This window comes from Rhinatrema bivittatum, chromosome 13 (genome assembly GCF_901001135.1).
Source record: "Rhinatrema bivittatum chromosome 13, aRhiBiv1.1, whole genome shotgun sequence".
Lineage (NCBI taxonomy): Eukaryota > Metazoa > Chordata > Amphibia > Gymnophiona > Rhinatrematidae > Rhinatrema > Rhinatrema bivittatum.
This window is the reverse complement of record NC_042627.1, coordinates 33,167,388-33,239,476: the sequence shown is the minus strand read 5'-3', so window position 1 is coordinate 33,239,476 and position 72,089 is coordinate 33,167,388. Positions and strand designations below refer to the sequence as shown.

At 45.7% G+C, this 72,089-nt stretch overlaps 1 protein-coding gene across 4 annotated transcripts; it reads right to left on the bottom strand.

Annotated features, from left to right (window-relative positions):
* Positions 1-28,947: 28,947 nt before the first annotated feature.
* On the bottom strand, positions 28,948-62,730 carry GTF2A2 (general transcription factor IIA subunit 2). 4 transcript variants are annotated; one of them, XM_029575192.1, is made up of 5 exons: positions 62,603-62,730; positions 50,430-50,607; positions 47,891-47,995; positions 44,978-45,104; positions 28,948-33,076 (listed from the first exon to the last, which is right to left on the bottom strand). In XM_029575192.1, the coding sequence occupies exons 2-5, from the start codon at positions 50,499-50,501 to the stop codon at positions 33,051-33,053; spliced, it is 330 nt and encodes a 109-aa protein (XP_029431052.1). In that variant the 5' UTR covers positions 50,502-50,607; positions 62,603-62,730; the 3' UTR covers positions 28,948-33,050. The 4 variants fall into 4 exon arrangements, with proteins under 4 accessions (XP_029431052.1, XP_029431051.1, XP_029431055.1 ...); XM_029575191.1 differs by lacking the exon at positions 62,603-62,730 and adding an exon at positions 62,019-62,171; XM_029575195.1 differs by lacking the exon at positions 62,603-62,730 and adding an exon at positions 61,936-61,960.
* Positions 62,731-72,089: the final 9,359 nt, after the last annotated feature.

Genomic DNA, 72,089 nt, shown 5'->3' with positions numbered 1-72,089 from the left:
GTTTTAGGGGGATTTAGTGTGCCGGTTTTCCTGCCCTCCCCCTTCCCCCGATTTAGCTATGGACCGCCACTGGATCCCAGGGTAATTTAAGGCATTTGGGGGTAGGGGATTTAATTTAAAGGGTCGGGGTGGGTTTTAGGGGGTTTTAGTGTGCCGGTTCATGATTTTAACGATTTTCACGATATTCTAAACACCCAAACGGCAACGATACGATTCCCTCCCCCTCCCAGCCGAAATCGATCGTTAAGACGATCGAGGACACGATTCACATCTCTAATCACCACTATAGTGATATATATAAATAGTTGAATAATGTGAAGGCCTCCCCAGAGGCTCTTTCTCTCTACATTCTACTCTCCAAACCCAGAAATGGCCGAAATGCAATTTGCAATCTTGATCACACAGCTTAGTGCCAGAAAAAAAGGTGTAATTATTTCTGGAGTATGAAATGTGCGATAGCGTGCGTTACGCTATCGCAGTGCGATAATGCCCCTCATTTTAATTAATCCTGCCCAAACCCCTCCCCCATCCCACCCCTTTGAAAAATTTACATTCTTGCCACGTGTTATCGTGACTATTACGTGCATTATGGCGTTAACACATGCGTTATCGCGGGCGTTAATGCCATAACGCATTTTGATGAATGACCCTGTAAGTTAGCAGAGAGTTGGGCTTTTTATTATAAAAAGCCAATTAATCAGGATTATTATACAATGAGAATTTTAAACATTTGTTGCACTTTAAACCTTTTTTGTTTAAATTGTGTACTACTTATTTACTTAAAGTACTCAAATATTACATATATTTATATGAAAGAAATATGATTCTTTGTGCATGTTTTCCTATTAGGTTCTCCGTTTCTTAGGTAGTAAGTGTGATGTTATTTGTTTAATATTCAGTTTTTTCTTGTGTATTTATTTTCTTTTTCTTATCTCTTTCTTTGACTTTTCCTTTTCTCTCACTATTGTTGTTTGTGTGTGTGTGGTTTTTTTTTTTCTTTTTCTCTATTTCTTTTTGCTTTCTTCCTTGGCATGTTTGTGCAGCTTGGGTGCACTGCTTGTGAACATGGCTTCAGCATGCTGTCTGTGTTGCTGGTGGCGATGCTTGGGAGTGCTGCTTGTGTATGATGCTTAGGTTCTTGAGTACAAAGACTCCTTCTCTTTTTCTACCTTTGTTCTTCCTATGACTCTATACTTTAAATATAAACTTCCTGCCTTTTCCAGAGTATCTTCCAATAGCTAAAGTGTTCCCTGAAGCAAAATTCTCTATTTTGAATTGAAAGACAGTTCTAGTGGTAGGGAATCCAGTCACTCTTTTGCATTTTTTTTTATTAATACTTCTGAAGTAATCTTGGACAAGTGTCATTTTTATTTATTATTTTTCGGTATCTCAGAGCCTTCTAGAACAAACTGTATTAAATATATTCAACTTATGGATACTTGATTCTGTGGTTTTATTCTGTGTGACTCCTTCCTTTCTTTGATATCCTTAGATTAATAATCAGCCAAGTGTATAGTAAACTCCATGTCCACATACTGAAATTGGTTAATCCCTCTTTAAATTTCACTCTGCTTTTTCTTAGGGAACTATTTATGTTTCTACTTAACTTCTACCTCCCTTTCTGTTAAGGAGACAAATTAACTTACTTTTTTAATACCTTCTTTCTCAGTGAATTCAGTGCAACTGTTAGCTCTAACATAGTTTTAAATTTTACTGCCACATAGACCGTAAAATACTTCCCTGCAATATCATGTAATCGTTGTATTTTATTTATTTATTTATTTATTTATGGTTTTTATATACCGATCTTCTTACATAATATGTAAATCAAATCGGTTTACAGGGAACAGTTGAAAAGCTTGCTTGTGGGCAATTACATATATCAAAGAACTTATTAGAGTAACATATTGTATAACTTTTTGAGTAACAATTAAACATAAGATAAAAATACATGGCTAAACATGAACATAAGAACAAAATATACATGGCATAAGAAATTCTTATATGTCTACAGCACAACACAAACATTTTCAAATGGCTCATCACTCCATGATATACTGTTAAGGGTGAGAGGTGTCAAACTACATTCCGCCAGGGCTGCACCCAGGTCTGGTTTTCAGAATGTCAATTATGAACATATGTAAGAAATTACTAGCATGGCTGGGTTTAAAAAAAATGGTTTGGACAGGTCCACTACCATTTCTTAGCTAGGCAGAGATGGGGAGTACCACCATCTCCTCCCTCTGAAGGATGAGCAACAGCCAGATGATCGTGTAGGTACTTCCAAGTGATGCGGACTGGCCTATGTCAAAGACAGGATGCTGGGCTCAATGACCCATTGGTCTGACCCAGCACGGCCTAGCTTATGTTCTTATAAGATGTAGTGCGCTGGCTGTTTTAGTTTTTTTTAGTTCAGGGAAACGTATTATCTTTCCCGGGTTTCAGGGACTCTGCAGCAAAAATATTGTTAACACTCTGGCACACACTGGCTGCTTATAGACAATTATCAAGACTTTTCTGCACTTTACTTTTCAGCCACAATATCACAGGAGTCTGTCACTTTCAGACTGTGCCTGAAGAATCTAGTAATTTTGTTCCATTCACAATTCTAAATATGGCAAAATTCCTAAGCCAGAATATTTAAACAAACAAGTTTCCACTCAAAGCTCTGCAATTTTCCTCCCTTCAGACTTTTTCTAGTCATTCTAACTTACCAATCAAAACTGAAAATAACTGGGCTTCAACTAGTATTACTTTTACTCCTGCCTTCTCTATACCTTTACCTTGTCTGCGTGAAATCAACTATTGCTTTCACACAATTCTAAACTGAAACAAGATTTTCTCAAAGATGGTATTCATGCTCAAATGATGTCACATAAAAGTATAAGTCACTCTGTATCTCAAAGTTCAACTTCTGACTTTTTATAACTCATGACACTCCCTTGCTACAGGTGACTAAGGCCTTAGAAAATTTTAGAAGACATTAAAATATTTAAAGCTCATAGAAACCCAGGTGAACTAAATGCAGCACACCAAGGAATTATTATACTAGCCTAATCACTGACAGGCTGATGCAATACACACTGCATTAAAAGCCTGTGCGCTGAATTTCAGCACACAGTTTTCATGCATTGGTTAATATTTTTTTAATTCCCAATGCAGTAAGCTAATGCATCATGAGTTAAAATGTGCAGTCAGCACAGGCTGAACACACATTTTAAATCAGGAGGGGAGGGTCTGAATGGGAGAGAGCATAGAGGAGCATAACTTTTGTTGTACTCCTAATTTAGGGGCATTGTTGTGCTCCTAGCCAGCTATCTGGCCATGGTATTAAAGTTAAAAAAAAAATGCACTGTCAAGCCTCTTCACTTGTCCTCATGGGTAAGGGGCGAGCCACCACAGCAGATCCATCATTAGAAACTTTACTGTACCTCTGACCAGGAGTAAAGCGTTAAGAAAACGTGTGCTCAGACAGCGAAACACTCTGCATTGGGAGCGAATGTTTAAATCCCTCATTTGCATAGAATTTCCATGTGACAGCGCTGAGATGACCACACATTTTTGAATGCTCATTTTGTAAGCATAAAAATCCTTGCTGCAGTGGCATGAAGGTTCACTTTCCCCAAATTTGAGTTCAAGAGCAGGGAAAGCTAGGCATTATCCATAGTCTGACTGGATTCAAGGAAAGAAAATTATCAGGGTAAGAACAAATTCCACCTTCCTCTTCATCCAGTCAGAACAGTTCAAATAGGATGCACTCAAGCTAATCCTGAATTGGTCCAACCCTGAAATCAAGATTTATGCAGTGAAGGAAGCTTCCTCCTGAGCTCTCACTGCCAAATGATAAAGCTTTGAGAAAGAACATATAAGAGTCTAAGTCACAGCCTCACTTACCTCCTGCAGAGAAACTAAAAATGCAACACTGCCCATGAAGCTGCTTGTGCCCTAGTACATTGCGCCCTGATCTGCTTACGGAAAGGCTTGCACTTAGCAACATAAGCCACTGCAATGATTTCCTTTATCCAACGTGCAATTGAAGAATTTGTAGCTGCTTCATCCTTCTTGACACCACTAAATTACAAAAAGATGATCCAATTTTCTAAACTCATTCATGATTTCATATAGCTAATAAAAAACCTCCATACAACCAAGGAGAGAAGCATACTTACTTTAAAACAAAGGTAAGCAGTCACTGATTTAGATGAAAAAGCTGAGACTACTTTCAGAAGACAGGACTGCACCATATGAATTTTAACCATATCTTTCATGATCACCAAAAAAGGTTCCCTACATAACAGTAACTGCAATTCCGAGATCCTTCTGGCTAAACAAATAGCTGCCAGAAAAACAGCTTTAACAAAAGAGTCCTTAAAGGTTAAAACTGTGAACTTACCAAAAGGATAATACTAAGTTCAAATCGCAAGATGGAATGGGGTCCCTAACTGGAGGCCTAATGTATTTGATATCTCTCAAAAAATGAGCCACAGCTAGATGAAACTAGCGCAAAATGGCGCCGGCCATACTGCAACACGATTCGACTGCAGGAGGTCGTTCCGGACCCCCGCTGGACTTTTGGCAATTCTTGTGGGGGTCAGGAGGCCCCCCTAAGCTGGCCAAAAGTCCCTGGGGGTCCGGGAGCGATCTCCTACGCTCCTGACGTCGGGGGACAAAAAAACAAAATGGCGCCGGCGCTACCTTTGACCTGTCATATGACAGGTCAAAGGTAGTGCCGGCGCCATTTCTACAACGCACGGAGGACCGAGAGTAAAAGATCACACAGGGACCCTTCCTCTGGACCCCAGGTAATTTAAGGCATTTTGGGGGGGTTCGGGAGGGTGGGGGATTTATTTTAAAGGGTCGGGGTGGGTTTTAGGGTTGTTTTAGTGTGCCGGTTTTCCCGCCCTCCCCCTTCCCCTCCCCCTTCCCCCGATTTACGATTTTCTAACGATAAATCGGGGGAATTGTTATTGTATCGCGGCTCTAACGATTTTTGACGATTTAAAATATATCGGACGATATTTTAAATCGTCAAAAAATGATTCACATCCCTACAGAGAAGGGCTACCAAAATGATAAGGGGAATGGAACAGCTCCCCTATGAGGAAAGACTAAAGAGGTTAGGACTTTTCAGCTTGGAGAAGAGACGACTGAGGGGGGATATGATAGAGGTGTTTAAAATCATGAGAGGTCTAGAACCTCTCATGATGAGAGGTCTGTGAATCGGTTATTTACTCTTTCGGATAGTAGAAAGACTAGGGGGCACTCCATGAAGTTAGCATGGGGCACATTTAAAACTAATCAGAGAAAGTTCTTTTTTACTCAATGCACAATTAAACTCTGGAATTTGTTGCCAGAGGATGTGGTAAGTGCAGTTAGTATAGCTGTGTTTAAAAAAGGATTGGATAAGTTCTTGGAGGAGAAGTCCATTACCTGCTATTAAGTTCACCTAGAGAATAGCCACTGCCATTAGCAATGGTAACATGGAATAGACTTAGTTTTTGGGTACTTGCCAGGTTCTTGTGGCCTGGATTGGCCACTGTTGGAAGCAGGATGCTGGGCTTGATGGACCCTTGGTCTGACCCAGTATGGCATTTTCTTATGTTCTTATGTTCTTAAGGGTGCTATTAGGTTCGGCGGGTTGGACACGCGTTTTCGGCCCCTTACTGAACTGTACTGTATCGGCCCATTTGTTTGCAATGCTTGAGTAATTAAGGAAAGTTCCTCCTTATGAAAAAGACAGACAATAGAAGATCCATGCTCGCCCTCCAGAGGGAATTCTCCTTCTCCAACTCCCCTTCACAATCAGTATCCTTCATACCCTTAAATTCCTCTAGGAAGTCCTTTGATCCAGATTCACCTCCAAATCCTCTATCCTTCTGAGCCTTTTCTTTCCCTTAGGAATTTCCAAAGAAGCAAAGTCCTGAGCGGACTTTGGGACCAAACTCTGGCCCATATAAAAAGCTTTGTGCATGCATCTTATACATTCCTTAGACACTGAGACCTATGCCAAATGAGGAAGCCTCTATAGAAGAAGGGACAGAATAAGATTCTTTCAAACTAGCGGCCATCATTGCTGGACTGCTAGATTCCTGCTCTGCGGGATTGAGGAGACTGTGACTCCTTATCAGCCCTCTACACTGTCAAGATGGCTGAAGTTCGCACCATAGTGCTCTTTTCCCCGGCAGGAACTTTTTTCCTGGATGGCCCTGCTGCCACAGACCCCACTTCCTCAGGAGCTCCAAAAATTCACCACTCCGCTGCACTCCTTCCCCCGCTACATAGGTTTGGCACAGCTTTTCTGATCAACACACTTGTTGCCTCCAGGCCCCCACAAAATTTGCAACGCATGACCTTCTTCCCGCACTCTGCATAAGTGGCCATAACTCCCCCACCAGGCTGAAACACCACCACAGCCAGGACCATTGGAAAGAATTTCCAGACTCACCTGCACGTCACTGCAGCCCTCTAGACACCAAATTTCCAGCAGTCACATATGTCGCTCTCCTGTGTCATCCTCTCAACTCTTGTACCAACCAGTAAAATTTAAGCTTTCCTGTTCCACTTTTTTTTTTTATTTTTTTGGAAAGTAACAACTATGAGCAGAAGGCAGCTGGAGGGAGGGGGGGAGCTAAGTACTAACCCAAAGGTAGCCCACTGGCCCAAGTTCTGCTCAACTGAAGGAGAGAGCTCGGCTTTCATCTCCGGAGCTCCTATAAATCACTTAATCAGCCTGATCAAGGGCTATACTAAACTGAGGGAGAATTTTCCTGTTCACCCAGCCTTTGTCCACATAATGGAATACTGGCAGGCTGAGGTCAGCACGGATGCCTAAAAAGGGTGACGTCAGCAAACCTGCTGATCTGTGTCTCTATCTGTTGATTGATGGACATAATCCATTCATCTGGACTGGTCCGACTGAATGAAGAGGAATTTCCAATATTGTTCCTCACGTGCTTGTAGCCCTCTAAAGTTTAAGTAGAGAACAACCCATATAACATATGCTGATAGGACCAGCACAGCTGGCGAAGTAACAAATGGAAAGTTCAAAAACATTCCTGGTATGCATGCACTAGCTCAAAGATTACATAGGAAACAAGTAAACAACATTTTCCCTCTATAAACTGCACCATAATATATAATTATTGCAGGACATTTTAGCAAGGCTGATAGTTTTTGTTAACAGAGTTCAAATATTTGAAGTACACTGTAACCCTGTGTGCCAGGGCTATCATGTGGGAAACTACTGACCTTGGAAAGGTCAGAGCAAGAGCATTGCCTTTCTTCCCCCCAGCATTTCATTAATATGAACCAGGAGGCAAGTTTTAGGGCTTGTCCTCTCAGCTATCTTTCCTTTGCTTAGCTTCCGGTGTAGTTGCTTTATCATTAGCCTTTATTCAACCTATAAAATTGATGGTCAAATGACCAAATGGTAACCGCAATAAGATTATTCTTAGGCTCCTTTCTGACACTGAAGTCACATTTTTATTTTAAAAAGTGATGAGATCAAAAGCCATGAACACATCACCATGAGTGAGACGTACTCCAGACAGTAGTTTGTTTAAAGATCTGGCCACAAGAATATATTTTGAGAACACAGGATTAATGGTTTGTGAATAAACTTGTTTAATTTTTTTGCAGGTTTGGTTTTCAAGACCTCGACAATAAATATTTATCAGAAATATTTGCATATACGCAGTGCCAAATGTGAGGCTAATTTCCATAATTTGGTTATCCTGAAAACCAGACCTGTTTGAGGACTGGGATTCAGAACAATGCTACCTCTAATTTTTGAAGACTACGTGTGCAAAATGTTTTTGTGCAATTTTTTTATAAAGCTGAGCTTAAATTTGTGCTCGTATATAGCAAATATCACCGAGATTTCTTGTGCATGGGGTTCATGAGCTGTGTGTGTGCAGACATGCATACAGCATAGAGGGAACAGTAATTGAGAACTTCTGTGCTGAATGGACCTAATCAATGAATACATCACTCATAGAAAGAAATACTTTGGATAATACAAGTTCTGTAAAATTACCTTTCCTGTTTGCAGTGTCTCCCTTAAAATGCCATTGTAAAATCTTCCAAGACGTCACATAAAAGAACTCTCAGTGCTTACTTACACTCTGCTCTGCAAAAATGGCTGCTACCAAGGACAAGTTGAAGAATCAGCCAGATTTCAGGTTTTGTCGAAAGGATTGAAGCTCTCTGCGGGGAAATCCTTGTATTAAAAGAAATAGCACATCATGTGGGCTGGGGTCTGGAAACACCCCCTCAGGAGCAGGGCAAGAGCTGGGTTTAGCTTCTGCCTAGTCAGCCCCCTCCCCTGCAGTTTGAGCCCTGGGGTTCTGGGGGCCAGTAGGGCTTAACTGGAAGAAGCTGGACAAGGTGGGACAGGCTGGACAAGGCAGGGCTGACACAAGCTGGATGTAGTAGGCTGAGATATACTAGAAGCAGAGGTTTGGATATTAAGAACATAAGAACATAAGAAATTGCCATACTGGGTCAGACCAAGGGTCCATCAAGCCTAGCAACCTGTTTCCAACAGAGGCCAAACCAGGCCACAAGAACCTAGCAATTACCCAAACACTAAGAAGATCCTATGCTACTGATTAAATTAATAGCAGTAGCTATTCCCTATGTAAATTTGATTAATGGACTTCTCCTCCAAGAACTTATCCAAACCTTTTTTGAACCCAGCTACACTAACTCCACTAACCACATCCTCTGGCAACAAATTCCAGAGCTTTATTGTGCGTTGAGTGAAAAATAATTTTCTCCGATTAGTCTTAAATGTGCTATTTGCTAACTTCATGGAATGCCCCCTAGTCCTATTATTCAAAAGTGTAAATAACCGATTCACATCTACCCGTTCAAGACCTCTCATGATCTTAAAAACCTCTATCATATCTCCCCTCAGACGTCTCTTCTCCAAGCTGAACAGCCCTAACCTCTTCAGCCTTTCCTTATAGGGGAGCTGTTCCATCCCCTTTATCATTTTGGTTGCCCTTCTCTGTTCATTCTCCATCGCAACTATATCTTTTTTGAGATGCAGCGACCAGAATTGTACACAGTATTCCTGGTGCGGTCTCACCATGGAGCGATATAGAGGCATTATGAAATTTTCCGTTTTATTAACCATTCCCTTCCTAATAATTCCTAACATTCTGTTTGCTTTTTTGACTGCTGCAGCACACTGAGCCGACAATTTTAAAGTATTATCCACTATGATGCCTAGATCTTTTTCCTGGGTGGTAGCTCCTAATATGGAACCTAACATCGTGTAACTACAGCAAGGGTTATTTTTCCCTATATGCAACACCTTGCACTTGTCCACATTAAATTTCATCTGCCATTTGGATGCCCAATCTTCCAGTCTTGCAAGATATTGGAACAAGGAAGAAGATGAGGGCTAGATACTGGGACAGGAGGATAGCAGGATACTGAACAAGAGCAGGAACTGGGTACAAACGTAGGCTGGGCAGGATTCTGAGCAACGACAGAAACTGGATAGGCACAGGCTTGGGCAAGGCAAAGCAGAGAACAGATGCTAAGAAACAGACTGGGCTGGGCATGATGAGACCAGACAAGGATAGGACTAAACAAGGTAATTAGAGCAGGACTAGACAAGGTAGACAAGGGTAGGAGCAGACAAGGACAATACAGAACAGAAAACACCAAGATCCGAAGGTAGCAACACAGAAGGCTCGAGGGCTGCTAAAAAATAAGGCCCGGAGGCCACTAAGCATGGAGATGCCTGAGTAAGCCACAAAGCAAGGTACATGAAGACAGAAGGCCCAAAAGCCATAAGGAAAGGTAAGGCCTGAGTAGACCACAGAGCAAGTTACAAGGAGACAGGCCCAGAGGCCATAGGACAAAGTAAGGCTTGAGTAGGACACAGAGCAAGGTAAAAGGAAACAGAAGGCAGGAAGGTCACAAGGCATGGAGCAAGGTAAGAGCTGCCAGGTCAAAGAGCCAAGGGTGACTCCATGAAACAGCATCTAGGTTCTGGCAAGGCAGGATTAAATAGGGCTGGAACTTAGGTGTTTTGTGAGCAGGGAGGTAGAGCTTGGCAAGGCTGAAAGTGAAGCTCACTGAGGACCCCTGGTGGAGAGGAGGTTGTACCATAGGCTGAGTCAGGTGGCCAGTGAACTGAGTCAGGTGGCCAGTGAGATGGCTCAGGTAACTCAGAACAGAGCTCACTGAAGGCCTCTGCTGTTGGGGAGGTTTCATAGAAGACAGGATCAGGGTACAGTGAAGCTGAACGGCAGGCAGCACAATAGTCTGATGACTATACTGTATCTTAATATCCCTTAGGGGAAGATGATTGTGTCAGTCCATCTGTGACCTCATATCACAAGCAGAACGATAGGAGAGAGGATGTTGTGCTTTGATGTGATATGAGCGTATGGTGTGGTAGTTGCAGTTGCCAAGTTTCATGCTGCTCAAATAGATACTATCAGATCTTTGAGAACACAACGCCCACACCTGTAATTCTTTTAGTGGGAGTGTACTTTTTGTACTTGTTAAACTTACTTCAATGAAACTTGCTTCTCTATCTCAGGAAAACAGATCTAACACCTTTGCTTTCAGAGCCACAATACAATGAAGTATACAATTACAGATGCTTCTACATGGCAATAACAAGCTCTCACACTTCTAGTGTTGCTTCTGAGAGTATAACCACAGTTACCCCAGCACACTGTCTAAAGAACAAACTGCTTAAATTACATATTTAAATTAAAGCAGGACTATGAAGATTAGTGACATTTCAAAGGTATGGCTGTGAACTCTGTTTGCCACTAAGACCACTGGGCACAGCAGAATGAACAATCACAGGCATGTGAAAATTAATTTTGGAAATTGCTTCCTCACAGTTTTTAAAGAAATCTGCCACTCTAAAATAAATCTATGAATAAGCAGGGAAGAGGAAGCCAGATTTTCATCTATTAGTTCTTAGGGCCAGATATACTAAGCATTTTAATGCCAGCAGCCGTCACTCTACCCACGTGTCAGTTGTCCCTACCTCCTGGCCCCCTTACGGTACCTTAGACATATTATGCCTTTGTTTTGAATACATGGAAAACACAGAAACTGTTGTTGGTATAATAAGGTCATAGCTTTTATTTAACACATCAAGAAAAAAACTTCCCTGGATACCCGAGCCGGTGTGATGTCTCCACTGCTGCCCGCCGTAGGGACCAAGCAAGGCAGCCTTACTCCATGGGCCCCCGCCTTGCCCACCAGCAAGGGAGCCACGACCATCGGTGCATTCAGCGCCCCCACCTTCTAGCGCCGCCCCAGGCGCTGATTGGCTACCACGCCGTCCTGTGATGTCACCAGCACCACTTGCAATATGCCCAACCGGTCCAGGTAACCGCCAAGACATGAGGTAGGGAGGACCCTTGCCTCATGTCCCCCCCCCCCCCCAATTAATAATAAGCTGCAGCCAGTGTCTTATTCTTTGTCATATTATGCCCCCATGGCATTCTGTAGAGCGTTATTAAATATGGCTTAACCATCCATGAAAACAGGTCCTTGGCCCCCCAGATGTATTATCATTACATCTGGAGCAGCCCTCGAGTCCTCAGGCGCCGAAGTAGGGGCTATAACTGTTCACGATGCATTCCTAGCATCCCAGATACAAAAAGCCTACGCGATTGCTAGCCGTTGAGTTAGCAAGGTAAAGATTTCCTTACGGATGGGATTCGCTCTCCGGGCCCATGTTCCTGGATTCGCTACATGCACTACCCTTCTGCCTGGAAGACACCGCTGCCTATACCATCCGTGAGTTACCATCTACCCTCTCAGAGCTGTTCCCTAGAACCAGGTACTCGCTCCTCGACGGCCTGCCTTACTCCAGCTCCTGTGCTCCATACTGTGACACCGCAGCACGAGTACTGTATCAACGAGGCTCTATTCCTGACCCTGCATACAGTTGTATTCACGTTCTCAGTTTCTTCCACTGCAGCACAGCCATAGCGGGACCGCTGTTCCAGCCTGAGGGACTACTAGCCCAGCCGGGCTACATTCCAGCTCACTACCGCCACCTCTGGTGGCTCACCAATTCAGTCTAATAAAAGAACTATCTTGTGTGTGTGCGTCCTGAGCTAGCCTGACCATAACAATACCTGACTCCCTTAGATGTAATTACCGTCCGCCATTTGGCACAGGTATTCGGCACAGGTGTTGCTAGCCGAGCTGTTATCTCAATTACCACATACTTCCTGCAGCCTGTCGTACCGATCAAGCAAGGCTATATTAATGTGTGCCTCCCCCTTATCTCTAGGTCAGCGAGACTGTGAAGCTCGAGCCTTTTGCTGTGCGTTTCACTGAGTGTGCCGGCAACCATTTGGCTGAGAGAAGTTGATCGTCAAGCACAGGTCTACTGCCCCTACTATAACCATGCAGTCTGAACTGTGGAGTAAATAATTACTTAGTGTAGACTGATAGCCCATGTTACGGGGGACCCCTCCCATGGAAGCCAGTCCATAGGCTTCGCCCATGTAGTCTTGGTACCACTCCCCAGATGTCCGTAGCACAAATAGCTATGACTGATGCTCCTCTTTTTTTCCATAACCCCGGAACTGAATAGTCTTTCACTGATGTTTGTCCTTCTTGACATAACCGCCCATATTGAATCATGATAGATTATGAAGGATTCTAGTGTGTATAGGCAAACTATTCCTTCTCACCCTCCAATGATAGTTATCATCCTTAGTAGCCTCCTCCGTCTCAGCTGGGCAGCTATCTGAGGCTTGACCCGGTAGGGGCTTTGACTACCCGGCCTTGATGTTATTACTCCTGGTTGGGGCAGCCAGGCTTTTGCACCAACCGCTACTGCTATATTAATTAACTACTAGCCCATTGTATTTGTTTTCCTCTGATATGGACTTGCTGCTTAACTAAGCTTGTACCAGACCCTCTCTTCTGTTACTCATGTGCACCTAGTGTGAAGACGGTAGAGCCTGATAATGCCATTCCCATTTACTTGTTGCGGCCCTGAATATGGGTCCACCGTTCTGTAGCTTTTTAACTAATTAAGTGTTGCAGGTGCTTGCCCTTGCCACCTTGGTCTTCTGATGAAGATCCTTCTGTGTGTGTGTGTGTGAAATTTGAACTGCCTACCCTGTGTTGCCCCTCCGGAAGGGGCTGCTTCTTTACTATTGCTGCTTCCTTCGTCTTATCTACCCCCTGACCTCTTTCTGTACCGACAGTCTGTATGTCCATCTGGCAGCGGGGTGAATACTGGTGGAGGGGCCTTCATTCTTGTTCAATTCTCCGTGGACTCTGTCATGGTTATCATATCCTGGATTATTCTATTTATTTATTTTTTGAGTCAGTAACTACCATTTGACTCCTTCTGCTACTCTACCTGTTCTCCCATCTTCCCATGTTTCCCTGTCAGGGATAGTTCTGTTCGAGCCCTTGCACCCCATTATTCCCTGTTGCCTCAGCCACATCGTGCTGCTTGGCCCACTAGCATGTCAACTGAGCCAGACTGGTGTTCTTAAAGTGATGTGGCTCGGCGAGATGAGTCATCCCTGGATGCCCCCTAGCGTGCCTTGACCTTCCGTCACCTTTTGCTCACTCTGCCCTCCTGGTGTTTTCTTGTCCACAGTTCGCCCCGACCGCTTGATCCTGTCAAATCTATATGCACTGTAACTAGAGTGCCTATCTCTTCACAGTGGATCTCCTCTACTACATAACAACCTCTGTGGCTGCCTTTTGCCTCTGACCCCTCGAATTCCCAAACTGGATCCGGCGCTGTGCCATGGATGATGTTTCAATCTGACTTGCACTGCGTGCAAGGGGGATGGGTTTGTTTTTTTTTATATTTGTCTCTTCCTTCCTAACGTCCTTTCCCATATATAATTGTACAGCCTGCCACTAAACCCTATTAATCACCTTGCTAATAGTAACAGTAACCGCCCTCTTTTTAGCCCTAAAATTTTTTTTCTTTTTAAACATGGAAGGTGATCCCACACAGAAGGAGACCAGATGGCAAAGCCGGACCAGGACATGCCAGACCCCCACCATCCTTCCATCATGTGCCGCTCACACCCGACTCATAGGTGAGGGTGGATAAATGTCCTGGGTGAAAGGTCCATGCTCCCTACAGTTGCCAAGTGATGGACCATCAATAGTTCCGCATGCCATTTCGATCTTGAGTCTTGCCTGCACTATGTCGGCATACTGATGATGTGTTATCATTCATCTACCCTTGGGCTGGAACGATGAATCCCTAACGAAATCCCTGCCAAATCTTAAATGCATTACTGCGATGTGGATAATGTTTCAAGCATGGTACCATTGCTTCCCAATTCTCGAACTGCCACCTCTCACATCGTTTTTATCCAAGAGCTGACTTCCTGAGTTCCTCTTGTCATGAATGGACTCTGCTGTTGCGAACCACTCATCCTCTTTCATGTTTTTTTTGGTACGCTTCTAGAGTATTCCTTGGACAGCTCATCATGTGCCTGCACTGGGAAGGGTTCCAATATCCCACCCCCAGAATGCTGTTATCCAATCCACTATGCCCTTGGGAATCATCCTCTCCTTTTCTCCACGCATTCCCCCATATGAAGCGCAAGCTCGTAGTTGTCCCCCTTTGCTCCAGCCCGGGGAAAGTTTGACTAGTACCCACTTTTAACTTCCCACCCTATTCCCCCAAACCAGATTCAAACTTGCCGCCCTTGGCACTCGAAACATAAACCCTCCAGCACGCAGACGATGGGGTCGGGGATGCCGGGGTCCCATGGCATTCTCGGAAGACAGCCTGCACCGCTGAGGCTCTGCCCTGTCAACGATGTACGGATATGGTATACTGCCATGTCTGGGCTGTCCCTGCCTCCCTGCCTGCCGTGTACAGAGACAATTTGCCGTTCAATGGATACTGTAGCCCTTCAATGCTCGTAGGACTCTGATACTCGCTCCTGTTGGACAGTGGCTGTGGACCTCTGGGCAGGCAGTAGTGATGTGGGTAATAAGTCACCGCCCTCTCGGAGATGTGCTGCTGCTGCCCTGACTCCTTGTCCTCTCCTGCCATTATATCTCTGTTGAGCATACGCTCCCCCCCCCCCCCCACCGCGACTGGAGCCGTAATCCCCCTCCTTATACCGATCACCCCTTTTACCAGGAGCCATCCAGGCCATAAGAACCTGGCAAGTACTCAAAAACTAAGTCTATCCCGCACCACCGATGCTAGTAATAGCAGTGGCTATTTTCTAAGTCAATTTAATAGCAGGTAATGGACTTCTCCTCCAAGAACTTATCCAGTCCTTTTTTTTTTTTAAACCACCGCTACACTAATTGCACTAACCACCTCGCCTGGCAACAAATTCCTGAGTATAATTGTGCGTTGAGTGAAAAGGAACTTTCTCCAGTTAGTTTTAAATGTGCTACTTGCTAACTTCATGGAGTGCCCCTTAGTCTTTCTGTTATCTGAAAGAGTCAATAACCAATTTGCCTCTACTTGTTCTAGACCTTTCATGATTTTAAACACCTCCATCATATCTCCCCTCCGCCACCTCTTCTCTGAGCTGAAAAGTCCCCAGCTCCTCCGTCTCTTCCCGCAGGGGAGCTGTTCCATTCCCCTTATCACTTTGGTTGCCCTTCTCTGCACTTTCTCCATCACAACTCCCCGGTTCATAGCTCCCTGCAGTAACCCCTAGGCTATTCCTCCCTCCCAGTGTGTTGCCCCTTTTTCCAGGAGACTCCCTGCGATCCCGTAGCCTGTTCCTGTGCCTGCCCGTGCACAAGCCGGAAGACAACTTGAGGTCATGTAACTGCAGCTATCCCCTGTGATCGGGCTACCCCTGCTTCCATCCACGGCCTCTGTCCTCTCCTCCCCGCATAAACCCTCCTCCCTCAACCGCAAACTCCACCGACAGAGGGCCTCGGGCAGTCATATGGCCGCAGACCTGCAAATCCTCCCACAAAAAAGGGGATAGAGCCCATCCATATCACTGCATCCGGCATGCTTTCGTGACTGCACCCTCTTTTTTTTTTTTTTTATTACAGAGGGGCTGGAAATTTGAAAAACCCTCCTTGCACCTTTTGTCCATGACACCGCCGGAGTCACGTCTCTCCTCCCAAAACCCCAACCAACGTCATGCGGGAGACTCGGAACCTAGTCTTGTCTCGCCCGCGGCACTGTGGCAGGTGGCACACGTCACCCGAACACGGAGGTGTGGGGCCCACAGGGGCCTTCACCCCCCCCCCCCCCCCGAGGCTCCCCTCCCTCCAGCCAAGGTGGCTCTTGCCTCACTCTAAGCACCCAGTTCGCAATACCCCTAGCGCATGTGTGAACCTTCGCTGATGCCCCACTAACCATGAAAACCATCTTTTACTTTCCTGTTTTTTTTTCTTAAAATGCCCAGCGCAGGAAGAAGTTCACTATGCTGTCAATATATACACCAAGTAGCAGGAAAAACCCGCTTGACTGCCCAGAAGACCCTCTGCTTACCCTGAGCCGCTCTCCAAGCTGAAAACACTAAAGTGAAACCATGAAACGAATAGCCTGCAAAGTGGCACACAGGTGTCGCCATCGGCAACAGCCCGCTTCTGCCCCGAACAGCACGCGGGGCTCACGGACCGCTAGGCCATGCACTGGGCGACCTGGGGAAAGGAGAGCCCGAAGTGGGGATAAAATGAACCACCGGCATGTGAAACAAAGGCCCGGGCGTCCAGGGCACTCATCCCACCCTGTCCCCCGCCACCCGCCCACACCGAAAAGGCCCTCTCACCTCCCGCCATGCCTGATCCTTCTTTTTTTTTAGCGCGTGGTCAAAAAGAGGGGTTCTCTCGCCTCCATCGCGGCCCTTTAAAGGGCCGATGATGTCATCGGCTGGCGCCACTCCCTCTTGGCGCTGAAGCCCGGGACATGGCTTAGTGCCACGACTTTGCGCTTATGCTTGTAAGAGGGGGGATGTGCCCGATCGTGCGCTGACTCTCCCACCCGCATCACTGCGCGCCTCTTCTCCCCCCCTCCTTTCGCGTTCCGCCGTCCTTTGTGGAAGGACGGCGCTTCGATTAAGGGTGGGCTCTGGGCTAGTAGGCCCAGGCCCACCTATTTCTCCATAGACACAAAATGGGGAAAACCCTTAATTACATTGGCCAGAAACTATTGTTGGAGAGCCTCACCTCAGCTCTTCTAACTAAGGAACCAAATCACCCATCTCTTCCACAAAAGCAAAGCAAATATAGTCACAAAATTAGAGAAAATCTCAGACAGGTCACATTCATATGCCTAAAGGGCCAACTCTGTAACAATTCTGGTGCACAATAGTTCACAAATCAGGACTCCGAGAGTAATTTTCAAACATCATACATGTAGACTTTATTAAGAATTTTCAAAGCAAACTTACACATGCAGGTTCAATTTGAAAATATTTGGGTAACTGGCCAAGTACGTGGACACTTTTACTCTTGCAAAGTTACACCTCCTCTTTAGATGACGTAACTTTACTTATGTGCATGCTTTTTTTAATCAAAAGGTATGACGTCTCATATTTATTCTTTGAGCTTTTTCAACTTAGCTCCTTTTTGAGTTACTAGCAGGCTGATACAGTAAACCATGCGGGAGAGCGGGCGAGCACCTGCTTTCCCGGCACGTGCACAGGCCACTCTCCTGTGTGCGCGATTCAGTAACTTAATTTATTTAAATTAGGGCCCACAGTAAAAAGAGGCGCTAGGGACACTAGTGCATCCCTAGTGACTCTTTTTTGATGGAAGCGGTGGCTGTCAGCGAGTTTGACAGCCGACACTCAATTTTGCCGGCGTCGGTTCTCAAACCTGCTGACAGCCAAAGGTTCGGAAACCAGACGCCGGCAAAATTGAGCGTCCAGTTTTCAACCTGTGAGCCGCGGGCCCATTTTAAATTTTCTTTTTTCTTTTTAACTTTTGGGGCCTCCGACCTAATATCACCATGATATTAAGTCAGAGGGTGCTCAGAAAAGCAGTTTTTACTGCTTTTCTGTGCACTTCCCCGGCACTGGCAGAAATTAACGCCTACCTTTGGGTAGGTGCTAATTTCTTAAAGTAAAACATGCGGCTTGGCTGCACATTTTACTTACTGTATCGCGTGGGAATGACTAATAGGGCCATCAACATGTATTTGCATGTTGCGGGCACTATTAGTCTCGGGGGGGGGGGGGGGGGGGGTGGTGGTTGGACGTGCGTTTTCGACGCGCTAATACCCCTTACTGAATAAGGGGTAAAGCTAGCGTGTCGAAAACGCGCGTCCAAATGCCGGTTAACAGAGCGCACTGTACTGTATCGGCCTGAAAGTTGGACAGTCAGAGCAGGCCAGGGCCTTCTCTTTCACCCCTTTTCTCTTTCTATGTTTAAATTTTGTTTAGCTCCTGCTTTGGTTCTGTATTGAACCATTAATTCTTCTTTAATTTGCAGAACTGGCCTTTAAATGTATTGTGGATTTTATATTTGACTGGCAGTGTTATTTATCTGCTAACTTGTATTTTCTTTTTTCACATTATTCTTGAAATTGTAATTGATGTATTATAAATAAAGAGTTAAAAATAAGTCAGAAAAGTATGCGTGCAAATGTCACCCCTCCCCGACTGCCACTCCCGGTTTTGTGCATTATTTTACAGGCACCAAGGTTGGACACATACTTTTATGCACACTGAGTCTGGGTCAGATTTAGATTTAGAACGACACACAAAATCCTCTTCTGCAAGTAAATGGCTTTGAAAATTACCCCCACAGTGGATAAATGCTATCTTCATCACACCAGCTCAAGTGCTTATTTAGTATTCACATCTCTCAATCAAAGAGATTATGTGCATGGCCCTAAAGACCAAATATAATGCCATTCAGTTAAGGACAAGCCCTCTAGCCCTCAGTGCTAGTCTAAATCATTCTAGATTTTATTTTAAAATGATTTAGCTCAGCTGTACTCTCTGAAAACTCTCTTACTGACCCAGGGGCATAGCAGGAACTGAAGTTGTTGGAGGCTGCCCAAGGTTAACATGGATGGGCCCTCTGGTCTGCCCCACCCTCTATTCTATGTGGGCCTTCCTATCTGGGCTATAAAAACCTTGTAATTTCTGGCAACACCATATCTCCTGTTTCATCACTGTCTCCCTGGCCTGCTTCTGATGTTTCCTGCTCTTCTTCTGTGGTTAAGGCAACTACTTTTTCCAAGTGTTATTTTCTGAAATTGCTGAAGAGAAATTATGTAACTAGAGTGCCGCCTGGCCCAGGCATGCCTGACCTTTAAAAAGGCTGAGAGGATGGAGACTAAATTACCTTTCAAAAGTAAACAATAACTTTGAAGGCCTCAAATTTGTACATATCCAGCCCAAGGGCAGAAATGTTTCCCATTCAAGTTAGTCTCCTTAAAGGTTCCAGGGTTCATGGACTGGCTGTGATTCTGATGCTTCTAAATCAGGGCACCCCAAATGGGGTCATACATCCTTCAATTGGGGGTCACGAGTGCCTCAAGTGACAGCACTCTTTAGGTGCCAGCAGCAGCATTAGTAGTGGAAGTCAGCAAGGGGCCTATAATTAAGCTGTGCAGTGGCAGAGCCCCTCCATGAGTTTCTGTAGTTGCAGGAAGCCCTGTGCAAGGAGGGATCAGGGCTGGTGCAGGGCCTGATGTGATCTGCATGCGGCGGCAGCAGCTTAGGACCAGCCATGAAAGAAGGGGAGGGCCGGGTGTATGGCCAGTGGAGATTTTCACTGCTGCCCTCCCCTCACCAACCACCGAACCTAACCAAGAGAAAAATGTTGCCCCTGTCATCAGCCTGCTTTCTCTTCCCACTGCTATCATCCACCTTTTGCCCAGAGGCCAAAGGAAAATGTTATCATATCATTGACTCTGCCCAGTGAGATGTTTGAAAGAGGGGCTACTGAAGAAAGGGATGAGGGGCAAGAGGGATAAGGTGGGGAGGGATTACTTCTGGAGAGTGAAAGAGAAGGAATAACAGAAGATCAACTGAGGGATGTAGAAAGAATGGAGATGTAAAAAAAGGGCTGGAGGAGATTAAGCTGGAAGGTTTGAGAGGGAGGAAGCAATGGGAGGTGGCTAATAAGAATCGAAGTGGGAAGAGAGAATAAGAGTGCATAAGTATGTGTGGAAGAGGGAGAGAAGTGAGTGTGAATGTATGTGTTTGGAAGAGAGTGTGTGTAAAAGGGAGAGGAGTGAGTGCATGTGTATCTGAGTGCATGTATGTGTGTGGAACAAGAGAAGAGAGTGTGCATATGTATGTAGACAAGGAAGAGAAATGAATATGTGAGAATAAGCATGTATGTGAGTGAGTGAACATGAGTGTGCTAACGTATGAGAAAGTTTGTGCGCATGCGCTATCACCTCCTCCCGAACCATTGACAATGTCAGGGAGACAGGAAATCCAAAGTTCCCAGGTATGCCTCTGGGGGTCATATGACTTTTCAAGTTCCAAAATGGCGTCACTTTGGATAAAAGATTGGGAAGCCCTGTTCTAAATCCTCTAACTCCTGGCACCTTTAAGGGATTGAATCCGATGGGGCAATACCCTGCTGCTAGGATTGTGGGCCTGAGCCAAAGGTGAGGGAGCGCAAGCCCCAAGGCTCACGTGGCTATGCCTCTGGATTAACCCACTGAGCTTGATATTTGAATGCCCCTTTGTTCTAGGTCTGAAATCTAATGCAATTCACTAAAAGCAGGGGTACTTTGACAGATAACATCATACAAAATAAAGAATTCAATACTTTATTTCCTACAGCATATGTTGCTCCTAGTCTAAGGTATTGGAGAAATTACTTACCTGATAATTTCGTTTTCCTTAGTGTAGACAGATGGACTCAGGACCAATGGGTATAGTGTACTCCTGTTAGCAGTTGGAGACGGATCAGATTTCAATCTGACGTCAGCCCCTAGTACATATACCCCTGCAGGAAGTGCAGCTCTTCAGTATTCTTCCTTGCAAATCATTGTGGATATATGTGTGACTGACTGATTGATTAACTTAATATGGTTAACTTAGATAACCTTTACTAGAAGGTTAAAAACTTGATTAACTTGAACTGGTTGGTTGACTATAGCTGGAGACCGCCAGCGTGCTCAACCGGAAAGCGTCGACACCCGGCAGGGTGGTTGCCCTATGTAAATGAAAGCATGGCTTACCCTTGATTCGTTGAAGGACCATGTATAATGGCAGCCGAGGGTGGGCTGCTGAGTCCATCTGTCTACACTAAGGAAAACGAAATTATCAGGCAAGTAATTTCTCCATTTTCTAGCGTGTAACAGATGGACTCAGGACCAAAGGGATGTATAAAAGCTACTCCCGAACTGGGTGGGAGGCTGCCCGTGGTCCACTTAGGACTGTCCTTGCAAATGCTGTGTCCTCCCGAGCCTGAACATCCAGACGGTAGAATCTGGAGAAGGTATGGATGGAGGACCACGTTGCCCCCCTGCAGATCTCGGCAGGTGACAGCATTCTAGTTTCTGCCTAGGAAACCGCCTGGGCTCTGGTAGAATGGGCCTTGACCTGTAGAGGTGGTGGTTTTCCCACTTCTAAGTAGGCCGCCTTGATGACTTCCTTGATCCAGCGGGCAATGGTTGCCCGCGAGGCCGCTTCCCCTTGTCTCTTCCCGCTGTGAAGGACGAAAAGGTGGTCCGTCTTTCGTACTGGTTCTGACATTTCCAGGTATCTGGATAGGAGTCTGCCGATGTCGAGATGGCGCAGACTACAGGCTTCTTCCTACTTCTTTAAGCCGTCCATCGTAGGTAGAGAGATGGTCTGGTTAAGGTGGAAGTGTGAGACCACTTTGGGGAGGAAGGAGGGAACCGTGCGTAGCTGAATGGTCACCAGGGTGAGTCTGAGGAATGGCTCACGGCAGGACAGTACCTGTAGCTCTGAGATGCGGCGGGCCGAACACACGGCCAGCAAGTACACCGTCTTTAAGGTTAACAGACAGGCCTTGGAGGGGTATGAAGGCGGATCCCACTAGGAACTCCAAGGTGAGGTTGAGGTTCCACAGAAGTACTGGCCACTTTAGTGGTGGGCGAAGGTGTTTGACTCCTTTCAAGAAGCGTGATACATCTGGGTGCGAGGCTATGCTGTCATCCTCGCTCCTGGAGCCGTAGCACGACAATGCGGCCACCTGTACCTTGATGTAGTTGAGGGACAGACCCTTCTGCAGTCCGTTCTGTAGGAATTCCAGGATCACGGGAACTTTAGAGGAGCGTGGTTTAACGTTGTGGTCTTCGCACCAGGCCTCAAAGACTCTCCAGATCCTTATGTATGTCAGAGATGTGGAGAACTTGCGTGCTCGAAGGAGAGTATCTATTACTGCTCCCAAGTATCCCCTCTTTCTCAGGCGGGCCCTCTCAATGGCCAGACCGTAAGAGAGAATTGAGCTGGATCCTCGTGGAGGATGGGACCTTTTGTAGCAGGTCTCTGTGTGGAGGCAGGGGTAGTGATTCCCTGCCAGTAGTCTTCTCATGTCCACGTACCAGGGTCTTCTTGGCCAGTCTGGGGCCACCAGAAGAACTAGTCTCCTGTGCTGCTGAATCTTGTGGATGATTGCGCCCAGCAAGGGCCACGGCAGAAAGGTGAATAGCAGAGTCCCCGGTGGCCAGGCCTGTACCAGGGCATCGATCCCTTGGGACTGCGGATCCCGCCTGCAGCTGAAGTATCTGGGTACTTGAGCGTTGGATCTGTTTGCTAGAAGATCCATGTCTGGAGTCCCCCACCGATTCACTATCATCTTGAAGGCTGTGGGTGACAGCTTCCATTCTCCTGGGTTTAGACTTTCCCTGCTGAGGAAGTCTGCCGTGGTGTTGACCATCCCGGCGATGTGGACGGCGGAGATGTCCTGGAGATTTGCTTCCGCCCAAGCCATCAGAGGGTCTATTTCTAAGGACACATGTTGGCTTCTGGTTCCGTCCTGCCGGTTGATGTAGGCCACCGTCGTGGCACTGTCCGACATCACTCTGACCGCTTTGTCTCGAAGTCTGTGGGCGAACCGCAGGCAGGCTAATCTGACTGCCCGTGCTTCTAGGCGGTTGATGTTCCACCCCGCCTCTTCTTTGTTCCACCGCCTTGGGCGGTTAACTCTTCGCAGTGTGCTCCCCACCCGTGTAGACTGGCATCTGTGGTGAGCAGGGTCCAGGTTGGGGAGGATAGTCTTGATCCCCGGCTCATGTGGCTGATCTGTAGCCACCACCGTAGCTGGGTCCAGACTCTGCCCGGTAGTGATAGACGTACGGTGTAGTTCTGGGATCGTGGACTCCACCGTGATAGGAGTGAGCTTTGCAGGGGCCTCATGTGGGCCTGCGCCCATGGCACCACTTCCAATGTGGATGCCATTAGACCGAGGACTTGCAGGTAATCCCATGCTGTGGGACGAGAGGTGCTCAGCAAGGTCTGGAGCCGGTCCCACAGCTTTGACCTCCTCGTGGGGGTCAGGCTGACCTTGTCTTCCTTGGTGTCGAATCGGACTCCTAGGTATTCCAGCGACTGCGAGGGCTGTAGTGAGCTCTTGTTTGTGTTGACTACCCATCCCAGGCTTTCCAGTAGGGTTATGACTCTGCTGGTTGCTTGGCGGCTTTCCTCCGGTGATTTTGCTCTGATCAGTCAGTCGACCAGGTAGGGCTGAAGGAGGAGGATTCCTTCCTTCCTGAGTGTTGCCGCCAACCCTACTATCACCTTGGTGAACGTCCGGGGTGTCGTGGCTGACCCGAAGGGTAATGCCCGGAAATGATAGTGACGATTCAGGACCTTGAAGCGTAGATAGTGCTGGTGCTCCTGATGAATCGGGATGTGTAAGTAGGCCTCTGACAGGTCCAGGGATGTGAGGAACTCTCCTGGCTGTATTGCACGTATGACCGATCGTAGGATTTCCATGTGGAAGCGTGGGATCCTTAGGTGTCGGATGACCGACTTGAGGTCCAGGATGGGCCTGAATGTACCCTCTTTCTTGGGTACGATAAAGTAAATGGAGTAATGTCCAGTATTTATTTCCCGTGTAGGTACCGGAATTATGGCCTCGGGGGCCAGAAGCCTGTTCAGTGTAGCTTCTGCTGCCACCCTCTTGCGGGGGTCGTGGCAGGGGGATTCCATGAACTTGTCCAGAGGGGTTCGAAAGAAATCCAGGTGGTACCCCTCTCGGGTGATGGCTAGGACCCACTTGTCCGAAGTTATCTCGACCCATCTGCGGTAGACTGGGGTTAACCTGCCCCCTATGGCTACTTCCCCTAGATGGGTCGGCTGATTCTCATTGTGGGGTGCGGCCAGGGCCTGTACCCGAGCTGGTTCCCCTCTTGGCATGCTTGTTCCGGAAGGGCTGGTTCCTGCCTGTAGGGCGGGACTCTTGATAGTTGCTCGTGAGGGTTGAAGCACTGTGAACTTCTGCCCCTGGTGGACATGGGGAAGGGATGCTGGTTTCCCTTTGTCTTGTCTTCCGGTATGCGCGGTAATGGGGAGTCGCCCCATTTGTTGGCCCATTTCTCTGCCGAACAGGAGGGATCCTTTGAAGGGTGTCCTCATGAGGCTCGTTTTGGGGAAGGCGTCAGCCGATCAGATTAAAAGCCAGAGCTGTCTGCTGGCTGCCACTGGGGACGAGACTCCTCTTTCCGCTCTGGTTCCTAGCTCAGAAGCCGTGCCCGTGAGAGAAGATAGTGCTGATTCAATGTCTTCTCCCAGGGTGTTATTCCTGTCTTGTGATAAGCAGGTACAGCAGGCTGCAAACTGTAGGCCAGCGCTGCAACTTTGAATGAGTGCTTGAGTATGGCTTCCGGGCTCCGGTCATGTGTATCCTGAGCGCCACTACTCCCTCCACTGGGATGGCAGTGCGCATAGTGATCGCGCAGGCCATGGCGTCCACTCTAGGGCACGCCAAGAACTCCTTGGTTGCTGGGTCCAGGGGATACATAGCAGACAAGGCTCGACCCTCTTTGCATGAGGATTCCGGAGCGTTCCCCTCTAGATCAATTAGCTGTTGTGCCGCCTGTGGGGAGAGGGAGGTGGCGCAACATCTGGCGAAGGCCCTCCCGCCGGGGGGTTTTAGGTTCCAACGAGGTGCTTTGGCCCGGGATAGCGAGCTCCTTTAGGCATCGGATATCAGGTCCCCGAGGGGGAATTCCCCCCTTCCAGTAGTTTGAATTCTTCTTCAGAGGGGCCCGTGTCCCCTTAGGTGGGACTTCTGGACCATGTGAACTTGTGCCTAGGTCTCAAAGGTCCTGGGGCATGAGGGTCCTCTGGTGTCGCATGTGCCTGTTACGCCCCGGGTTCCGGCTGCATTTTAACCAAGGTGTGAATCCCCTTGAGCAACTCCACCCAAGAGCTCTATTCTGGATCTAGGATGAGGGATACCAGTTCTCTGGAGTCCCCGACTGTGGGGTGGATTTCCTGGGGCCTGCTAGGTCTGGGGTGCCCCCTGAGGAGCTAGCACTGGGCCCTAGGTGGGACTGGCCCTGACTTGGTCTCTCAGGGCCTCCTCACCATGTGCTCATAGGGCGTTGCTTCCTCGCTCTGAGCTGGCATGCTGGGCAGAGGCCTTGAGCTTTTATTCCTGTTTCTGGGGGTGCCATGTCTATGGACGCGTAAGCTCTTGTGCGCTCCAGTGCGCCAGAGATGTGCGTGCGGCCGTAGAAATGCGCCTTGTTCTGTGCGCACGACTTATGCGCGTAAGGTTATATGTGCTCCTAAGCTTATGCGCACATTTAATTTTGTGCGCTTAGCTCCCTTTCTGCGCTCAGCTCGGACGGCGGGCAGTGCGGCGAACAGGGCCAAGATGGCGACGGGGCGCATGCAGGCAAAATGGAAACCTCCTCGGAGGGTCTCCACGTGGGCAGACCCTGGAAACAGCCGGGGCCTAGCCCTGCTAGGGTGGATCAACTCGGTGGCACTGGTTCCGAGCGACGACCTGTGCTCCTTCTCGATCCTCGGAGACCGGTTCAAGTAGATTTACACCTTACCTTGTCTTCGGCACTTCCCGGTTTCGCCCCGGGCAGTCTCCGGCTGCGGGGGGAGAGGGCAACTACCTTCACCGCCGCGCTCGAGGGGTACACCCGCTGCCTCTCAGCCGTGCCCAAGATCGAGGGCTAAGTCCTCGCTGCGATTCGGCCGCCGGACCGAGGCTGCCTCTACACCGCGCCCGAGGATTCAGGGGCTAGGTCCCTGCCGCGAATTGGCCACCGGACCGAGGCTCTCACCTCCGAGGGAGCATGGAAATCACTTCGGGAATCTCAACTGGGCGAGGGACCCGAGGGTATCACCGCAGGAGAGCGGGGCTCTTCTTCCATAAATTCTTTTCTTCTTGATTCTTGTTCTAACGCTCTGAGAGTGTGCAGATAGTCCCTAACTGCTTTGGAGATGGAAAATACTGAGGAGCTGCACTTCCTGCAGGGGTATATGTACTAGGGGCTGACGTCAGATTGAGATCTGATCCGTCTCCAACTGCTAACAGGAGTACACTATACTCATTGGTCCTGAGTCCATCTGCTACACGCTAGGAAAACTCTATTTTGTGTAGTAGCAACAGGCAGGGCTAGCGACTGATCCTGACTTTCAACTATAGAAGAGCAAACTGATATTAAGAACTGCAAGAAGCAAAGCACATTTTAGCCATGTTATCAATGCTGTAGAAGAAAGCAAATGAGATGATAGAGGAATAATTAGGAGTCTTAGAGGTACATATATACATACACTCAGTCGGTAACTTTCAAACAGCCACGCACGCATACACATATGCACCAATGGATGTGGCCATTTTATAATATACGCTCATATATTCACGCACGATATAAAATCGGCTGTTCAGGTGTACACGTACGCACAATTTTATATGGACATCCGCATGTGTGTGCAAATGCCAGCACTAATGCGTAAGTGGGGGGATTTTATTAGATATGTGCACCAACGCAATTACCAGTTTCCCCAGTTCGCCCATGTAAAGGATAGTACTTCCTAACCCCCTCCCCCCTAGTTAATATGCCTCTCTTTTACCCTTTTAGCTCCAACCCTTAAAACCCCACTAACTAGCCTCATTTTTTTTGTTTCATTACTTACACGCCATCCATAGCAGAAGTAAAGTTACATGGTAGGGGACCCCGGCGCGCGCTTGAGTGCATTCATGTTACAGACCCAGACCACTCATGTTCCGCCCACACCCCGTCCTCTTTTTTGCCTCTCTCATTTGTGCGCACACTCAGGCACTTCTTAAAATCCACGAGGCGTACACAGGCCTGAGATACTCGCATCTCTTCTGGCTTTGGCGCGCGTAGGGCTTTTAAATTCATCTGATTCTGTATAAGAAAACGTCAGTGTTGCAGTCAAAAGGTAAACTTCCTGTGGCAATCGTGTCAATGTTTAAGAGGCAATTCGGAAATCACTGAAAATGTAGTATAGCTTGAAAACCAGTCAAGAAAGTCATTTTCTTTGTTAAGTTTGTCAGGTTTAAGGAGCCCATGTACTAAGCACTGTCCCCATAGACACAACATTGAAAAAAACCCTTTAGCAGATCAGGCCCTAAATTTAAAACCTTGGACTAAGACTGCAAAGGAAATTTACCACTAAAGGTAGTCTCCCAAGACTATGGGGGACATAAAGAAACACAGATGTCAGCAAAAATAATCTGCTTTGAAGTGTCGAAAAGCGGAATATAAATCAAATACTCACTCAATTCGCCCATTTGTGTTTGCCTGCTGTGCTGTCGAAGGTTTTCCTTGATTGGTCCTTTCCCTCCCTCTACCACCAAGTTTCCTTTGTTTCTTTCCCATGCACGCTTAAATTCTGCTACCATTTTTGGTTTCTATAGCCACCACTGGTTCCAGGTGTTCGCTACCCTTCCAACGAGAAAGTATTCTCTTATGTTCTTTATTAAGCTTCACGTGAGGACTCCCGGTGCTTGAGCTTTTCAGTCCATGGAAAATGCTTTAATACTTTGTGGCAGCTTGCTAGATATTTTGTTTGTATCACATTTCCCTCTTTCTTTCTTCTACAGAGAACATCTTTAGCTCTTTCATTGTGTCTTTGGCTTACAGAGCAGGCCATTCACTATTCGGATGGTCATCCTTTGAACTACCTCAGTCTTGCCAATGTCCTTTTCTACATGTTTCTAGAATGGAAAGCAATACTCAAGGTATCACCAGAGACCTGCAGAAAGGTAATATTACTTCCATATTGCTACCAGTGATACCTCTCTTTATGCACCCAATCCAAGTACACTATTTGCTTTCCCAAATATTTTGTCACAGTGACAAGCTAGTTTGATGTCATCAGAGATGATGACCCCACCCCCACCCCATGTCACTTTCACGTTTGGTCACTATTAGTTCAACTCCAAAAAGATATCTGGCCCTTGGATTTCTGCATCCCAAATACACAGTTTTGCTTTTTTATTTTTTTTTAATTGCCATACCTTTACCCACTTTTCCAATGCTTTAAAGTAATGTTTCATCTTTCTAACACCCATGTTTACCCTGTTGCAAATTTTCGTATCAACTGCAAACAGGCAATTTCCCTTCTAACAAACAAGAGGACCAGAACTAGCACATATCCTTGTCACAACCCACTGGTCACTTTCCTTTCACCAGAATGGATCCAACTGACCTCCACTCTCTGCATTCTGTTATTCAACAAATGGAATAGCAGCCTAGTGGCTTCAGCAACAGGCTGTGCACCAGCCACGCCAGGGTTCAAATCCCACTGCTGCTCCTTGCAACCTTGGCCAAGTCACTTAGCCTTCCATTGCCTGAAGAACAAATTTAGGGAGTCATTTACTAAACGTTTTCTCCCATTCTGTGTCTATGGGAAAAATGCTTGGTATATAAGGTCGTTAGATTGTAAACCCACTGGTGATAAGGAAATACCTACAGTACCTGAATGTAACCCACTTTAAAGTGCCTGAAAAGTGTAGTACAAAAAATAAAAGTCTTAAACAGTTTATAAAGTTTCTCCCAACTTCCATACTGGCTAGCTCATTCACAAGCCTTCTATGTGGAAGTATAAAAAGCTTTATTACAATACAAAAATGTAACAATTATTGCATCCCTCACCTCCCAATCTACTATGGTTCCTTCAAAGTAATGAATCCAGATTGTTTGGCAAGAGTTTTCCCACTGGCTTCAAAGTATTGCACTATTCTATCTTTAGCAGTGTTCCTTGTTCTCATCCTTGAACAGATGTTCCACCTCTGCTCTTCTGCAGCCTCTTGGCGCCTCTCCTCTTTTAAGTGATAAGCTGAACATAACAGTCCAGCGTCCATTACTTTCTTCAGTATTCTAAGGACGTAGCACATCAGATTTCATAGCTTGTTTACTTTCAGTTTTTGCCAGTACACTGAATATTACGTTCTCGGTAAGCAGTAGTGTGTTCATTCTGCATTCCTTTATGTCCTTTCCTTTTGCCACTGGACCATCTACTTCTATGGAGCAAATATTAATCAAAAATATTTACAATATTTGCTTTCTTCTATTTCTTTGCTTTAGTAAAGCCATTTCCCTCTAATTCTGATTCCCCCTTTTGATGTTCCTCTTTTCACTCATATATCTACATAAAGTTTTACTTATTGGGTGATCAAATTTCAGATGACACAAAAATTATTCAAATTGCTTAAAAAAAAAAAAGAGCAAACTGTGAGAAATTGCAGGAAGACATTGTGAGACTGGGGGAAATGTACATCTAAATGACACATGAAATTTAATGTGGACAAATATAAAGTGATGCACACAAGGAAAAGTAATCCTAACCATAAGATGAATATTCAAAAGGCTACATGTGGAAAATTAGCATACACACATGTAAATAGCATGTACCTGGATATAGGCTATTTCATGAAGCTAAAATATACACGCAATAATATACACACATGTAAAAAAAAAAAAGGCATGTTTTATGAGAGATTTACACTTGTAGATTTGGAAGCTTAGTTGCACCTGCTCATTATCTGACAGGACATTAAACGTCTGTATTGTGAAATACTGAGTTGGTTAGGGGTCTGGGAGAACCAGGGGGAGTTCAAACTAAAGAACCAGGAGGGTCTCTATGACCTGCACATGGACTGGGCAAACTGGTAGACTAATTGGTAAAACTGGTCATTTCTTTTGTGAGTGTGTGATATACAACAGTTACAACTTACACATGTAAAAAGCAACTTGCGGGGAGTATGTGCAATTTAAAATATACATGCAAAATCTCTATGTACATATTTTTAAAATTGAAAGTAAAAATACACATACAAAGCAGTTCACCACTTAGCTGGATAAGTTTCAACTCATCCAGGTAAGTGGTAGTTTACTTAGCTGCATAAGTAGTGCTTTTAAGACTTATCTAGCTAATGGTAGTAAAACTGCCAATTAGGCAGATAAAGACTGTTTTAAATACTAATCAATGAAGGTTTATATTAGGGTAGGCAACTCCAGTCCTAGAGTGCTACTATAGGTCTAATTCTCAGGACATCACAATGAATATGCATGAGGTATATTTGCATGCACTGCCTCCACTGTATGAATATATATCTCATGCATATTCTCTCTGGATATCCACCTGTTTGTGGCACTTCAGAACTGGATTTGTCTACTCTTGGTTTATAGAATGTATGGCATGTCTGGCCTGTCTCACAATGCAATATTTATTGATTTGTTTTAAAACATTTCTATCTCACACTATCAACACTTCTGGGTAGTTTACAAAAAGGCCACACATAAATAATCAGGTTAAAACTAACAGAATAAATATGGTTAAAAAATAAAAAACATAGAAGCACATATTTTAAAAAAAACAAAAAACCACATTTATGGCATCTTAAAATTGTGTGAAAATCCAAGATAAATTCATGAAGGAGGATGGGATCAGTAACTATCTGCTTTGCTCATAACTTTACTTATTATACTTACATACTGTTATTGCAGAAGCTGCTTTTCTTAACTAAATTTTATACCAGCACCAGATGTCTACAATAAATATATTCATATACTGTTTTATATTAATTTTGATTTACATATTAACCAGATGCTGTATACTTAGCTACTGAAAGCTATTACACAGTTAAATAAGTTAGTGGATCAGTCTGAGCGAAAGGGTCAGTAAGAATGTGTGTATTAAGTCAAAAGATGATCAGAAATTCATTCAGTTCTTATTTTCTTCTACATTCTATTGTTTTGAATTTATGTAGCATGCCAACCATTAAAGGACCAGTATATGTTGGCTGATGCTTTTTCGCTGGTAAAATAGCCCTCACACACAAACACCACACTAGCAACCTGCCAACTTGCTGGAAGATCGAACAGCAGAAATATGGGGGAAAGGTCACAGAGGGAACAGATGTTGCACACTTAAGGATATTAGTTGGAAAATGAGATAGCACTTCCTTCACTAACAGCCCGATTTTAAATGGTTGGCACACTAAAAAAACGGGGATTACGTGTGTGGTTGGGCCTGTGTGCGCTGTGCGCATTTTAGAAGGTACCCAGCCACGCATGTAACCCTTGTTACGTGCACAAGAGCCAGGCCAAAGAAATGGGGCGGTCCGGGGACAGGGCTTGAGGCGCCAGTACAGCAGCCATTTGCTGCTGTGCCAGGGAAGCGCGTGCTGGCAGGGTGTCAGCACGTGCAACTTGCTACTGCTCCTTTGGAGGACCAACAGGTAAGATAAAAAAAAAATACAAAAGGTAGACAGCATAGGGATAGGGGGAGGGGGAGGGGAGGGAACTGGGGAAGGCTGCGATGCGTCACCGAACGAAACTTGCAAAATTCTACCCCCCCGCACATGACGCCCCGGATTTTATAACATGCGTGTACATGTTATAAAATCACACGTCCATGTGCGTGTGCACATGGACGCGAGCGCGTATGTTTTTAAAATCTACCCCTAAGTTCTTTGGGATGGGGACTTGACTTCTCTCTCCTTCCCAGGCATGAGATAAAACAGGCACAATTACTCTCTATATTTCCACTCAAAGGTCTATTATTTTTCAGAACCTCAGTTTTACAGTCTAAGTCAGGGGTCCCCAAACTTGGTCCTTGAGGACTGCAACCCAGTTCGGGTTCTCAGATTTCCACAATGAATATGCATGAGATCTATTTGCATACACTGCCGCCATTATATATAAAAATGTCTCATGCATATTCATTGTGGAAATCCTGAAAATCTGACTTGATTACAGCTCTCAAGGGCAGAGTTTGAGGACTTTGGGCATAAGTCATCAAGGCATAACTGCATGCAATGAAAAAAAACCAATCTCTGCTTTTATATACTAGCAAATGGCTAAAAATATCAAAGAGGTGGCTGTCCAAGCTTCTTAAAATCAAAATTCCATATCAGTGTATGAGTGCTCAGGCTAGAAAGTCCAGAGTCTGGGCCCCTAATTTATCTTCAATTACTTCTCTGCCAACTGTCTGTTTCCCTCCATTCTTTTTTCAGTTTCCTTCTTACTTCCACCTGGTTCCATCCAGGCTAGATTCCCTTGAAACTACAATTCCTGGCAAGCTTTGCTCAAGAGTGACATCTCCTCTAGAGCTCCCTAATGACTACTTACTCAAATTCAGAAAAAGCATGTATGCACTCTTAGAACCCATCTCATATGCGTCCACATTGTGAGTGAACGCTTAATAGAACCACCATTTTTAAATTACCACTGCCATTTCTTAAATAAAAGTTTATTAAAGATAGTGTCCTTTTATAAACAAAAAAAAAAGGCAATTTCTTTCCATCAATCATTCAAAAATAAAAAAAGCTACATGGGCTGAATGTACTAAGCATTTTCCCCATAAATACAAAATGGGAAAAATCTTTTGGTGTATCAGGCCCATAGGGCCAGTTTTACTAAGCTTTTTTCCTATAGACATAGAATAGAAAAAAACCCATAAACAAAACAAAAGCTTTAGTAAACCAGGCCCATAGTTTGACAGCATACAGTATACTAGGTGACTTGACAACATACTACAGACAGATCTCTGTTTTCTCATGGGTAACCTGGTGGATGTGCTCCAAAGTCCTCCTGCCTGTGTCAATAGAATAAATTATAAAAAGTCCTATCCTTGATTCGGTTTCAAAAGTGCCCAACATTAGCAGAAATTGGTGTAAACCAACCACTCCTGGAGTCACTCTGTAGTATTGGAGCTTGTATCTAGAAAAGAAAGAAAGTAAATCAAGAAGGAAATGGCAGCAGCACAGCTATTTCTTATGCCTACAAGGTAATCGGGCATCTTATCTGGAGAAGTTTGTTAGGGGACAAATTATTCTCTAGAAAATGATTATTAATTCCATACTTCTACTGGATATACATACACACATTTTCAGACATTGGTATTTACTCTTGTTATGCACTAAGCACACATTACTGAAATGTTTCAAGTTACAGTGCAAAATCATCTTACAAAGTCTTTTTATTCACTTCATTCTTTTAGCAGCAATTGGAATACATTCTGCCCCTATATTAGGTTTTAGTATGTATCCAGTTTCTCAGCTGGTTAAACTGGAAGATGGCAGACTCATTACATTCTGATCTCCTACTACTGCCTCTTAGTTCTCCCTACAGGGAAAAAGAACACAGAGAAGGCCCCCCCCTCCCAAAAAAAAAAAGGTTTCCTTCACGACACTAAATGTTTCCTGCTAAAAAGCTACAGCAACCTTTTTATTGGACTAACAATACATCTGAAACTTGCTCTCAAGAGCTATACTCTCTGAAGTAAAATTTAAGACCTGTGCGCGGGCGCACATGTGCGTGCATTTGCCGGCACACCTTATAAAATCAGCCATATGCACATACATGTGCGCACAATTTTATATTGATGTGCACAAATGGCGACCCAAGCGTGTAAGTGGGAGGGATTTTAATAACTATGCATGCCGACACAATTACCTGTTTCCCCAGTTTGCGTCCAGTTCGGCCCAATAAAGGAGAGGGCTTCATAAACTCTCTAACTAATTTGCCTCTCTTTTACCTTATTAGCCCAGAGCTGGAAAACCCCACTGACTAGCCTAGTTTGTTTTTTTTTGATACATGACTTACATCCCATCCATAGCAGAAGTAAAGTTACGTGGTAGGGGACTTCGGCGCGCGTTTGTGCGTATAAACTCTTTGGGCCGGATTTTCAAAAGGTTACGCACATAAATCCAGAGGGTTTACGCACGCTGGGCCTATTTTCAAAAGGCCCGGCGACACGTGTAAGCCCCGGGGCTTGCAAAAAGGGGCGGGGAGGGGGCTGGGCGAAGTCAGAGGCTCCCGGCACAGCAGCCATTTGTCACTGTGCTGGGGTTCGCACGCCGGCAATTGGCTGAGGTAAGTTTTAGAACAAACGAAAAAGAAAGAAAAAGATAGGGGGGAAGGGCGGGGGAGGTAGGGGAAGGGAAGGTGGGGTTGGGGGGGGGTAGGGAAGTCCACTCCGATTTCGGAGCGGCCTGGGAGGAAACGGGGGAAGGCAGCGCAGCTCGGCGCACACAAGGTACAAAATTGTGCACCCCCTTCCGCGCGCCGACCCCCGATTTTATAACATGCGCATGCCTGTGCATATGTTATAAAATCACATGTCCATGTGTGCACGCAGGGTAGCGCGCGCACATGGACGCGCTCGCGCAGGTTAAAAAATCTACCCCTTTATGTGCAGACCTCATGGTGCAGTTCTGGCCCGCCCATGTCCCGCCCAGACCGCGCCTGCCCCTTTTGGTGAGAAATATTTTTATGCGCGTACTCGCGTGGGTTTTAAAATCCATGCGGTGTGTGCCAAGCCGAGGAACATGCAGGCTTTTAAAATTGAACAATCTATTCAGCTTGCCAGTGCTGTTTCTTCACTGACCTGAAGGGGTATAGCTATCAAAAGCAAGTCAAAGAAATATCGAGTTAGTCCTCCAAAAAGGTATAACCTACAGCTTGTTTGTCGACCCTTATTTCTGCTACAAAAAAAAGAAAAAGAAAAAAGAAAAGATTTTCTATTTGTTGAGCTGGGTGAACAAATAACAGGGATTCTGGCTTTTGATTTCTTTACCGCTGCAGTCTGGCAATTCTTCCACGCCTAGAATTAACTGTAGAGTTCAGTAGCTCTCATTGCTTTTTATTCCAGTTTTATGAACACTCAGCCATTGCAAGGGCAAAGAGTTTATAATGGTCTATTTTTATTATCAACCCAGCAGTTTATTTCACTTACAGGAAATCCCTGATTTGCCCTGAGTAAAAGAACACCAGTAATTTTGTACTTGTCAGAAATATACATTTTATGAGCTTACTATGCATAATGGAAAACCAAAGAAAATAAATCATAAAGCCTCAATGAACTGAATTAGCAGGTTCAAGCTATAGAACGGAGATATTACTTACCTGATAATTTAATTTTCCTTAGTGTAGACAGATGGACTCAGGACCAATGGGTTATGCTCCCCTGACAGCATAAGAACATAAGAAAATGCCATACTGGGTCAGACCAAGGGTCCATCAAGCCCAGCATCCTGTTTCCAACAGTGGCCAATCCAGGCCATAAGAACCTGGCAAGTACCCAAAAACTAAGTCTATTCCATGTAACCATTACTAATGGCAGTGGCTATTCTCTAAGTGAACTTAATAGCAGGTAATAGACAGATATAGCAGGTAATAGACAGGTAATAGCAGATGCAGATAGAGTCAGATTTCAAAGCTGATGTCACCCTACATACACCCCTGCAGTGACCTCAGCCCTTCAGTATTATCTTCAAAAGCCACTGTGGACATACTAATGAAAAAACTCGATTAAGTACTCAACCAATCATAAACACTGAACCCCAGTAAGAATATAGATGCCCTGATCTAGGGACTGAACGATGATTTACCCGTAATCTCGTCACATAGATATCCACTCCATGGGCAAATCCTTTAACCGTTCTTGGGCAGCCATGGGCGGGATGCTGAGTCCATCTGTCTACACTAAGGAAAACGAAATTATCAGGTAAGTAATTTCTCCATTTCCTAGCGTGTAGCCAGATGGACTCAGGACCAATGGGATGTGCAAAAGCTACTCCTGATCAGGCAGGAGGCTGCCTGCAGTCCGGTTAACACTGCCCTTGCAAAGACTGTGTCCTCTTGAGCCTGTATATCCAGGCGATAGAACCTGGAGAAGGTATGCAAGGACAACGTCGCCGCTCGGCAGATATCGACGGGAGACGGCAGCCTAGCTGCTGTCCATGAGACCACCTGAGCCCTAGTGGAATGAGCTTTAACTTGAGAAGGTAATGGCTTTCCTGCCTCCACATAGGCTCCCATGACCACCTCCTTAACCCACTGAGCTATGGCAGCCCATGAAGCTGATTTGCCCTGCTTCCTTCCACTGTAAAGGACAAACAGGCAGTCCCCTTCTTTTGGACTGGTTCTGAAACTTCCAGATACAGCACCAAAAGTCTACTGACATCCAAATGATGGAGGAGGTGGTATTCTTCCGCATCCTTGTGCTTATCTTGGGATGGCAACGAAATGGACTGATGCAAATGAAACTCAGAGAATACCTTGGGTAAGAAAAATGGAACATTACAAAGCTGTAATGCTACTGGAGTCATCCAGGGCGACGGTCCCTGACATGACAATGTCTGCAGTTCAGAGATGTGATGTGCCGAGCATATAGCCACCAGGAACACCATTTTCAAGGTTAATAAATGCAAGGAAAGACTGTGCAGCGGCCAAAAGGAGGGCACTGCCAAAAATTCCAATACTAGATTAAGATTCCACAAGGGAATTAGCCACTGTAGGGGTGGCCAGAGGTGCTTCACCCATTTCAGAAAACGGGCTACGTCTGGATGAGTTGACAGGCAGGTTCCGTTCACCTCACCCCTGAAACAGGAGAGAGTCGCTACCTAGACCTTCAAGGAGTTAAGGGTCAAACCTTTATTTAAGCCGTCCTGCAAAAATTCCAGAATTACTGGGATTTTGACCGTCCGAAGGGGGGACATCACGTTCCTCGCACCAGGCCTCAAATACTCTCCAGACTGCACATACACTAGAGACTTAGAGAACTTCAGAGCGCAGAGTAAGGTGGCAAATACTGCCGCAGAATATCGTTGCTTCATCAGACAAGCCATCTCAAGGGCCAGACCATAAGACAGAATAGAGCCGGATCCTCATGAAGGACGAGTCCTATGTCATGGTACATGTGGGCACCAACGACATAGGAAAATGTGGGAGGGAGGTTCTGGAAGCCCAATTTAGGCTCTTAGGTAGAAAACTTAAATCCAGAACCTCCAGGGTAGCATTCTCTGAAATGCTCCCTGTTCAACGTGCAGGTCACCAGAGGCAGGCAGAGCTACGGAGTCTCAATACATGGATGAGACGATGATGCAAGGAAGAGGGATTCAGTTTTGTTAGGAACTGGGGAACCTTTTGGGGAAGGGGGAAGTCTCTTCCGAAGGGATGGGCTCCACCTTAACCAGGGTGGAACCAGACAGCTGGCGCTAAACTTTAAAAAGCAGATAGAGCAGCTTTTAAACTGGAACAAAGGGGAAAGCAGACAGTTACTCAGCAGTGCATGGTTCGGAGAGAGGTATCTTCAAAGGATACTAATGATGCATTAGAATTAGGGCATCCCAACAGTGTGGTTCCAATAATTAGAAAAGTAGTCCAAGTGCCTGTAACTAAAAACTCACCTGAGCTAAAAAATTCTAACTTATCCCTATCAATTAAAAAGCAGAATGAAAATACGAAAAACAAACTTTGAAATGTTTGTATGCTAATGCCAGAAGTCTAAGAAGTAGGATGGGAGAATTAGAATGTATAGCAGTAAATGATGACATAGACTTAATTGGCATCTCAGAGACATGGTGAAAGGATAACAACCAATGGGGCAGTGCTATACCGGGGTACAAATTATATCGCAGTGACAGAGAGGAGCACCCGGGAGGCAGTGTGGTGCTTAATGTCCAGGATGGCATAGAATCCAACAGGATAAACATCCTGCACGAGACTAAATGCACAATTGAATCTTTATGGGTAGAAATCCCTTGTGTGTCAGGGAAGACTATAGTGATAGGAGTATACTACCGTCCACCTGGACAAGATGGTGAGACTGATAGTGAAATGCTAAGAGAAATTAGGGAAGCTAACCAAATTTGGTAGTGCGGTAATAATGGGAGACTTCAATTACCCCAGTATTGACTGGGTAAATGTATCATCGGGACATGCTAGAGAGATAAAGTTCCTGGATGGAATAAATTATAGCTTTATGGAGCAATTGGTTCAGGAACTGATGAGAGAGGGAGCAATTTTAGATCTAATTCTCAGTGGAGAACAGGATTTGGTGAGAGAGGAAACGGTGGTGGGGCCGCTTGGCAATAATGATCATAATATGATCAAATTTGATTTAATGACTGGAAGGGGGACAGTAAGCAAATCCACGGCTCTTGTGCTAAACTTTCAAAAGGGAAACTTTGATAAGATGAGAAAAATAGTTAGAAAAAAACTGAAAGGAGCAGCTACAAAAGTAAAATGTGTGCAAGAGGCGTGGTCATTGTTAAAAAAATACCATCCTAGAAGCACAATCCAAATGTATTCCACACATTAAGAAAGGTGGAAAGAAGGCAAAACGATTACCGGCATGGTTAAAAGGGGAGGTGAAAGAAGCTATTTTAGCCAAAAGATTTTCATTCAAAAATTGGAAGAAGGATCCAACAGAAGAAAATAGGATAATGCATAAACGTTGGCAAGTTAAATGTAAGACATTGATAAGACATGCTAAGAGAGAATTTGAAAAGAAGTTGGCCGTAGAGGCAAAAACACAGTAAAAACATTTTTAAATATATCAGAAGCAGAAAGCCTGTGAGGGTGTCAGTTGGTCTGTTAGATGATCGAGGGGTTAAAGGGGCACATAGAGAAGATAAGGCCATCGCGGAAAGATTGAATGATTTCTTTTCTTCGATATTTACTGAAGAGGATGTTGGGGAGGTACCCGTACTGGAGAAGGTTTTCATGGGTAATGATTCAGATGGACTGAACCAAATCACGGTGAACTTAGAAGATATGGTAGACCTGATAACAAACTTAAGAGTAGTAAATCATCTGGACCAGATGGTATACACCCCAGAGACTGAAGGAACTAAAAAATGAAATTTCAGACCTATTAGTAAAAATTTGTAACCTGTCATTAAAATCATCCATTGTACCAAAAGACTAGAGGATAGCTAATGTAACCCCCATATTTAAAAAGGGCTCCAGGGGCAATCTGGGAAACTACAGACTGGTTAGCCTGATTTTCAGAAGGCATTTGACAAAGTTCCTCATGAGAGGCTTCTAGGAAAAATAAAAAGTCATGGGATAGGTGGCGATGTCCTTTCGTGGATTACAAACTGGCTAAAAGACAGGAAACAGAGAGTAGGATTAAATGGGCAATTTTCTCAGTGGAAGGGAGTGGGCAGTGGAGTGCCTCAGGGATCTGTATTAGGGACCCTTACTTTTCAATATATTTATAAATGATCTGGAAAGAAATATGACAAGTGAGGTAATCAAATTTGCAGATGATACAAAATTGTTCAGAGTAGTTAAATCACAAGCAGATTGTGATAAATTGCAGGAAGACCTTGTGAGGCTGGAAAATTGGGCATCAAAATGGCAGATGAAATTTAATGTGGACAAGTGCAAGGTGATGCATATAGGGAAAAATAACCCATGCTATAGTTACACAATGTTATGTTCCATATTAGGTGCTACTACCCAAGAAAAAGATCTAGGCGTCATAGTGGATAACACATTGAATTCGTCGGTTCAGTGTGCTGTGGCAGTCAAAAAAGCAAACAGAGTGTTGGGAATTATTAGAAAGGGAATGGGGAATAAAACAGAAAATGTCATAATGCCTCTGTATCGCTCCATGGTGGGACCGCACTTTGAATATTGTGTACAATTCTGGTCGCCGCATCTCAAAAAAGATATACATGCGATGGAGAAGGTACAGAGAAGGGCAACCAAAATGATAAAGGGAATGGAACAGCTCCCCTATGAGGAAAGACTAAAGAGGTTAGGACTTTTCAGCTTGGAGAAGAGACGGCTGAGGGGGGATATGGAGGTGCTTAAAATCATGAGAGGTCTAGAACGGGTAGATGTGAATCAGTTATTTACTCTTTCGGATAATAGAAAGACTAGGGGGCACTCCATGAAGTTAGCATGGGGCACATTTAAACTAATCGGAGAAAGTTCTTTTTCACTCAACGCACAATTAAACTCTGGAATTTGTTGCCAGAGGATGTGGTTAGTGCAGTTAGTATAGCTGTGTTTAAAAAAAGATTAGATACGTTCTTGGAGGAGAAGTACATTACCTGCTATTAATTAAGTTGACTTGGATAATAACCATCGCTATTACTAGCAACGGTAACATGGAATAGACTTAGTTTTTGGGAACTTGCCAGGTTCTTATGGCCTGGATTGGCCACTGTTGGAAACAGGATGCTGGGCTTGATGGACCCTTGGTCTGACCCAGTATGGCATATCTTATGTTCTTATGAAGCAGGCCCCTGTGTGGTGGGAGGTACGCAGGGGGGAGTGTCTCCACCAGGAATCTCCTCATGTCCACATACCATGGACACATAGGCCAATCTGGAGCTATTAGTAGGATAAATCCCCTGTGGTCCTCGATTCTGCAAATGACCCTGCCCAGCAGGGGCCAAGGAGGGAAGGATTACAGCAATTCTTCTTTCAGCCAGGTCTGAACGAGAGTGTCGATCCCCAGGGACCACTGATTTCTTCTGCAACTGAAGAATCAGGGAACCTTCGCATTGTGAAACGCGGTCAGCAGATCAATGGACAGGAGACACCCCCCCCCCCCAACGATCTACTATCAGCTGAAAGGCTATGGCCAACAACAGCCACTCTCTTGTATCCAGACTCTCCCTGCTTAGAAAGTCTTTTCTGATGTATTTTCCTGCAATGTGGGAAGCTGATGTCATCTGCAGATGTATTTCCGCCTATTCCATAAAGAGATCTCCTACGACATCTGCTGGCTCTTGGTTCCGCCCTGATGGTTGATGTAGCCTACCATCGTTGTGCTGTCAGACATTACACGGGCCACTTGGCCCTAGAGTCTGTGGCTGAATTGTAGACATGCCAATCTGACTACCTGGGCTTCCAGGAGGTTGATGTTCCAGAGGGCTTCTTTCTCGGTCCAACATCCCTGGGCTGTTTGTTTCTGACAGTAAGCTCCCCAGATCCAAAGACTCGTGTCTGTTGTGAGAACCAGCCAGTCCGGTGAGAACAAGGGTATACACCTGCTCAGATGAGCTTCCTGCAGCCACCACTGGAGCCGAGAGCATACTCCTATTAGTAAGTGGGGGCGAATCGAATAGTCTTGAGACTACAGGTTCCAATGTGACAATAGTGAGCGTTGAAGGGGGTCACATGTGTGCCTTTGCCCACGGAACTACTTCCAGAGTTGCCGCCATCAAACCGAGAACTTCAAGTCCTGCTGTCACTCCTTGTGACCTTGGGCAAGTCACTTTACCCTCCATTGCCTCAGGTACAAAAACTTAGATTGTAAGCCCTCTGGGGATAGAGAAGTACCTACAGTACCTGAATGTAAACCGGTGTGATATCTCAATTGAGATGAATGTCGGTATATAAAAATAATAAATAAATAAAAATAAATAAATAAACTTGGAGATAGCTCCAAACCGTTGGGCGTATCGTGCTCATCAACTGACGCACTTGGGACATCAACTTCCTTATCCGCATTTTTATTTATTTGTTTTTTATATGCCGACATTCAACTAAAGTCATCACATCGGTTTACATATAACAAAAATTAGAGAGGTTACATTGTAATAGAAAGTAAAACAGAAAATAATAAAACAGATATTCCAAGGACTGGGAAGGCTCGAGACTGCTTTTGTCCAGGTTTACGACTCAGTCAAGTTCCTGAAGCAAGGAGGTTACCATGTTGGTCAACTGGAGACTCTCTTCCACGGACTTGACCCCGATCAACCAGTCGTCCAAGTACGGATGCATTAGGATTCCCTCTTTTCTCAATGCTGCCACTACAATCACCATAATCTTGGAAAATGTTCTGGGAGCAATGGCTAGGCCAAAGGGCAGTGCCTGGAACTGATAATAGCAACCCAGTACCGCAAAGCACAGGAAATGTTGGTGTTCTTGATGGATTGGAATATGTAGGTAGGCCTCGGATAGGTCGAGAGAGGTTAAGAACTATCCCGATTGTATGACCATTATAACGGAGCATAGGGTTTTCACACAGAAGTGATTCACTTATAGATGTTGGTTGATGCTCTTGAAGTCCAGGATAGGGCGATAGGAACCTTCTTTCTTGGGTACGATGAAATAGATGGAATAACACCCCATATTTTCCCAGGGCGCAGGTACTGGGATTATAGCCTTCTTCCTGAGTAGCCTTAAAAGAGTAGTCTCCACTGCCTGCTTCTTGTGCTGGGAGTGGCAAGGAGACATCATGAATATGTCCCGAGGAGTGCAGTGAAACTCCAGCGCATATCTTTCTCGTATGACCTCCAGTACCCATTTGTCCAAAGTGATCTCGACCCACCGCTGGTAGAAGAGGAATAGTCAACCCTCTATCTCCTTGTTCCGAGGGTGGGTTGGCAAAATTTCATTGGGGGGTTCAGGATGAACCTGAACTCGAGCCTGCCCCTCTCTTTGGCTGTTGACTACGAAAGGTCTGAGACCTCCCAAAGGGCAGAGACCTCTGAAATGTCAAGTTTCTGTAGAGGTGAAAGCATTGGGAGCCCTAGGATCAATCCTTCATAGGCAAGGGGCACTGTAACTGCTTTCTCTTATCTTCTGGTAGCCGGGGAACTGGAGGTTTGCCCCATTTACTGGCCAGCTTTTCCAATTCGCTTCCTAAAAGGAGTGATCCTTTAAAGGGCATCTTTGTAAGATTTGCCTTGGAGGTTGCGTCTGCTGACCAATTCCGCAGCCATAGCTGTCTTCTAGCCATCACCACTGAGGCCATTCCTCTGGCCGAAGTATGGACTGGATCCGAGTCCACGACAACTAAAAAAGCAGTAGCAGGTTCCATAACCATTCTGGAATTCACCCCCCCCCCGCCCCCCCCGAATCATCCACCTCCTGAGAGAGAAGTAGGTACGAACGAGCTACCAGGGCACAACAGGAAGCAATCTGTAAGGTCATTGCTACTGCGTCAAAGGTCTGTTTAAGGATGGATACAATCTGTCTATTGTGCGCATCCTTTAAGGCCGCTTCTCCCTCCACTGGGATAGTTGTTCACTTAGAGATGGCACATACCAGTGCATCCACTTTAGGGAAATGCAAACACTCTATCACTGCTGGATCCAGTGGGTATAGAGCTTCTAATGCTCGTCCCCCTTTAAAACTTGCTTCTGGGGCATCCCATTCCAGGTCAATCAACTCCTGGATGGATTCAAGTAATGGAAAGTAGCAAGAGGTTTTCCATAGGGAAATCAAATGGGATTCTTCTTTGGTTCCGTCAGAGTCCGCCCTAGGAATTCCAAGCATTTTCAGGGTCTGGGAAACCAGGGCCTGAAACTCATCTCTATAGAAAAACCGTAACATAGTCTGATACGATTCTAAGCCAGGAGGAATTTTCCCCATCTTCCAAGGAAACAGTATCTGCCTCTTCGTCCGTGCCATCTGGGTCCCTGCCAAGGATACCCTTGGTGAGGCAAGGCATGCCTTGAGGTCTGCTGATAGGACTGGGAAAGAGAGGGCTTACTGGCTGAGGTTCTGTCCGGACAGGGGCAAGTGAGGTAGCAGACTGTGCCTGTACGAAGGCTTGAAAGCCCTGGAAAAATTCCACCCAAGAGAAGGCAGTCAGGTCCATGCCTAGCTCAGGAGGTAGGCAACACTGAATTTCCCTCTCCCATGGATGACCCAGTCATGGGGATACTTCCAGTTAAGGCTGTAGCTAACCCATCCTGTGAATGGGAAGAGCCGGGCTTAGCAAAGTCCGGGGAGGTCAACTCTCCATGGACTTCCTCACAGTGCTGACATAAGTTGGAATCCAGATCAGACTGTGAAGGCCTAATATGACAAACAGCGCAGAGAGAAAGGCGCTTATGTTTCCTGGCTACTGGAGCCATTGGTGGCGGTAACTATGCGTTCTGTCGGCTTGCGCTTAAAATTTTATGCGCACAGATTTTGGGCGTTTAGGCGCGACGCAGCAAGGCGCACGCACAGCCTGTGCACTGACTTTACCGGTATTCTTTGCTTAGTAGGCTGTGCATGTATGTACGTGCACATTATGCGTGCAGTGCGCACGCAGAGCCAATGCACTGCACGTACTGACATTCTATGGAGGGCAATACGGGACGCACATAGCCGCGCACAAGATGGCGCTGCTGCGGCCTACCACACGGTGTGCCGACCAAGTCTAAAGCGGGGCCTAGCCCACCGGGGGGGGGGGGGGGGGGCGCTCAACCCCCTCGGAAGCCCACTTCCCCTTACCCAAACAGGATCGGGAATGATGTCAGTACAACGTGCCAAACAAGAAGACCGGATGAGGTCTTACTGAAAATACCTCCAAATGTCTCTGAATCAGGAGGTACATTTTTTTTTTTTTTTTAAACTTATCTGGGCTCATCGCTTACCAGCTGAGTACAGAGACGATTTCCAGCTATGGGGGGGGGGAGAGGGCTTTGGCCATCACCACTGTGCTCAGCTGCTTAAGCAGCAAAGTCCACGCCGGGAATCAGCGACCGGACCAAGGCACACCTCTGAGGGAATCTCAGAAATCGCCTCAGGAATTCTCGACTAGGGGAGGAACCTTAAGGTATCATCATAGGAGAGCGGGGCTCAATTTTTTCTCTAGTTTAAATGTAGAATTTCTACGTCCAAAAAGTATAGCAGTCCCCATAGGGAGAGGTACGTCCACCATCTGCTGGAGATGGAGAAATACTGAAGGGCTGAGATCACTGCAGGGGTGTATGTAGGGTGATGTCAGCGTTGAAATCTGACTCAGTCTCCATCTGCTGGCTGGGGAGCATAACCCATCTGACTACACACTAGGAAATCAAATTTTTTTTTTTTTTTAAACATGACATATAAATATACCCATATTTAGCATTGCAAAGGTGCTTCTAGACTTACTTTTTCCATCACAGGCTACAATTTTCACTTTATCTACTTTCACAAGATCCGTGACCTCTCGGAACTCGACATCATTCAGCACAAATGTCCAAACGTTGTCACAGAATCTATATGTGTTTAGTGAGCCCTTAAACAAAAACATAAATAAGCTACATCCAAGGAAAACTATTATTCTGTTTCTTTAACCTTTTCCCCCAACCCAGACAAAGCAACAACAAGCAGATAGGAATTCTGGTGGAAAAAAGTGATCTGCATGATAAAAACCAAGAACAAAAAAAATGTGCTATTTCTCCTCTTGTGATCCTCTGCAGGGCTGGAAAAATCCCTGTTGCTAAAATTCAGTGCCCAGTGCAAACTAGTACCCAAGCAGAGAACTGATGCCATAGCTAGCCCAGATGGAGATGCCACTACTGCCACAGCAGGCTCAGGCCCAAGCGGAACCATATTAGCTGAGGACTAACTGCTGCCACCTAAAAGTGGAGCATCTAGTGGTAGCGGGGTGAAGAGGAGGAAGGGGAAAAGAAGCTGACAAGGAAGAAGGGAGCTGGGGGAAGGGGAAGAACAAAAAGTAAAAAAAAAAATCAAGCAAAATAAAAAGTAAGCATAATACAAACAAAAAATAAATTTAAAAAAAAAACACAAAAAAAAACCAAATGAGGAAGCATTTCCCTCCCCCTGCCAGCTCCAAGTTCTCTAAATATTTTTCCGCCTCTGATCCTGTTTTCCATTCGTCTTCACTGCAGAGCAGAAAGTTCCCAGCTCTGTGATCACAGTATAATAATGCAGCAGCAGGAAAGAGGCAAGGAAGGGAAATAGCTCAGACACAAAATATACTTAGCAGCTTTTCTACTAAATGCTTTCAAAAGCTTTATTTTTCTCCTTGTCAAACACTATAAAATAAACTGAAGATTTTGTTACCTTAGAAAAATTAAAGACTAAATTTATTGATCAGACAAAATAAGAGCAAAAAAAAAAAACGGTGCCAAATCCCTGCAAGTCAGCTTCTTTCCACTATTCTGAAATAGTCTTTTCTTTTTTTTTGGCCAGTTTTGTTTGCATCTCCTAGAAGAGTGGAAAAAATCTTTGCAAGCAAAATCTTGCAAGCAAAAAGATTAAGTGCTGCAAGACTTTTTTTTTCCAGGTCCTAGCCTTCACCCTTTTGGCCACACATCTATGCTACTTTTTGCACAAGTTTTTTATTGCAGCTTTGCTTTGGAATGCTTGCATTCCTGAAGTCACAAAGAATGCATAATTCCCAAATTAAATAAGCAAATTGATTTGCAGATTATTTTTGTCTGGTTTTTTTTTTTTTACGCTAATTGTACCTCATCATTACATCTGGCCCTAAGTAGCAAGTAATGGGGGGGGGGGGGGGGAAGAGAAACAAAAACTACAAAATGCAGAGGTAATGTTTAGCTGACATTTAATTGCAGGGATTAGTAAGCATGGTCAAGTATGCCATGAAAGCTGCTATTCATTTTTTTGGAGGCTGCCCAATGTATGTGCAGTGCAAAATTGTGCTAAACACCCATTGCTGACAATATATAAAGGTAAAAAAAAGTACACTATGTAATGTCCCACTTTATACATTCATTTTCATCTTTAAAACAGGTAACTGAAATTAAAATTTCATCCAAGACTGATTAACTCTTCTAGAAAGATTCTTTCACAATGAAGATGGTATATACAAAATGTTTTGAGAAGTATGAGAAATGTGACTGCAAAGTGAAATACAACACACAAATGTAGTGCTAATCTTTTATTTATCATTTTTATGATCCATATTTAGTCAGAGATGGTGCACTGTGGGCAGTAACCGTGCTGGCTTCCTCACACCAAAGGAATAGCCAATGGTGGGCCTCGGGAGCACTTTTAGCTCAGGCTCTCACCCCTAGCAGCTCATCTGAGTCAGCTCCTTAAAGGTGCAAGTCTGGAGGCACTGGAATTGCTGCCAGTCCATGATCCTCTGAACCTTTAAGGAGGCTAACTTGAATAGGAAACACCACTGCACTTAGGATGTTCATATAAAGGTTTGAGGCCATTAAAAGTCTTTACATACTTCTGGCAGGTAATTATTATCCTCCTCTCCTCAGCCCTTTCAAAATTCAGGAATGCCTGGCTAGGTGGAAACCTATTTACATAACTGCTCTTCGGCATTCTGAGATTTTAATCCTTGCACAAAGTAGTTGCCTTAACCATACAGGGAGCGTGAGAAACAGCAAAGACAGACCAGGGAAACAGTGAAGAGACAGGAGATACTGAGTGTTGCCAGAAATTACAAGGATTTTGTAGCCACTGCTATGAAGACCTACATAGAATGATGCTAGGGATAGGATCAGTGTCCAACCATGTTAACCTTGGGCCTCCCCAAAAATTCAATTCTGGCTATGCTCCTGCATTACACTAGCCTGTTTCAGAAGGCTGAAAGGCAAGTTAATCCCTGTTTTCTAAGTTTACCGAATAGATACCGTTCTTGCTCTTACGATGAGAGCACATGTTTACTGGGAACGTAAAAAAAAAAAGAGAGACCATCAAGTACCTTGCATTTCTCCCAATATTAGAAGACACTTTTGCTCACTGCTGACTTGGACTAGCTTCATGCTGGGGAAGTGAGAAGGAAGGCACCGTGGATCCATGTGTAAAACCAATCAGCCATTCAGTCACCTATGTTCTCAAGTTTAGGGGAATACTACAAGTAATAAACTTGAGAAAAAAAATGTGTCCGGCACAAAACAAGGGCAGGTGGTGACTGTATTTAATATGCAGTTATGAAACCCGGGGAGTATCATTAACTATATGAAGATGCTCAGTGGATTTTGATATATCATTTGTAACTGTAGTTCAATGTAAGATGCACATGCAATGGCTCATCATGTGTACTGTGTAATTCTGTGCTCAGTCTGATAATCTTACCCTGAAGTTGATCCTATTCCTGACCCGGTGAGCCAATGCTGCATTTATTGCCTTGTCAAACTGAAGAAGTACTTGCAGGGCGAGTTGAGGTGTGATCTGCTGAGACTAAGCATTGAACAGCAGGTTTTACACAATATTTTCTGTTTCATGGTAAAATCAATTTATCAAAAAGTAACAAACAGGGATGGCTAAAAACAATATATATAAATATATCACACAATAGAGAGATCACATATAAATTAATGTGTAACCATTTATTGAAATTCACAACAAATTTCCCTACTTAGACATAATAAAAAAACTGAGCTAGCACATTCACTCCACACTCGCATACATCCCATCATTTAAAAACATGTATATGCAAAACAATGTTTCACACAATTTTTCAATTAAATACATTAAATACATCAATCTGTTTACAACAATGTCAGGTGTGTAAGCTTTTAGACTCTTAAATTCTTTATCCTTGTCCTTGTAAAAACAATACATAGCAATTTTTAATCACCATTTATTTATAATGCTGCCTAAACCTAGGTGCTCACATCAAAACACAAATTGAGAAATTTAAGATAAAATAAATAATTTTCAGCTGTGTTTCTTAGCAAATTTTGAAAATGCACTGAAATCAAATTCTAAATAAAATTATTCTCCTCATGGATCAAACGGGCCCTCCTCCTCCTCGCTTAGGTCCCCTAGGGGCCTGAATGGGCGAGGCCTATCCAAACCCTTTGAACTGGGCACCAAGGGTCCCAAGGGCACTGGCGACAGGAGGGCACCAATGGCTGTGGGAAACCGGATGGCCCGGGCCCAGGCTCGGGGAAATGTGGCCTAGGGACCAAAGCATCGGGCGGCACCGGTGGTCGGTGCTTGACTTCTTCCTCAGAGGACCCGATGATGGGAATCACTCCCGAGGAAGGCATCGGTGGCCGCAGGGGAAATGAAGGTTCCCCGGGCACCGGCTGCGTTGGAAGGGTGCCAAATCAGGATTGTACAGACGTTCAAGCAGGGGCGTCAGAAATGGCGCACATTCTGACACCGGTATGGGGGCCAGTGCCGGGGTGGGGGGGGGGGGAGGAGTGGTTCAATACCCTTGTAAGGCTTGGAGCATCGCACCCTGCGGTCCAACTCCTCCTGGAAGTCCAGTGAAACCAGGAATGATGGAGGGGGAACGAGGCGTCACCAGAGTATCCTCGGAGCCCCGAGGAGGCTCGGTGCTTAGCACCGATGTCTCTGGAGAATGCCTAGGACTCCCGGGTCTGCCGGAGGATGGGGCCTCTTTGGTGGCAGCACGGCCACTGCCGGTCGCACACCGGAACCGGATTCATGTGCCGACAGCGACCGGTGGCGAAGCTTACAGGATTTTCCCATGGTGCTCGGTCTGGTCTTTCCCCGGCACCGAGGAAGAAGGATCCCGATGTCCGAGAGAGCATCAACAGCAGTGAGGCCAATCATCATCTCCCCGATCCTCAGAAGAAGCTGCCAGGAATGTGGAGAGGGACAGCGTATCCAGCAGTTCACCTCTACTCCCGGATGTTGAAGACTCTGAAGCTGATGTGGATGGAGTGGACTTCTTGGGGCCAGAGTCTCTCCATTTTGTCGAGACTAGCACGACGGCCCTTGGGGGTCATCTGATCACACAGCTTACACCCTTGGATGTAATGTGATGCAGAGGCAGAGGATACAAACCTCATGTGAGTCCGTGATGGACATGGTCCGCGGGCACTGGGGGCATTGAAGAAAACTGGATGATGTCATGAAAACGAGCCGGCGAGCGGTCAATGACCGGTGGTCACGGAAAAGCGACCCCCCGGGAATCGACTGGGAAAGAGAGGAAATAGTAATAATAACCTGCCACGCCAAGGAGACACCGTCCGGGAAAAAGGGGGACCTGGCGTAGAACGGGAGAAAAATGCTTTAAAGCATGAGAAAAGAGCATAAACTAGAAGAGCTCCAAAACCATGAGGCAACTAGCACCGCGGGAAAAAAAAAAAAAAAAAGAGACTGAAGGAGGACCTCACGTGGACGCACAGATGGTGGCATGCTCAGTGTGCCAGTCAAAGCTTCTTGAAACTTTGACAAAAGTTTTTTGTGCCGGGCTCCATCTGATGATGTCACCCATTTGTAAGGACTACCATCCTGCTTGTTCTAGGAGAAAGGGAAAGGGATATTACAAAAATGGTGGGAGGAATGAAAATCCCCCCCCCCCCCCAAGTATTTGCAAATGAAGGCTTATTACACCATAGCCAATAGAGGCCAGCTCTACTTGAGCTAGACAGAACAGGAATAAACTGACCGGCCAAAAAAGGTTCATCCTTAAATGAAGTCCTTGGATTTCACCCTACTTATTTTTTCTGTGCTTCCATTTTACCATTTTCTCTGATCTCCCAGCCATTCAACATATCTCCAAGACTGTAAAGCCATTCTCACACACACTCTCAAATGCAGTTCATAATGTCTAAACCATCTAAGCAAAAATGAGATAATCAACTTGTGATACTCAGTTTTAATTTTTAGTCCTTATTTATATAGAGATCTGTACCTGTATGAGTTCATCCAGGCTCTCCTGCAGGCTGTTCCCCAGAGTGGTGTTTCTGTACAACTGATATGCCATGGTTTAAGAAGGTAAGATATTGCAGATCATCCACAGTTCTGATCCCTTCTCCCAAACACACTCTTCCTCCTGTCTGTTCAAGAAAACCCAGGTTTCTGGTAAACCTCTGCAATAAGAAGACAAATAGAAACATATAGAAACGACGGCAGAAGAAGACCAAACGGCCCATCCAGTCTGCCCAGCAAGGTTCGCACATTTTTTTTTCTCATACTTATCTGTTTCTTTTGGTTCTTATTAAACTTTTGGTTCTATTTCCCTTCCACCCCCACCATTAATGTAGAGAGCAGTGTTGGAACTGCATCTAAGTGAAATATCTAGCTAATTAGTTAGGGGTAGTAACCGCCGCAATAAGCAAGCTACACCCATGCTTATTTGTTTACCCACACTATGTTATTCAGTCCTTGTTGGTTGTTGTCTGTATATAGATCCACTTTTCTTCATTCCCCCTGACGTTGAAGCAGAGAGCTATGCTGGATATGCATTGAAAGTGAAGTATCAGGCTTATTTGGTTTGGGGTAGTAACCGCCGTAACAAGCAAACTATTCCCTGCTTTTTTGTGAATGCAAATCCTTTTTTCCACATTTCCTCTTGCCATTAGAGCAATGTTGTTGTCTCATTAACCGTGTGTGTGATTATTGAATAAGGGTATTATCTCCAGGTAGTAGCTGTCATTCCCGCGAGCCACCCACTCTTCATTCATGTTCTCTAGACTTTATGGATCAACAGTGTTTATCCCACGCCCCTTTGAAGTCCTTCACAGTTCTGGTCTTCACCACTTCCTCCGGAAGGGCATTCCAGGCATCCACCACCCTCTCCGTGAAGAAATACTTCCTGACATTGGTTCTGAATCTTCCTCCCTGGAGCTTCAAATCATGACCCCTGGTTCTGTTGATTTTTTTCGGGCGGAAAAGGTTTGTCGTTGTCTTTGGATCATTAAAACCTTTCAAGTATCTGAAAGTCTGTATCATATCACATCACCTCTGCTCCTCCTTTCCTCCAGGGTGTACATATTTAGATTCTTCAATCTCTCCTCATAAGTCATTCGATGAACACCACCTTTTTGGTCGCCCTTCTCTGGACCGCCTCCATCTTGTCTCTGTCTCTTTGGAGATACGGTCTCCAGAACTGAACACAGTACTCCAGGTGAGGCCTCACCAAGGACCTGTACAAGGGGATAATCACTTCCCTTTTCTTACTCGATATTCCTCTCTCTATGCAGCCCAGCATTCTTCTGGCTTTAGCTATCGCCTTGTCACATTGTTTCGCCGACTTCAGATCATTAAACACCATCACCCCAAGGTCTCTCTCCTGCTCCGTGCACATCAGCCTTTCTTCCCCCATCAAATACAGTTCATTCGGATTTCCACTCCCCATATGCATGACTCTGCACTTCTTGGCATTGAATCTCAGCTGCCATATCTTCTACCAGCTTCCTTAAATCCCGTCTCATTCTCTCCACTTCTTCCGGCGTGTCCACTCTGTTGCAGATCTTAGTGTCATCCGCAAAAAGACAAACCTTACCTTCTATCCTGTCCGCAATGTCGCTCACAAAGATATTGTACAGGACTGGTCCCAACACCGATCCTTGCGGTACACCACTTAAAACCTCTCTCTCTTCAGAGAGAGTTCCATTTACCATCACACATTGTCTTCTGTCCGTCAACCAGTTTGCAATCCAGGCCACCACCTCGGCACTCACTCCTAAGCTTCTCATTTTATTCACCAGTCTCCTATGTGGGACCATATCAAAAGCTTTGCTGAAATCCAAGTAGAGGACATTGAGCGCTCTTCCTTGATCCAATTCCTTGGTTAACCAGTCAAAAAATGTATATCTTTTGCATAGACTGAATAATTAACTTTTCAACAAGACTCAATTCTCCTGAATCCTCACAAGTATACAGTATGACAAGAAGAAGGAATAAAGAACAAAACAGTTCACATTAATATAAGCAAAGAGACAGCCACTGTAATGTTCCTTCTTACCAGGCTGTCATGAGCCAGGGATATGCTAGTGCACTCTGGAACTTGTGCTTCTGATTTTTCTATTATGATGCAAGATTGCATCTATTTTATGACTCACAACCTCAACCCTTGAACTGGGTTAGTCATCCATAGGACCTTAAAATCATCAGAAATTGCATCTTATGAAATTAGTAAATTACAAAAACCTGATGTTGCACAATTGGTTAGGCTGAAAAAAAGAACAGAAGTCTATCAACCACTTTCAGATTGCTTCGTACCTCTCACCTCTATTGAAAGCCAGTTTTCCATATGTAGCAGAATAAATTAGCCATTACACACGGTGACCTTATCTGACAGCACAGACATGGCCAGCACTCAGTAAAGTCCTTACTAAGCATGCGCCAAGTACTTGCATAAGCATGCTGCTTCATGAGCACCTCAGTCTCTTCCAGAGCTTAAACTTTAGAGAGGTAGTCGATTCTCCAGGGAGGTGGGCAGGTATTAAGAATGGCTAATTCATCCTGCTGTCTACAAAGAATTCTGTTTACAGGTAGGCACACTTGTTTTCTCCATTGAGAAGCAGGCATGAATTATCCATTATGTGTAGGGAATCTCTGACAGAGAGCTGTACAACAGAAGCACTTAAGATAACCCAGCCCCACCAAGTAGAGAGGACTACAGGATGAATAGGCTGTGCCGAATCTCTTGTCCAAAGTTAGCTCCTCCTCAGAACATGTTGCCCACACAGTAATGGGATGTGAAAATGTGTAAAGAGAACCAAGTAATAGTTGTATTATCTTCAATAGATGTGGCCCTAAGATGAACCACTGAAGTCACCATGGCTCTTGCTTGATAAGCGTGACAAAGTTCATAATCTGTAATCAAGCCAACGCATAACAGTGTGCTTCACATTCCGCTAGCCAACTGGACAGAGTTTATTTAGTAATTGTCCCTTACCAATCTACTGGGATCCAAACTTCCCTCCTTTCAAAACTCGATTACTGTAATTCTCTACTCCTAGGTCTCCCACACGCTACGATCAAACTGCTCCAAATTTGCAAAAAATGCAACTGCTAGAATCATCACTAACACCCGTAAAACAGATCACATCACCCCGATTCTGAAAGGCCTTCATTGGCTGCCTATCCCATTCCGAATACTCCACAAAACACTTACCACCATACACAAATCCATCTTCTCTCACAACTCCCTCTGGCTTGACATACCATTTAGCCTTGTCATTCAGACCCGTCCTACCAGGACAGTTCACAAAGGAACTCTGCAAGTGCCCTCTCTAAAAAAAAGCACACCTCACTTCTACTAGGGAAAGAGCTCTTTCTATTGCAGGCCCCACACGCTGGAATTCCATGCTCATGACACTCCGATTAGAATCCTGCCCAATTAAATTTAGATCTAAATTGAAGACCTGGCTATTCCATCAAGCCTACCCTGACTAATCTTCTTCCCCCTGTGAACCCAGTACCGCCATTGTATTACACCCTCTTATACTCAGATCTTCTCACTGTACATTATTAAGATGTTGCCTTTTCCGTTGGAACATATAATTTATCAGTTGCTTTTTGAATTTATTTAACTAGTTTACAATCCTGTATTTTCCTTGCCTTTGCCTTAGTTTTCTTTTACCCTCTCCCTTTACCCTGTTATAATGTATTTTCCTCGCTTTTGTTAATATGTGAACCGGCATGATGTGCCTTTCTAATGCCGGTATATAAAAGTTATTAAATAAATCATAAGGACAAGAACAGTTGAGAAGCTTTATTGAGAAGATAAGTCCTTATAATGTAATATGCCAGGGCTCACTTACAGTCCAAGGAGGGAAAAGCCCATTCTTCTTTGGGTGCATCATGTCTCAGACACAATGTAGGTAGCACAATAGCTTGATTATGTGAAATACAGATATCACTTTTGGCAAAAACTTGGTGTGAGTTTGTAGAAACACCCTATTGTGAAAAGAGATGACCACACAACACAACACTTTTCAGATGAGAAAATTCAAGTCCACTGACTTAAGAGATTTGAAAGGTTTCATAACTTAGCTAGAACTATATTGAGATCCCAAGGCACTAGAAGTTTGCTAAATCGGTTTGGAATGTCAAGGTCCTTTCATGAATTGTGATACCAAAGGGTGAATAAAGATCAGTCTTTTCCACCTGCTAGTGATACACCACAATGGCATGGATATGAACTTTGACTAAAGAGCTGCTAAAGCCTGGAGAATGCGAAGCAGAACAGATACTGAGGCAAGTCCCTTGGGCACAAAAGAAATAGTCCCAACAAATTGGATCCTACCAAGTCAAGATCCTCTTCTATTTGAAACTTTAAGATCTAGTTAAAGATTTTCTGGTAAAAATCAGAACTATTTCCATTTCTTTGGGAAGAAGTAAGGAGACTACTGAAAGTTTAACATTCATACCATGAGGGCCAGTAATGGCAGGTTCAGATGACAGAGCTTGCCTTCTTCTTGTGTGTTGAGATGTTCCCACTAAAACTGTAGACTGAAATGACAGACGGACTAGATATGGATACCATATTTACCGTGGCCAGGCTGGTGATATAAGGATTGTCCTGAAGGACCTTCTGGACAATTCTGAAGATCAGAGGAATCAGTACATATAGAGAAAGTAGATCTACACTCCAGTCTAGCATAAATGCATAGGGAGCTAATCTGTAGCTGCTCAGATACAAGGAGCAGAACTTCTCAAGCTATTATTTTCTGAGGTGATCACTGGCTTTCCCCAATGATTGAACAAATAATTTGTGATCCTTTTGATTCAGGAACCATTCATGTGCCTGTAACAAAGCTGAGGTAGTCTGTCAGTATGTCCTAGATTCCCAGAAGGTAGGTTGATTGGAAATGGGTCCTATCCACAACCAGATTCAGAAGGCCTCCTGGCAGAGGTTGTAAGAGCCCATTTGTTTATGCAGATCATGGCCACTTGGTTGTCCATCTGTATCAAGATTCTCTTTACCAAAAGAAGATGGGAGAAAGCCTTTAGAGCTGTGCAGATGGCTTGCATCTCCACATGATTTGTAGATGATTCTCTAACAAGGACCACAATCCTTAGGTCCACACAGCACCAGTGTGCGTCTCCCACCCCTTGGTGGAGGCGTCGGTAGACAGGGTCATTTGACTGTGGAATGTGCAATGACTGGCCTACCTTCAGATTAATTCACCATTGAAGGGATGCTCTCATTGCAGAGGTCATTGAGTTTTCATGGGATAAAGGCTTACAGAGTGTTGGTTTCAAAGGCCCCCACATGAGCAGTTGAATCTGAGGAACCACATGCACCATAGACATGTGTCTAAGGTACAATTTCACTTCCAGTTACAATTCGGCCAACTAAAAATGGTCAGAGCCAAAGACTGAAGTCTACTGTGTCAGAGGAAGCCGAGAGAAGCATTAAGTGGTAGCCATACTCTACAATTTTCAGGAGCCATGACAAGAGGAATGACTGAACCTTTTTTTTTTTAATCACTTTTAGTCCACGCTTTCCAAATTCAATATGTTCAATGTGGCTTCCAGTATAACATTCACAATACAATTTTCAAACTAAATTAACAAACACAAAAATATAACTAGGGGAGGCAGGTCTGAAAACTGTCAAAAATTGGTCCCATACTTTGGTTGATTCTGCTGATGAGCCTTTGGCCAACCTTTTCCCCTCTGTCGACCTCAGATGGGAAGTGGAATGGAAGTGGCATCAGATGGGAAGTGGAATGGAAGTGGCATCTTTTGAAAAAACGGATGCTTATAGAGAATATGTTGGCATTGGGTGGGGATAGTTGGTTCCCCACCGCTGATGGCGATTGCAAAGTGGATTGATGTTCTTTAATCAAAGCCATCATCTCAAACTGAATAAACTGTCCCCTGAAAAACGATTATGTATGTCTGCTCAGAGATCATGCATTTGCAGCCCTGTGAGCTCCTATAGAAGTGCCTGAAGTCCTGGCTGCAGTGTCAAAAGCAGAACAGATGAGGTGCCCTTCTTATAACCCCCAACTGATTCTCTATCATCTCCTTCTCACACCACCCCATTTTGTCATTCCCATCCCCTCTCTGTTAACACCCAGCCTCACTGCCTCCCTGCCATCTCCTCTCACATCTACCCCAAGTTCCTCGTTTACATCTCCCAGCTAACCTTCTTCCATCCTTCTCTCTCATTCTCCACAGTCAATCCCTCTCCACCTGATGCAAATCTCAACCTCTCCTGCATTTGATCCCTCCCTTCAAACAGTTCCTTCTCCAAACATCACCCTGGGTAGGCAACATTTTTATTTGGAGCCCGGGCCAATGGTGGATGACAACTGATGGGAAGGAAGCAGGCTGATGAGAGAGACATTTTTCCCTTGGGTGGGTTCAATAGTGGATGTGGAGAGAGGAACAATGGCAATCTCCACCAGCCCATACACAGTATCTTCCCTTCCTCTCATGGCTGGTCCCAAGCCTAATTGTGATTTTCAAGCAGTAGCAGTCAGCATGGGGGTTAGAGTTAGAGCAAGTTCACAGGCCCTGCAGCATCTCCAATCCCTCCTCATGTAAGGCTTCCTGTTACCACAGAAACTCATGCAAGGACAGGCATAGAAGTCCTGTGTGTGCGTGCTGGCTCAAAGGCCCCACACTGACTTCCACTACTAATGCTGGTGCCTGAAGAGCGCTGCCATTTGAGGCACTTGTGGCACCAGCTGAAAGTTTTGTGATCCCATTTGGAAAGCCCTGCACCAAGCCTTTTCCATGGAAGAGACCATGGCACCTTTTCTGGGAACATTCTTTCCCACTTCTGGGAATCTGCAGAACCCAGCCAGAGAAGCCAGAGAAAATCTACCAGGGATGCAGCTGACCCAGAACTAGGGACTGCATGGTTTTATGGGGCAGTATTCTGTGCAGACAGGCACATTAGGGATCACTTTTATTGACCCTTTCAGCAATTAGAACAGTCAAGACAGAGACATCTGTGATGCTGGAGATTCTTCCTTGCATTTCTCTGCAACACTGAAATAACACAGGAATTGGGAGAGCACAAAATCAGCTAACATCTACAGAAGAGATATCACACATCCTCAGGAGGGCACTCTTACTCTGTGGACCCTCTTCACCGATTCCCTGTATCAATCTGATTCCCTCAAGGGAATCCCCTGAAAATGCCTGTGCCATGCTGGGCTCCAACTAAGAGCAATGATACTAGGGAAATTGCAGGGAGTTCCTAAAACTGTACCCCACTCCTAGGCGCCAGCTTGAGCACCCCCAATATTGTCTCCTGTACTTTTGTGGATCAGGAACTGAGAGCTCCATGCTGCAGAGCTGTGGGGGAAGACTGTAAGGAAGTCTGTTATATCCCACAGGAGACAGCAGTTATCTTTGGAGTTTCAAATCGAGGGTAGGAAGCACCACATGTAGCTGTGGCCCTGCAGCTGGGGAGATATTAACTGCTAAACTGCTAGGGCTCAGGGCATGCAAGTAGTGGAGTGTTTTATGTGGACTCTGCAGACATGGGTCTGGCTCTGGACAGGAATCCATGAGTGCTAAGAGGAGGCAGGAGCAGTTCCAGAAAAAAAATAGTGCTTGGGCTCAGGGAGTGCAGGGCAGAGAAGTGGCCCAAGTTTGTAGAGGAAGGGAATCACAAACTGAAAGGTGATTGGATCTTGCCAATGAAGGGAAGCTTAATGTGCTGAGGAGGGATGAAAATCAGTGAAGGGATGGGTGAGCCAAGCCTGCAGAGGACGACAGCTGGCTAAGGAGGAACCAACCCCCCCCCCCCCCCCCCCCCAGCTTTGCAGCAGCCACAGTGGCCACAAAGCAACTGCAGAATCCACAACATGCCCTTCAGGGCTAAATAACAAGAGGGCCCATTGAAGAGAAGTCTCTGAAGCTGAAAACTCCTTTCATCCTTCATGCTGGTTCATATATTACCCTGGGCTCTATTCGAATCCAAGTGCAACCTGCAAATGCACTCATATGTGTGCCTGAGTCTGAGACCAACATGGAGACTGTGATTGACCCAGAATCCTCTATTGCCTTGGCCTGCTTGCAGTTCTGGCCATGTGAACCTACATGCCCTATTGAGCCTGACCTGGAGAAATTCCAGGAGACATCTGGACAGCAACCGGAGCCACCTGAAACTTGTGGTGGAGGGACATAGGGTCACAAAAAAGCAGAAGGAAAAGGTCAGACTCTCACTGGCTAACATTTCAACTACAGCAGCATCTGTGAAAACAGTTTAAGTCTTGGAGATCTCCCTGAGGGTGAAAAAATGACAGGACAAAGGACAAGAGAAGATTGATGTGACCACTAGGCCCAATTTTGGAAAATTTGGGAAAGGGATCAGGGTAACATAGGTCTAAATTCTTTTAATTTATAATTCTTTTTGACATGAGAAACTGTGTACGTGATACTCCCATAGGTTCATACAATTTAAGGATTTACTCAAGATTGCCTGTTTCACCTATAAAAGAAGAGGTAGCTAATGTATAAACTGATGGGCTGATACAGTAAAGTTCGCGGGAGAGTGGGCGAGTGCACAGGCCAGTGTCCTATGTGCGCAATTCAGTAAACTAAAATATTTAAATTAGGGCCCACGGTAAAAAGAGGCGCTAGGGACACTAGCACGTCCCTAGCGCCTCTTTTTCGACAGCAGCGGCGGTTGTCAGCAGGTTTGACAGCCAATGCTCAATTTTGCCGGCGTCGGTTCTGGAGCCCACTGACAGCCACGGGTTCGGAAACCGGACGCCGGCAAAATTGTGCATCTGGTTTTCAACCCGCGAGCTGCTTTTAAATTTTTTAAATTATTTTTTACATTTTTTTAACTTTTGGGACCTCCAACTTAATATCGCCATGATATTAAGTCGGAGGGTGCACAGAAAAGCAGTTTTTACTGCTTTTCTGTGCACTTCCCTGGCGCCGGCAGAAATTAACGCCTACCTTTGGGCCTGCAATGGCAGGCCTGAACTTTGCAACAATCCAGCAATATCTACTACTTTCCTCAGACTAGATGCAGAGCAGAGTGTGGTTCTATTCCGTCTTCTGCTTGTGCCACCATCATGCTCATTGCTGAATGGCACGTGGTCCCTAATAAATTAATAAAGGGTCACATCAGACAGCATCTAATCGCTGACCAGCGCCTGTCATTTTCATGCACTTTCAAAATGGTCACTGATGATCCCAACTGTTACTTGCAGCCTGGCGAAAAAAGCAGCACTGCCAGCTGTGGAACTCTTGCTGAAAGGCTGGTAAGACTTACCCATATCACTCCAAACCCCTGGCAGCATTAAGAGCCTACCTTCAAAGGCATTGAGCTAAGGTTGCATGCAATGTTGAATGTGGGTTTTGCATTCCCCCATGCCTCAAGCAATGTTCGCAGACCAAAATGCCCAAATCAGATACCCATGCAAGCTTTGTAAATTGCCCAAAAAGAGGGCAACTCCAGTCTCCAGTTGCCACAAACTTCTGGCCGCTGAATAGTCAGCATTCTCCTTTGTTTTTTCACTTTTAAACTTAACTGCTGCCACCAGAAACATGTTTAAGACTTTAAAGGGGAAGCAGCCAACATGTCCTGAAAGCAAGGCAGTTAGGAGGGGGAGGAAGAGAGCAGAACCCTCTTGGTCCACCAATGAAGGAGGAAGCACAAGGCTTTGGACCCGAATTGGCTCTGAATACTCAAGGAGAGTAATTCAGAAGTGTGTGTGTGTGTATGGGCGGGAGGGGGGGGGAGGAGAATAGAGAAGGTGTGGGGGGGGGGGGGGGGGAGGGAGAGAAAGAGGGAGAACCAAAGTTCTCACACCAGTAGCTCTCTGGTCTCTGGCAGTGCTCCACTGAGGGAGGGAGCATAAGGCTGGCACCTCAGGAGCTTCCAACCATTCAGACATCCTCTTCGGTTTGGGGCCAGGCTTAACCAAGGAAGGAAGAATTTATCTGTTACCTCGGGAGCTACACATCAAAATGTTTCTATTCACCTGGCCTAACAAGGCCTTTGTTTCCAGCATAGGAAGCCTGTCCAGTATCTGCTAGAGACAGAGAATACCAGCAGGCTGGTTTCAGCACAGAGATATATATAGAGTGACATCAGCAAGTCTGGTGTTTTCCATCTCCATGTACTGGTTGGCATGCATAACCATCCAACGAGATCTGTTTGGACAAAAGGAAAAAGAAAAAGGCAGTCCAATGATAAGGGGAAGAGGTGAGAAGAGTTTGATGGCTGATCAGAAGGTAATAGCATAATTTTATGGTTCATTGTGCAATAAGAAACCTAGGTCTTTGCAGAGTCCTCTCTTTTCAGTTATTACATGATGCAAGTTGTAAGCAACAATAACAGTGCACATTTCTTGATCTTCCCTCAGTTTAATGCATTTATTTATTTATAAAATGTATAACCCGCTGATCCACAGACCTCAGCGGGTTACATATAGAAAAACCATCCACAAATGACTAACAGGCCGATACAGTACAGTGCGCTCCGGCGAAGCGCACTGTTAATCCGCGTTTGGACGCATGTTTTCGACACTAATAGCGCCTGCAACATGCAAATACATGTTGATAGCCCTATTTGTTATTCCCGTGCGATTCAGTAAGTAAAATGTGCAGCCAAGCCGTACATTTTACTTTCGGAAATTAGCACCTACCCAAAGGTAGGCGTTAAATTCTGCCGGCACCGGGAAACTGCTTTTCTGTACGCCCTCCGACTTAATATCATGGCGATATTAAGTCGGAGATCACAAAAGTAAAAAATAATTAAAAAAAAATTTTTTTTAAATCAGCCCGCAGCTCATAGATTGAAAACTGGACGCTCAATTTTGCCAGCATCCGGTTTCTGAACTTGTGGCTGTGTAGCGGGTTTGAGAACTGTCGCTGGCAAAATTGAGCGTCGGCTGTCAAACTCGCCGACAGCCACAGTTCCTGTCAAAAAAGAGGCGCTAGGGATGCGCTGGTGTCCCTAGCACCTCTTTTTACCGTGGGCCCTCATTTGAATACTAAATCACGCGCACAGGAGAGTGGTCTGTGTGCTCGCCTGCTCTCCCACGACTTTTACTGTATCGGCCTGAAGTTGTGCTAGTAGTGTTCCTTACTCAGAGTTACTGTAAGGCAGCTGCTATCATTTTGGAAGATAAGATCCATGTCCTCGTGAACTTCCAAGAAGAATTAAGCATATAGAAACAATCAGCTCCACATGAACTACAATACACCATCAAAAGAGAAATACAAAAAAAGCCTGAGACCAATAACCACAGTACTAACACAAATCCTGAACGCGAGTAGTCATAAAGTTTATCTCAACAACTATATAAAGCTGCACTCCGCCTTACTCAACCGCAATGTCCTGCATCCAAGGATAAAGCCTACTTTCACCAACCTCCCCAAAACCTTTCCGTACCCCACCTAGGGAGAGAATCCCCCACGCCAAGATCTCCCCAGTACAGAAAGCCCTGATCTCCGTCGCGATTACTCCGGGAGAAAATCACCGCGAGTCTCCTTCCTCCGGAATCACGCTTCTCCCTCACCGGCCGCGCCTCCGGTTCATAAAAAAATCAGCTTCACAATATACCTGAAACTCCTTCGGCCGCCACTCTTAGGATACTGCTCTTCCACTTCCGGGCGCGTACTTCCGGTGATATGACAAATTCAGCACTCCCGCCAGGCCGCTAGCTCTACACATGCGCATCGTGTATTACGAAGGGCTGTGAACGCGCAGACCCGTGCACGTTGGAGCATGCGCTCTCCATGGTGCTGACCGCGCTCTCCTAGTTCTCGAGTCGCTTTCTTTGCTTCTTGCGCCGACCTGCGTTCGGTGGAAGCAGCTTGAGAAGCGTAGCTGGAGCACTTGGTACGTGCTCGAAGCAGGCTGTGCTTTTCGGCAGAGGGAGGGAATGATGTGGGCAAAGGAAGACTGTGGGTTGGTCCTTTGAAAGACCTTGTTTTGCATACAACTCTGGAGATGGTTCTACCGCACAATTATTTACTGAATAATTTTATTTAAACATCTACAGACTATTTTGTTGGAATTTCACCCACACAAAAGCGTACAGCCATAGTAATGCAACGTTTAATTTAAAAGTTAAAGCACTTATTAGCCACTTCTCTAGTCTGGCTTAATCAGTGGTTTTCAACCTTTTTTTTGTCCGGACATACCTGACAGATGATGGGCTGACGAGGAAATAGTAGCCTCCTGCTGGTTCTACAACACCCTTCCCGGACCCTCGAGACAGACCTGTTGAGAACCACTGTCCTTGAGCAGGGGTTTTCAACAGGGGATCAGTGCTCCACAGAGGAAATGATGGGGTGTGCCTGCAGTTTTTCAGAGCACCTGTTCACCAGATTTTAATTGTTTGATTGCTAGCTTTGCTTTTTAAACCTTTTTTTCTTCAAGACTTTTTAAGAAAGCAAAGGGTTTGTTTTTTTAATTATAGCAAAACTTGTGCATAGTAGGGGTGTGCACATTTTTTGTTTTGTTTTTTTATTCTGTTTAATTTCATTTATTTGAAATTTTAAAAAAGGAAATAAAACAAAAAACTGTTCGGTCCCTGCCTTTCCATTAAAAAAAAAAATCACCTCCCCCAATTTCTCCTGGACCCTCTTTACATTAATTATTTCAGTTAGTGTACATGGGGTCAACCCGGTACTACAGGACAATCTGTACTGTATATTCATCAAGAGAAAAAGGAGTTTGTACCCACATAGTACTATCGAGGAACAAGGAGAAGAAACCGCCCTGCAATGCAGCAGAGCAGATCCACTGGAATTCAGGTACCAAAAGGATGTTCTAGAAGGCAAAGGAATTCCTAGAACCTACCCACTATGAAATCCTGAAAGTGAGAAGCGCAGAGAGCCAAAGAGTTTGTGCCTGTAAATGGAAAAAACATATTCAACCCCATGCAAATACACTGTGTCAAATTACCTCTACTGTAGACTGAGTATGAAGTTAAATTTTCTTGTTGGAATACCATTCTACAAGTGGTATTCCATCATCATTATCGTTTATTTATTTATAGCATGCTTTTCCATCAAGAAAGCTAGAAGTGTTTTATAGTCGGTTGGATCTGTTATGGATACAGTAAATAGGAAATAACTAGTAAAATTTCAGTAGATAATGACAATATTTACAATAGGGATGTGAATCGTTTTTTGACGATTTAAAATATTGTCCGATATATTTTAAATCGTCAAAAAATCGTTAGGGCCACGATACAATACCAATTCCCCCGATTTATCGTTAAAAAATCGTAAATCGGGGGAAGGGGAGGGCAGGAAAACCGGCACACTAAAACCCCCTAAAACCTACCCCCGACCCTTTAAATTAAATCCCCCACCCTCCCGAACCCCCCCCCCCCAATGCTTTAAATTACCTGGGGATCCGGCGGTGGTCCAGAACGGCGGCGGTCCAGAACGGCCCCCTCAATAGAATCGTGTTGTCTTCAGCCGGCGCCATTTTTCAAAATGGCTGCCGCAAAATGGCGGCGGCCATAGACAAAAACGATTCGACGCAGGAGGTCATTCCGGACCCCCGCTGGACTTTTGGCAAGTCTTGTGGGGGTCAGGAGGCCCCCCCAAGCTGGCCAAAATTTTCCTGGGAGTCCAGCGGGGTTCCGGGAGCGATTTCTTGCCGCGAATCATTTTCGTACGGAAAATGGCGCCGGCAGGAGATCGACTGCAGGAGGTCGTTCAGCGGGGGTTCCGGACCGCCGCTGAACGACCTCCTGCAGTCGATCTCCTGCCGGCGCCATTTTCCGTACGAAAACGATTCGCGGCAAGAAATCGCTCCCGGAACCCCGCTGGACTCCCAGGAAATTTTGGGCAGCTTGGGGGGGCCTCCTGACCCCCACAAGACTTGCCAAAAGTCCAACGGGGGTCCGGAACGACCTCCTGCATCGAACCTTTTTTGTCTATGGCCGCCGCCATTTTGCGGCGGCCATTTTGAAAAATGGCGCCGGCTGAAGACAACACGTTCTATTGAGGGGGCCGTTCCGGACCGCCGCCGTTCTGGACCACCGCCGGATCCCCAGGTAATTTAAAGCATTGGAGGGGGGGGGGGTTCGGGAGGGTGGGGAATTTAATTTAAAGGGTCGGGGTGGGTTTTAGGGGGGTTTAGTGTGCCGGCTCACGATTTTAACGATTTTTCACGATAGTTTACACACCCAAATGGCAACAATACGATTCCCTCCCCCTCCCAGCCGAAATCGATCGTTAAGACGATCGAGGACACGATTCACATCTCTAATTTACAGCACAAAACAGTTGATGTCAGTATATGAGTAGTGTAGCATGGACCATACTAGTCAGTAAAGTCTGTTCTAGAGGAGACTACAGCATAAGGTCTGTGCGGTACAATAACTGCCATGCTATCTGAAGTGCAGAAAGGGAATATAACTACAACTGTTGCGGTCCCAGTCACGGCAGTCGCGACTAGGCCCTTACCTCCTTGGTCCTGGCCCGTCTCCGAGGGTCTGCGGCCTGTTTTGCGGCATCCCCGCGGGGGGGGGGACGCCACCGAGAAGCCCTGCCTGGACACTTTCTCCCTAGGCGCACGCGTGCGTGCAAGCCGCGCTTATGAAGGCCGTTTCCCGCCACTGAAGGCTCTGCCCTATCCGTGACATCAGACGCCGCGGCCTATGTAACGCCACCGCGGAGCCCAGGACTTTGCCTTGCAATGGGATTCCTTGCAGTTCTCTGTTGCGCCGTGCCCTGGAGTGTGCTATTGCGTTAGCAACTCCGTTCCTGCCTGAGACTTGTTTCACTCCATGCCCAAGTCTTGCTTCTGTCTGGCTTGTTTGCAGTAACCTGTTCTGCTTCAGTTCCAGCTTGGTTCCAGTAGCCAGTCCTGCTTTAGCTCCTGTCTGGTTCCAGTAGCCAGTCCTGCTTCAGCTCCTGTCTGGTTCCATTAGCCAGTCCTGCTTCAGCTCCTGTCTGGTCCCAGTAGCCAGTCCTGCGTCAGCTCCTGTCTGGTTCTAGTAGCCAGTCCTGCTTCAGCTCTTGTTTGGTTCCAGTAGCCAGCCCTACTTCAGTTCCTGCTTGCTTCAGTCCCAGCCTTCTTCAGTTTCTGCCTGACTCCTGATCCCTGCCTGCCCGCTCCAGCTCCAGCTTCCGTGATCTCCTAAGTCCCAGCAGCCGGGCTCCTCCCGGGGGAGTACCGGCTTCCAGGGTGAATCACCTAAGTCCCAGCAGCCAGGCTCCTATGGGCTCCACTCGGGGGAGTACCGGCTTTCAGGGTGAAGCTCACGTCCACCTCCTGCCTGGTATCTGCCTCCTGACCTGTCACTCACTAGAGACTATAGTACATCTCTCCCCAGTCTCTCACAGGTCGGCCCAAGGGTCCACTAAACAGCCCACTCACAACAACAATAGTACATATTAGAGATGTGAATCAGAACTGGAATCAGTTCGGTTCCGATTCAAATCATGCATTTTTTTTCGTCCGGCCCGATCGTTTTTTTTTTTTTTATCGGCTGCGCCCGATCCGATAAAGGGTTTTAAAGGGTTTTAAAGGGTTGGGGTGGGTTTTTAGGTTGTGTTCTAACTCCCGTTAGTGTGCACTAACCCAATTAACGATTTTTTCACGATAAATTGGTGGAATTTCTATTGTATTGCACTCTTTAACGATTAATGACGATTTAAAAAATATCGGACGATATTTTAAATCGTCAAAAAATGATTCACATCCCTAGTACATATGTAAAGCAGTATGGGACTTTTGGCAAATAAATGAGTTTAGAAGAAGGCTATGTATGTATATAGTTCCTAATTGGAATTATAGTTCATAATAGTTATTTCGGTTTGCCTTGTACTTTTTATCTTTCATTTTTATTATTTATGTTATATTGTTTTATTGTATTCCTTGTTTTACTTTATTCACTGGTTGTTAATTTGTATTGCAAACTATATGCTTTTATGCATGTAAAAAAATTGTAAACAACTACTATAGATACAATTTTCAATCATCCAAATGGTGCCTGTATTGATTGAATGGGGACATTTTCTTTGATCGTCTTTTGTTTACATCTTTACTATTGGTTCTATTTTATTTGTTCATTCTTTTGAATCAATGAAAGTTGGAAACATATCCGTTGTTTATTGGACAAGATTCTTTTAGGATGCTGTTTTCAAATCAACTACTTATTTGAACAAATGCAAGTGTTTACGCCACCGTTTTATGTTTGGTGTTCAAGATAAGCACATTTTTTGCATAGTTTCAATTTAATTTAATTTTGTTAATATTTAAACAGAGACACCATTTGAAAACATTCTTGTAAACACACACACTTTAGCGGTTATTGCCTGATGCAGCTCATCAGGGTAAAATGCTGACAGGGTTGGAGAACACATTCTGGTAGAGTGCACAGATTGGAATGCAAGCATTTTCAATATAAAGGTGTGGTTCTAAACAACATCATAAAAGAAATTCAACAAGATTTTATTCTTCATATATTTGAGATTTTTTTGAGGATATATTTGTTATATATAAGATATTAAAAACCAAGGTTTATTTAAACTGATTATGCATATGGTAATCTCAAGAGGTTTTTTTTAGCTCAAGATTTGGCATCTGAAATCTTTTTTTCTCCTTTTTAAATAACATTTAAAAAAATATTTTGAATTATGTGTTTAAATTTGCATGACTAGATTTTTTTTCTGTATCAGATTAGAAATGACACAAAATAAAACAGCAAATGTTTTTGGTGCTTCCCATGTTATTTTAAATGACTACATATCCATACTGTCTGGTAGCTCTTTTTGCCTTTTTTCCCTCTGATTTGATCCTGTAGGTTCTTATGGCCTAGATTGGCCACTGCTGGAGACAGGATGCTGGGCTTGATGGACCCTTGGTCTGACCCAGTATGGCATGTTCTTATGTTCTTTTGCACTTTGATTCTGATGTTCTATATAACACGAGTTGCTCTATATACTGGACATTCCATATTGTATGACTTACCCTATACATATTGTGATCATATGGCTCCATGCCAAGGGGAACGAGCTGAAATAGTACTAGCTTTATTCTATTGCATGCATGACAATGTAGTCCTGTTTTTCTTAGAGAAATTGGAAATCAGAGCTACATCTCTCTGCGTGCAGTGGGAGTATTGCCTGGACTGACTCAGCTTGTTGCCCTGGACATGGCACCATAGGGTCATCTAATAATGGTGGAAGAACCCAAACCACAGTTGCGGGTAAAGTAGTAGAGACAAGAGAAGGTCAACAGTTTGCTGTCCACAATTCTGTGCTGTTCACAAGTAGTGTTTAATAAAAGGTAGCAAATAAACAGGCCAATGCAGTAAAGTGCATGGGAGAGCCGGTGCTCCGAGGCGAGCACCCGCTCTCCAGATGCCGCCCAGGCACCTCTTCTGGGCACGCGATTTTGTATTCAAAGTAGGGCCCGCGCTATTAAGGAGGCGCTAGGGTCCCTAGCGCGTCCTAGCACCTCCTTATTGGCAGAAGCGTCGGCTGTCAAACCCACTGACAGCCACAGGTTCGGAAAATGGACGCCGGCAAAATTGAGCATTCATTTTCCAACCCATGGGTTTTTAAAGATTTTTTTATTTTTTTATTTTTTTATTTTTGGGGCCTCCGACTTAATATCGCTATGATATTAAGTGTTGTGAATAAGCTGTTTTAGTGGACCCTTGTGCTGGCCTGTGGGAGACTGGAGAGAGATGGACTATAGTCTCTGCTTGAGGGCAGGCTGGGAGGCAGATACCAGGCAGGTGATGGACGGTGAGCTTCACCCAGGAAGCTGGTACTCCCCCGGGAGGAGCCCGTAGGAGCCCAGCTGCTGGGACTTAGGAGATCACAGAGGCTGGAGCTGAAGCAGATGGGCAGGGATCTGGAATCAGACAGGAACTGAAGCAGGACAGGTACTGGATCCAAGCTGGAACTGAAGCAGGACAGGTTACTGGAACTAAGCAGAAACTGAAGCGGGACAGGTTACTGGAACCAAGCAGGAACTGAAACAGGACAGGTACTGGATCCAAGCTCGAACTGAAGCAGGACAGGTTACTGGAACCAAGCAGGATCTGAAGCAGGACAGGTACTGGATCCAAGCTGGAACTGAAGCAGAACAGATTACTGGAACCAGGCAGGAGCAAAAACAGGATTTGGACACAGTAGCGTAGCAAGTCTTAGGCAGGAACTGAGCTGCTAACGCAATAGCACACTCCGGGGCTCGGAGCAACTGGGAACCACAAGGAACCCTGTTGCAAGGCAAAGCTCTGGGCTCTGCGGCAGCCTTACATAGGCCGCAGCGTCTGACATCAGGGGTAAGGCGGAGCCTTCAGTGGCGGGAAAAGGCCTTCATAAGCATGGCTCCTACGCGCGTGCCTAAGGAGACGGCGTCCCAGAAGGGTTTCTCGGCGGCGTCCCCCCCGTGGGGATGCCGTGAAACAGGCTGCAGGCTCTCGGAGATGGAGCGGGACCAAGGAGGTGAGGGCAGGGTCGCGACCGTCGCGACCAGGACCGTAACAGTACCTACCCTCTTACGCCCCCTCTTAGCAGGCCCGGGTTTACCTGGGTGGTCTTGATGGAATGTCTTCAATAACTCCTTATCAAGAATGTTGCGGGCAGGCTCTCATGTGTTATCTTCAGGTCCACAGCCTTCCCAGGCCATTAGATACTCCCACCGGCATTGATGGAATCTTATGTTGAGGATCTCCCGAACTTGATAGGTGGTATCTCCTGGCACGGAAGGATCTGGAGAATCAGGAGCCCGGGGATGGTACCTGGAAAGAATGAGAGGCTTCAAGAGTGACACATGGAAGACGTTGTGCACATGCATCAAGGGGGGGGAAGTGCAAGCAATAGGAAACAGCCCCTACATGCTCGGCAATACGGAATTGTCCACAGAATTTGGGGGCGAGCCTGCGGGAGGGAATCCAAAGTTGCAGATTCTTTGTACTCAGCCAAACGCGATCTCCAGGGAGGTAGACTGGCGATGGCTGTCTGCCCATTTTTTGGCAGACCGGGCAGCTTCTTGTATCTTCTTTTGGATGGACTTCCATAGAGCAAGTAACTGGCGGGCGGAAAGTTGCACTGCTGGCAGCGTACTAGGTTCAGCCAAAGGCAAGGGTGGCCGCAGCTGTTTCCCATAAACTGCTAGGAAGGGGGAGCTTCCTGTAGCGGAATGTGTATGATTGTTGTAAGAAAACTCCGCCCATGGGAGTAGCTTGGCCCAATCATCTTGGTTTTTATTTACAAAGGATCGTAGGAAAGTCTTTAAGGTCCGGTGTGTTCGTTCTGTCTGCCATTGCTTTGGGGATGAAAGGCAGATGAGAGACTCAGTTGTATATTGAAGCGCTTGCATAAAGCCTTCCAATAGCGGGCAGTGAATTGTGGACCTCGGTCAGATACTATGTCTTGAGGGAGACCATGTAGTCGGAATACGTGTTGGACAAAGAGGGTAGCCAAATCGGGAGCTGAGGGCAATTTCGACAAAGGGACAAAATGCGCCATTTTGGAGAACCGGTCCACTATTACCCAGATGACTGTGTTCCCGGTGGAAGCTGGAAGGTCCACCACAAAATCAGTGGAGATATGCATCCACGGCTCCACTGGGATGGGCAATGGTTGTAGCAGTCCTCTTGGTTTCCTGACGAGCGGTTTCTGTAGTGCGCAGGTGGGGCAAGAGTCCACGAAGAGACGAACATCTTGTCTTACCGTCGGCCATCAATAGTACCGGTTAAGGAGGTCTAAAGTCGTGGTGCGACCCGCATGACCCCCGGTGAGGGATTCATGGGCCCAAAGTAGCACGGCCTTTCGGGAGTGGTGTGGGACGACGATCTTTTCTTCGGATGACAGAGAGGTGGCGGCAAGACACACCTTCTTGGGATCTAAAATATACTGAGGTGTCTCCAGAGTCTCTTCAACCTTGGTGGACCATGACAGGGTGTCTGCGTGTATGTTTTTTGAGCCAGGACGATATCACAGTGTAAAATCAAACCGGTCAAAGAAAAAGACCACTGAGCTTGCCTCGGGTTCAGGCGCTGGGCTTGGCGTAGAAATGACAGATTCTTATGGTCCGTGTAAATGGTGAAGGGATGGTTGGCTCCCTCCAACCACTGTCTCCATTCTTCCAGGGCAAGCTTTATGGCGAGGAGTTCTTTGTCCCCGATACTGTAATTACTCTCGGCCGGGGAAAACTTCCGTGAGTAGTAAGAACACGGGAGAAGTTGTCCTGTGTCAGAGTGTTGGCTCAGAACTTCTCCGACTGCCAGGTTCGAGGCATCGACCTCCACCATGAATGGTCGACTGGGGTCAGGATGGCGGAGGCATGTGTCCAGCAGGAAGGAATTCTTAAGGTCCTCGAAGGCTTGGTCAGGCCAGTCCGTCGCATCGGCTCCTTTCCGGGTGAGCGCAGTCAGGGGAGCCACAATACAAGAGTACCCAGGGATAAAGTGCCTATAGAAGTTAGCAAAGCCGAGGAAGCGTTGTAATGCCTTGAGACCCCTCGGCCATGTCCAGTTCCTGATTGCAGCAACTTTCTCCAGGTCCATCTGAAAGCCGTCTGCCGAGACAATATAACCCAGGAACGGCAGGGAAGTTTTTTCAAAACTGCATGTCTCAAGTTTAGCATACAGGCTGTGCTCCCTGAGTATTTGGAGCACCTGGCGGACATGCTGGTGATGCATAGGCAGGTCACGGGAGTAAATCAGGACATCATCGAGGTAGATGATCACACAGGTGTTGAGTAAATCCAGTAGCACCTCGTTCATCAGGTGCTGGAAGACCTCTGGGGCATTACAAAGGCCAAAGGGCATTATGAGATACTCGTAATGCCTATCCCTGGTGTTAAACGCGGTCTTCCATTCGTCTCCAGGGCAGATTCTAACCAAATTGTAGGCCCCGCGTAGGTCCAGTTTGGTGAAGACTCTCGCGCCTTGGAGCCTATCAAGTAGCTCCGGGATTACTGGGAGTGGGTAGTGGTCCCGCTTCATAATCGCGTTGAGTCCTCGGTGTTGTGGAGCGCTAAGAGAGCGATCCCACTTCCTGAGAGATGTGTGTCCTTGGGCCACGGCTCGACCCCAGAGGAACTCTGAAGAGGTGCCACGGGAGGCGTGGCATGCCCGAGCATGGGCTGGACGGGAGCAAGGCTGGAGTGATGACTAGAAGACAGGACCTCCTCCGGACCTGCACGCTTCGGAAGACCCAACAACGCAATGTGGTCTTGTGAACAGTCCTTCGACTGTTCCCAGCCCTTTCAGACCTGCCGCAGGGTACGGCACGAAGCGGCAGGCCAAATGGAGGCCAGTGCAGCGAAGACTGGAACATGGATTCAGACGAGACTCAGGAATGACGTAGACTCAGGCATAGACGTGAACTCAGGAACGAGGGCTGAAGGAAGACATGGGCACTGTCCCTCAGGGCGCCCTACTCAGACCACCCGTGGGACTGAGTCGCGGACCACCCTGTCCTATGTGCGCCCTACTCAGCCCTGGAAGGCTGGTCGCGGACCATGCTGAGAGCGGGAGAGCACAGGGAAGAAGCAGGTTGCTGCACTCCTGGTAGCTCAAGGCAGGTTAAAGCATCAGGGTCAGGAACAAGGACTAAGACAGACCTCAGGACTGGAACAAGGACATCTGGAACAGCAGGTAACATCAGGACTGGAACACGGATACTGGAACAGGAGACACAC

What these genes read in the sequence shown, in the direction of transcription:
- GTF2A2 (XM_029575192.1), bottom strand. Translation starts at nt 50,501, where the DNA reads ATGGCATATCAGTTGTACAGAAACACCACTCTGGGGAACAGCCTGCAG. An exon ending in GCCTGGATGAACTCATACAG is followed by an intron (nt 47,996 to 50,429) that starts GTACAGATCTCT and finishes TTCAATGCTTAG; the next exon opens with TCTCAGCAGATCACACCTCA. An exon ending in TGTAGCCTGTGATGGAAAAA is followed by an intron (nt 33,077 to 44,977) that starts GTAAGTCTAGAA and finishes TTTCTTTTCTAG; the next exon opens with ATACAAGCTCCAATACTACA.